Here is a 72,089-nt window from a genome sequence, read left to right as displayed (position 1 = left end):
GAAACTGTGGTGAGCTAATTTGTTGGTTTGTAAATAGGGAATAATTTCAGATACTTTATTATTCTTGATAAGTACACTATTTAATTTTAAATAATGGTTAATGAAATACTTACTCATTAAGCAGGTCAATATCATTTTATTATATTTTCTAAATATACTTTAAAATACCTCAGTCAAGGTTTTTATTTTTAAGCCTACGATAGTGTGAATGTTCTTTTGTTTTTGATACTGTGAATGTTCTATTAAAATAATTAAAAAACGATTCCCTTATATCCAGGTTTTTAAATTGAGCTAGTATTTTGAGATCCATTTGATTGCATTTATAAGGAATTTATTAATAAAAATCTGTGTTCCACAGTTTTGAGATTATTCTCACTTAAAACTGCTTGGCTAAGCAATAGGTCATACTTAATCAGGGCAATTAACTTAATGTTCTTTGGATAATGAACCAAAGCATAAAAAAATTCATTTAGGATATCATGGACTAGATATTTATAGATGAAGAAAAAATTAATAAATATTTAGACTCCTACAAATTAATTTGGCACATCAGAATTTTCCAAACTAGTATGTATGTGTACATTTACACACATGTGTATACATACCTACATGTATATTATTTTGATGTACATATATATCAAAAGATAGTAACTGACAGCTGACAGAAATTCTGGTGCTATGGTATAAAAATAACTGAAAGAAGCTGAAAATTTCAACTAATCATTTTTTAAAAAATTATTTATTTGTGAGAGAGACAGAGACAGAGTGCAAGTGAGGGAGGGACAGAGAGAGGGAGACACAGAACCTGAAGCAAGCTCCAGGCTCCCAGCTGTCAGCACAGAGCCCTATGCAAGGCTGGAACTCATGAACCGTGAGATCGTGACCTGAGCTGAAGTCAGACACTTAACTAACTGAGCCACCCAGGTGCCCCTCAGCCAATCATTTTAATGTTCAATGTAAACAAGTGATGCTTCAATATTTTTCAATATGAACAAAGGTGACATGTATCTAACTATATTGCTATTGTGTTTAGAAACAAACTCATCATCCCCAGTTTTTTTTTTTAGTAAAAAATAATACAAAATGTAATTTTAACTGTCAGCTTCTTCTGTAATAATAGAATCCCAATACTTCTATACTTTAAAATAACAATGGTTGTTTCTCTTGTTCACATTACATGAAAGTTTAGGGTTTGGCTGTAGGGTTGTACTGCATTAGGTTAGGTGTGAGGCTATTTGTCAAGTTTAGATATTCTCCCAAATCCTATGCATTTTGGATCTAAGATGGCCCTCATCTTAGACTTTCACCCCTATTCCTCACCATTTATTTGAATACTTCAATTGTGTCTTTGGGTTTCTTGTAATGCCGTAAAATTAATATCTAGATGGTTTTTAAATGTATTCTTTTAAAATTATTTTATCTAAAATAAATATTACTGAATTTAAAAAAAGAAAAGGAAGTAAAGAAAAGACAAGGAAAGAAAAGGAAAGAAAAGAAAGGAAAAGAAAAGAAAAGAGCGGAAGCTGGAAGGAGCAGCTTCTGAGACAGGTCTTTTTCCTGTCAGTGGGCACAGGAGCAAGAAAGGCCAAACCAAACAATGCAATTGTATTTGGAACTTCTCAGATACGACAAATATTATGTTCCATTTATGTCTCAATGGCCAAAGCCTATTATGTGACAAGTCCCGAATATGTAGGCAGGGAAACTAAACTCAGCATGGCTAAATTGGCAAGAGAATAAATAATTGTGAGTAAATAATATTACTGCAGCAAAATGTTCATGACACATGGAATAAAGATATGAAACTCTTATTAACTGAAACCTTTGTAACAATTGATTAGACTAATGGTACATTGCAACTGAACACCAAAAGGCCCCTGTCCTATTCCTTTCTCATCTATGGTTCTGTATTTCTGTTGTATCAATGTGATTCTGTTGCTCCCCTTCAGAAATCTTACCTACAATAGGAGGTCTAGGTTGAAAAACCAATCAGATTTTATGTTTTTTTTTTAATGTTTTTATAATTGTTTTTTGAGAGAGAGAGTGCAAGTGAGTGAGGGGCAGAGAGAGAGGAAAACAGAGGGTAGAGCACAAAGCAAGGCTCGAGCTCATGAACCATGAGATCATGCTCTGAGCCGAAGTCATGATCAACGATGCTTGATCAACTGTGCCACCCAGGTGCTCCTAGGTTTTATGTTGCTTTAAACTCTGGATTATTTAATGCAGATAAGAATCATGTTTAGATTGAGCCAATATGTAACTTATATTACAGTTTTCAAACTTCTTTCCAAAACACGTGAAAGACATTTCTGGACATTGATCAGTTTAGCTGGACAGTAGGGCTTTTGTCAACCATTCAAAAATTAAGTTGGAAAAATAGGTACAGATTGTGTAGGATTCTCAGTATCAGTTTAACTAACTTATTTGCAAATAGCCAAAAAACAATCCCATTTTATTCTCATCCTAATGGTTTACTAACTTGTAATTCAAGAAGGGACATAAAAGTTGACCTAACCATATCCCTTCTCTGTTAATATCCTATTCAAATACTATTCCTTCCTCAAGGCCCTGTTAAAATGCTATGAAGGTCATGGAAGCTGCCTCTAGGACATAACAATCTCTTCATTACACTAGAGTCCAAGACTTTAAATTTCTTCATCCAAAGACTGTGCTTTGATCAGTAAATGGATGAGAGAAAAAAAGTTTGAGAAACCAAGAGACATTATGAAGTTGTGCATCTGAAGCCACGCTTGACCAACTATTCCCATGCTTTGAGCATAATAAAGACAAAATATTTTCTTCCATTTTAAATTACTCATTGCTTCTGGTGCCAATATTTTAGTGGCCCCACCAAACTATTAGACAAGATCATTGTGAAATTTATTTAGAAATATATATATATTTTAGACATATATCAAACATATATATCATATATTTATACATTTATATCCCAATACATACACACATATGTATGTGCACACAGGCAATATACATTAGTTTCGTTTCAGAAGGTAAAAGGAGTTTCAGAATACTTATAAAAACAGGACGCTGAGTTTGATAAAACTCGGGACTACTGTACTATAAGATTTTATGTAGGGGGATACATTTAGAAATATCCTTTGGCATTAGGATCAAGGGTAGATTACAAGCAAGAAACTGAGACTTGAGGCCACAAAAGTGACAAGGGCCTGAAAGAGGTAACTGTTATCTGTTTTAAAGATTCGGAATCTTGAAAGGTTTTATTTGGACAGTGTGCCACCACTACTTTTAATATCTTGAGAATCAGTATTTAAAAAATGATTTAAAAAATTATTAAAGTTTGTAAGAAAATGTATAAATACAGAAAAATGAAAACAGTTACCCATGATTCTTCACACCAGTGACATTTACTGTAAACATTTTTGTTGAATTTTTTTCTGTAAATTTTCTAAGCATTTACAAATATCTTCAGAAATGATTTTTGAAATAAGACAAATACCTCCAGATGACAAAAAAACTCAACTAAAGCAGAAGTTTGTGATATGAAAAAAAAAGTCTTCCCATCGCTAGTACCAGTTCCTAGATGTAATTACTTATTTTGTCGTCTCCTTGTGGGTAGGATAGTACAGAATACTTGGAATTCCAGCTGACAGGGGATATCTTGATCTGCCTTTCCTGTAATTTGTGTGAGTGTGTGAGTGTGTGTGTGTGTGTGTGTGTGTGTGTGTGGTGTGTAGGTAAAATTGACATACAATAAACTGCATATTTTAAAAATGTACTAAGTTTCTGTATATGCATATACCTGTTAAACTATTACCACAATCATGGTAATGAATAATTTAATCAACTAAGAGGTTTCTTTTTTCACCAAGGTATTCTTTCCTCTTTTCTCCTTCCTATACTCTTCCTCAGGCAACATTAATTGGCTTCTTTTTTTTTTTAGTTTCCCTTTTTTTTAGAACTTTATATAAGTGGAATCACAGAGTATGTATTCTTTTGGTTTGGCTTCTTTGACTCAGGATAATCATTTTGAGATCCAAAATCTTATTTCATATATTAATGGTTCATTTCTTGTTATTGTTGGGTAGTGTTGCATAATATGGATATCCTACAAATTGTTTATCCATTCACCTGATGGACATTCAGTTTGTTTCAAAGTTTTTACTACTACTTATAAAATGGCTATGAATATTTGTGTATAATTCTTTGTATGGATATATGCTTCTTTAATTTCCTTTGTGTAAATACCTAAAAAAGGATTGGTTGGATAATATGATAAATGTATATGCATATAGAGGCACAGAAAATATGTAGAGCACACACCAGATGGTTAGGAGTTATAGTTGGCAAAGGAAGAATGGGAGAAGGAAAGAAGAGGAATTGAACTATATTTGCTCTTTGTTTTTGTCTACATTGCTTGGAGTTTTGAAGATAATATGTTAAAATATTTCTTGTTTAACCCCCCAATATTATAAAATTCTTATAAAAAATAATTTTGCTATGTGTGTCTTACATTCCTAGCTTCTGCCTTCTTTCCCTTATAATGACTCATCTTTTTATATTATAAGATTATTAGATAGGATTTTTATTAAGTTAAGATGTCTTAAGAAGACATTAATAGTGTTATAGAAGAGTAAGCTGTCAGGTTTTGTATATGTGTGTGTGTATGTATATGAAAATAAGTGTGGTAACTGGAATTTAACAATTTTTTTATTTTTTTAAACAAAACAGTGAAATGAGTCTGTGAAGATACAACCTTAAAGTATACACCTGCTGTTTAGATAAATAAGGATAATTCATGTATATTATCTTTAAATTGTGTTCATCTCATTAAATTATGCTGCTTTATGCACTGCCAATAAAATGTCAGGTGTGACTAAAACAAGGTATGACAGATAGAGGAAATGGTCTATTTTCAAACTGCACACCTGTGTTAATTGGAGAAAGAAAGGACTCTTTAATTTTTTAAAGAAAATGTCTGAATACAGATTTGTAACATAGTACGGTTATCAAGTATAAATTCTTAAAAAGTCACAGCTCATTCTGAGTCCCCAAACCCTCTAAAAGTAAACTGCAAGTAAATGTAATAGTAACTTGTGTTTCCAAAGCAATTTCCCAGAGGTGATTGGATATGAGTCTGAGGGTTCAGCTAAATTTTCATAGATCAGGAGAATTAAATGCATAAAGTATAAAAATACCTCACATTACATATAATGAAACAAATATTTGAGATTGCCATCTTTTGAGAGCCTAAAGTAATTCTAAATATTTCTGTATTCCTGAAACATTCCTAGTTTAGGGATTTAGGGATTACCTAAATACTCCAAGTCGCCACTGTGAAAAGGATAAAAGGTAATTTTGAAAGTGGTACCTTTCTGTCTATAATGGTTGACTTTCAAAATGGACCTTTGGTATTATAGGTGCCTGGTGAGATAGTTAAGACACAGTCTTAGAAAAGAGAATCTTATGGTCTTTTCCAGGTAGACAGGAGGCAGTTTGGAGTAGTGCATATTACACATCCAGTCAGTCCTCAATGGGCCTCAACTAAATGAAAGTCGTTGTTTAAATGAACATTGAGTTTTAAAGATTTGAGGTAAGAACTCCAAAAAAATGTCCAGATCAGAGTGGCACAATATTATAATATTATTGATATTACATACTAAACAGGATGTGACAATTGGTAAAGACTAGGAAAGGGAGATCCATGTTGAATCTGAACAGAAAATTCAGTTTTCTCCTCAGATTTTTCAGGAGAAGATGCTCAATCTTTAAATCACAATTTCACAGGATAGTATTATGGGATCTGTCAGGATGCAGCCTTTGTGGGCTATAAAGACTTGTCCTCCTGTCTGGGCCACCCTCCCTGGCAAAACTTTCATCAATATCAAGCCAGCTGAAGTTGGTGTCCTGGTTCACAAAGACTGGTCAAGTTTTCTCAGAACTGGGCTAACACTCAAAGGACAGAAATGGTGGGTGATCTGGAACTCACTGTTGCAAGTCAGAGACTTTACCATGGGTCTTTGTACCAGGAGCACAGGTGGAAACTCTACCTTCTGCATCATTGTCACCATGACTGTCAAGACCAAGTTCTGCCGAAAGGCAAAGAAGGTGACCATGGAGGTATGATCAACAAGAAATGTTATAGAAATAGCCTCCTACCTGTGATCTCCCAGTACTGACCTCGTTTGTCTCTTCCCCCCAACACTCTCCACTGCCATGGGCCCCTCCCCTTTCCCCCATCCTCCACATACAGTATTTTTATTTTATGAGCCATTTTCCACACACCTTATTATTGCCAAAACCACATTGGCCAGTGCCTGGGCCTGGATGGCCAGACACATCCCCCTACCCATACCCTTCCTGTGTGTGGTTGGAAAACTTTTTTGACTTTTCCTTTTTTTTTTCCCTGAATAAATAAAATTCTACTAAAATACATGTATATGCATATATATGTGTGTGTGTGTATCTATGTATATACACACATTTACTAAATTAATAAAATATAAGTATGCATTTATTATTTCCTGGAAAAGTATTTTGCTGTCTTTAAAAAATATTGGTAAAGAAGAGCCAAAGACAGTGTTCCATATTAGGTCTGTGGCATTTGGATCCTAGTGATCAGTAATAATGATTGTGATTCCCATGATATGAAGTATCATTAGCAGAATCAAAGTGGTTTTTTTTTCCCAATAGCACTTATATCTTTGTGGGTTGGCTTCATATTCATATCTCAAAAAACAAACAGAATTGTAATTTTAACTCACTATCATTTTTAAATATAATATTTAAAATAAAACATAGATATGACGCCAAAAAATAGGAAAAGAAAGAGCCTGATAACTTATGTCCTAAACTATCATGTGTGAATTGGATCGGTTATTTACCCTCTGTGGCTAGTTTCCTTATCTGGTTCCCATACTCGAGGGTTGTGAAGATTCAGTAAGTTAATAGGTTCACCACCAAGTCCATAGTAAGAGTAATTAGATATTTGCCATAATGCATATTGTTTTTACCAAAAGTTGAACCATGCCTCACTAGTAAGGAAAAATACCTTCGTTCTGCCTCCACAGCATAGAATCTGCTACACTAGTATGCTGGTCTTCAAATAGGGTACATTGTCCTCTTAAAGATGTATAGAGAATTTTGTGTGACAACTCATCTTGTTTCTTTTTCTTTTTTGAAAAATTTTTTAATTTATTTTGAGAGAGAGAGAGTGGGGAGAGGGACAGAGGGAGGGGGGTAGAGAATTCCAAGCAGGCTCCACACTGTCAGTGCAGAGCCCAACGTGGGATCCATCTCACAAAACCATGAGCTCATGACCTGAGCTGAAATCAAGAGTCAGAATCTTAACTAAGCCACCCAGGTGCCCCGTGACAGCTCATCTTCAAGTAGCTTCATGCATCTCCCTTTTCCTGAGGAAGTAGATATGAAGCAGCAGGGTCAGTTCTTCACTTTGAGTAGTGCTTACAAGCCAAGCTTCCCTGTCCATATCTCTGCCCCAAGCATTCCCACTAGAGTACTATAAGTGATGGCAAAAAACCTGGTGGCAAAAAATCAGTGCTCTAAGGTATATGCATTTTCATGATAACCATGAAATATGGGTTCAAGGATGACACATCAAGCACTGGGAAAAATATTAATCTATAATGACCTTCCAGAGAGAACATCTCCCATCACTGGGGAGTAGGGTTTCCAGATATTAGGACTCTAATTATACTAAAAATGATTACTATTTATCGTAATTTCATAGTTAACCGGGTGTCCTTTTACTTGTTAAGTCTGTAAGCCATACAGAGAGATTGAGATACACAGTATTAAAGGATCATGCAGCCTGAGAGAAGTTAAAATGAATATAAATGTACTTGGTGAAATGGACATTTCAAGAGCTGCAGGGTCCCCAAGGTAAACTGTGTTGGTTTCTTTTGTATTGGCCTTTGTAAGAACCACATAGAGTAAGTTGGAGATAGTCCCAAAGTTGGCAGACTCAATTCTTGGAGGCTGTTACTGGCATCTGAAGCAGAATAGAAGAAAATTCCTCCTTGTGGAATCCCAGATTCACCAAAGTCTGTTTTACAAATACTTCTATCAGAGGTGCAAGTTCTGCCCACTAACACCTTCCTCTTTCCCCGCAGCCCGTCAACACCGCACCTCCTCTTATTTCTTCATGTGCCCTTATTGATAGTGATGTAGAGTGATTAGTTAGGGAAAAAGTCAAATATGAAAATAAATAACATTAAAGCAATGTTTTATGCAAAAATCAGTTCCACATATCATATGACAAAATAAGTGTGTGGCACCCATCCCGATCCTCTTTAAGATTTGGTGAGTTCCTCATTTTCGATGCTTTCAGGTCTTGGCACTGATTCCCTCTCCTTGGAAATTTCTAATCCTTCCTTGACTCCAAGTGGCTCATTGCTACTTGTCATTCTTTTGTCAGCTTGTGTGAAGCTTCTTCTAAGAAATGCTTCTCATTTCTTAGACTCAATCCCCAGATCCAGGCTAGCAGTACTGACTTAGCTTCTGTTCTTCCCGCTTAGTCCTTGTCATGCTATACTGTAATTACCCGTGCACATGCTGTCTCCATTGCCAAATTCCAAGCTCTATTCTATGTGGACAGTGGTCATGTTTGTGGTACAGTGCCCAGTACACAGCAGTTGCTGAAAAAACATTGATTAGTAAATATGTGAATTTATAACAGTCCCCTATGGCTTTGGCTCTTATTTTAAATAAGCAGGTTATTCCTTCTTAGTACAAATATTGCCAAATAATAATTTCTGCTGTGGATGGAAAAGAATTTTTCACATTCCTATTTCATAGGAGAAAATAATTACATCTTTTTTTTTTTTCAGAACAAGAAGGAAGGAATTTTGGGAATGAACTAATCGCTTATTGTCCACTATTGAAAGATTTCTTCAGAGACGTAGTTCTTTCAAGCCAAGAGAAGTTAATTGGAGTTCTATCAACCAAGGCCTGAGCCCTCAAAAAACATTTCAGGAAAACAGTTGGCTCAAGCAAGGAGAGAATATCTTCAGAGGTCAGTGTTATTCACTCTTTAGCTCCTTAAAAAAGAAATTTTTTCAAATTCACAGAATTTCTTTGAAACAGTATTATTTTGGCATCTCTTAGTTCACACAGACTGAAGTGCTGTAACAAATACATTATGAAAGGTGTTGTTATTAATGCAATATATATAAGTTAATTCCTTGTTCTTGTAAGAGTTTAGATTGGGTGCCAACTGAGCGGGGTGGTTCTCCTCCGCATGGTCATTCAGAGATCCAAGCATCTTTCATCTTGAAGCTCCACCATCCCCTAGAGCATGCCACTTTTGTCCAGCTGGATTGGTAATGAAAACTGGCTGGGAGGGGGAAGAAACTGTGGGAGGCACACACCTGATTGCTGCTGATGTTCTACTGGAGAAAAATGTAAGTCACGAGGTTAACTGTAAGAGAAATTAGATAATGCATATGTCTGTTACAGCCCCATAAGTATAGAAGAGGGCGAGGATGACTTTTGGTGGAGAGCCAGTGCTCTCTGCTCCATCATCTTCGGTCTCTGGCAATACCAGAGGAAGTGCTGTGTCTTCAGGGAACTGCTATGAGTTCGCTTGGCCGTTTCCTCACTGGTATTCTCAGACATCACACAAACGTTAGAATCCTCACTGTTTCCTGATTCCTAGTGTGATTCTCGTTCTCAGAATACCGGTACTTTTTCCCTGCCATGGGCTATCTTCTTCTGTTTTCTCTCCCAACAATTTCCATTATGCTTGGCACAGTGATCAAAACATATCTGTTGAAAAAATGAATAATAGAGTGAATATGTTCGGCTGGTTCCAGTTCTGTTATAAACACATATCCTTTCATCAGCCACACATTTGCTTTAGCTAAAAAGTGGCATTCTTCTGAGGAGACTCATCCTTTGAATGTAGTCTCATCATTTTCCATGTTCCACGTTGGACAGTACTGGGTGGCATTCTGCTTATTTATCTGTTATCTCTTTGCCTCAGTGAAAATATGGCAGGAGATTTGTGCTGGCCCCTGCAAGCCTCTTGCCATCTGTGTGTATCACTACGTATCGTCACTGTTGTCTTTGGAATGCCAGCATACCCACATTCATTGAGGAATTTAGAACCTAGTTAGTATTCCTTTTCTAGTGCTCACCCTTGTTTCTTCTCTTTCCATGTTGTGACTGCAAAAGGATGTTATATTTCTTTTTATACATTAAATTATGAGCTCCACAAGCCTAACGGCAAAAAAACCCCCACTTCCCTGCCCTAATGTTCTATCATCTATTTTTGTGAGTTTCCTAGAAGGCTTTCTCACCTCTATCCTAGAAATTAATTGTTCTGGCTTCCCTGCCATCCTGCCAGGATGTTAACTCTGCTACTGTTACCTCTTGAGAGATTGCCACTCCTTTGGGTACAGCTGTCCTCTGTTAGAGATAGCTATTTTTAAATTAAATTAAATTAAATTAAATTAAATTAAATTAAATTAAATTATTTTTTTATTTTAATTCCAGTATAGTTAATATACAGTGTTATATTCATTTCAGGTGTACAATATAGCGATTCAGCAATTCTATATATTACTCAGTGCTCATCAAGGTAAGTGTACTCTTAATCACTCGTTTCACCCATCTCTCCACCCTTCTCTCTGGTAACTATCAGTTTGTTCCCTATAGTTAAGAGTCTGTTTCTTGGTTTGTCTCTCTCTCTCTCTTTTTTTCCCCTGTGCTCGTCTTTTTGTTCGTTTGTTTCTTAAATTCTACATATGAATGAAATCATATAGTACTTGTCTTTCTCTGACCTATTTTCCATAGCATTATACTCTCTAGCTCCATCCATGTGGTGGCAAATGGCAAGATTTCATTCTTTTTTATGACTGAATAATATTCCATTGTGTATACATACCACCTCTTCTTATCCTTTCATCTGTTGAAAGACACTTCCATAATTTGGCTACTGTAAATAATGCTCCTATAAACATAGGGGTCCATATATCCCTTTGAATTAGTGTTTTTGTATTTTTGGGTGAATACCAAAAAAAAAATATTATTACTGGATCATAGGATAGTTCTTTTTTTTTAAACTTTTTGAAGAACCTCCAAACTGTTTTTCATAATGGGTTGAATCAGTTTGCCTTCCCATCAACAGTGCATGAGGGTTCCTTTTTATCAACATCTTCACCAACACTTGTTGATTCTTGTGTTTTTGATTTTTTAACCATTCTGACAGGTATGAGGTGATATCTTATTGTAGTTTTGTTTTGCATTTCCCTAATGATAAGTGATACTGGGCATCTTTTTGTGTGTCTATTGGGTATCTGGATGCTGTTTTGGAAAAATGTTGGCTCACGTCTTCTGCCCATTTTAAAACTGTATTATTTGTTTTTCATATGCATTTCTGATCAGTGCTCACCTGAAGATTGGAGGAGGACCCACTTTAGATCTCTAGAATTCTTTCCTTGCAGCTTTCTCCTCTGTAGTATTCTGCCTTGAAAACATTAGCTGCCTTAATCTCCCCATACTTCCAGCTCAATCTCAACTCCGAGACCACTCACTTCAATCTGGATTCCTCCTCCCTCTGCTGCAGGTTGGAAACTCTCTCTAGGCAGTAAGCTGGAGCAATCATAGGTTCATATCATTTCTCCCCTCTTTCTTAGGAATCTATCTTTTGTTGCCTGATATCCATTGTCTTGAAAATCAATGTTTAATATATTTTGTCTGGTAGGGGCCCCTGTGTGTCTCAGTCGGTTAAGCATCTGACTTCAGCTCAGGTCATGATCTCGCCATTACCAAGTTCAAGCCCTGTGTTGGGCTCTGTGCTGACAGCTCAGAGCCTGGAGCCTGCTTTGGATTCTGTGCCTCTCTCTCTTTCTCTCTGCCTCTCTCCCTCTCACACTCTCTTTTTTTTCTCTCTCTAAAATATATATATATATTGTCTGTCTAAAAAATATATATCAATTGTTAATATATATATCTAAAAATATATATATATTCTCTCTCTAAAATATATATATCAATTGTTTAAGGAGTGTGGATAAATCCAGTCTTTTTTATTCCTTCTTGGTTAAAAGTAGAAATCAAGTCTTCTTTCTTGGAATTTCTAGGAAATTCTTCTTCCTAAAATGATTTATTCAGGTAAATTAAAGTCTACTTATTTATTTCCAAGAAAAACTCAAACCTAGCCATTATGGTGTAGCCTTACTTTTCAAACCCCCAAAATATAATTAAAATTCACCAGGAAATAATGGTAAAAACATTAAAACTTCTAAATTTTTCAGGCTTAGTTTTTAAACAGCTTTTTAAATGTTTATTTATTTTTGAGAGAGAAAGTGTGAGCAGGGAGGGGCAGAGAGAGAGGGAGACACAGAATCCAAAATAGGCTCCAGATTCTGAATTGTCAGCACAGAGCCCAACCCAGGGCTCGAACTCACCAATGGTGAAATTATGAGCTGAGTTGAAGTTGGATGCTTAACCAACTGAGTCACCCAGGTAGGTGCCCCATTCTTAGTTTTAATTAACACTTTTAACAAGGTATCACTAGTCCTGTCTTCACTGACTGCCAAACACTCAATTCAGTTATTTTTCCAAGTCTTTACTCCAGTTTTATTCCTTGTAAAGGTCAGGACTGCAAGCTTTTCTTGGAGTTTCTAGGGTCCCTATTCCTAACCTCAAGTGAGAAAGAACTTAAACAAACAACACTGCCTGCATGAATATGGAATAACACTAAGGCAAAATGTGGTCTAAATCCAGATTAAAACACACATTTTTCTGAAGGAAACATAATCCTGAAGATGAAACTGTTCTCCAAACCACACCTTTCATGGTTATGTGGAGCACTTTGGTTCTCTGAAGCTCATTGATGTCATTTTCCCAGTTTTAAGCAGAAGTCTGTATCAAAGTATAAATTCAAAACTCAACTTCTTAGGGAATAAATACATTTCCAACTTTTAAGTAAGTTTTTCAACATTCCCTAATCCAAAGTTTCATTCAGATCCATACTGTTAGGACCTCATCATCCCACCTTTATCCTAAATTACATAATATCTGCATAGACCACCCACATTTAGTGCTGAGGTACATTTATGGTCTCCAGTCTCAGCTGGTTCTCAGCCTTCCTCAGCCACCTTTCTATTTCACACAAATCATCTCTTTTTTGGATGTAATGCTTAGATGGAATCATCTCTTTTTCTATCTAGGATTAATTATTCCAAACCTTCCCATTCTAAGCTCATTTGCCAATTTCTCTTTTCCTATCCCAACAGATGACCTTGTCTTCTTAAACTGAAACTGAGTTCACCCCACTTCTTGGGACCCTTCCAAAACGAGCTACCATATCACCCTTCTTTCCTTCTTTGTCTTCTGTATAAGAGAAGATGTCTCTTATATCCAAAGTGAATTCCTACATACGACTATAGATCCTGCCCTCTTCCACCTCTGCACAACTTTTCTCTATCAATTATTAAATTAACATCTGATTCACATCTGTTTTCAAGCTGTTACTGGAATGAAATATGAGCTGTTGAGGGGACTGGTTGCCACAAATGTAAGTTGGTACTATTTGTACTATTTTGAATTGTGTCAGAATGATCCAGGGCAGAATAAATTAGCAATACACATTAAATGGGCATTTTTGTTTCTGGCTTTCTGTTTATTTTTCCATGTAAATATACTCTAACTCATTCAGAGGAAAGGTAATTTACAGTGATCTGTGACAGAAATGAGACACATAATAATAGCTGCCATTTGTTGAGTGGTTGCTTGGACCAGATCCTGTTGTAGATGCTTCATACACATTCCCTCTGTTATTCCTCAAATACCCTTTATAAATAACATCCCATCTGTAAATGTGATAAAAATGAGGCTCACAGAAATTAAGCAATTTATCTAGGTTACTGTGGACTTAGTAAAGTCTTAGACAAAGGTATTCAAACAGATAGTATGTTTGGGAAGTGATACCAAAAAAGTGAAGAACAGGTGAAACAGGAAAGAGCAAAAGGCAACACAAAAGATATATTATGAGTTGGCCTCCATTATAGTAGACTGGGGCTACATCTCACCATCTGAGGAGCCTTATGAAATATGTTGTAGAACTGTCCTCCCAGGGATAAAAGACAAAAGCATTTAGTTATCAGTTCTCTTCCTCTTTTGGTCAAAGGTGACCCCACAGGTATCAACTTTCTTGTACCTTGGGACTGCATGAGTAAAAGAAAGCTTAGAAGAGAAGGCAAAAGGCAGGGACTGTCAAGCTGCATCTGCAAGAAGGCATTTGAAGCCTGTATAGACCTGTATTCATAGCTGGGGTGAGAAATGGAGCCAGGGGATTTGAAGCGACACTATGAGAGGTGTAGGATACAAGCCACTCTTATTTCATTCAGATCTGCTATGCCTTCTATTAAGTCCATTGTTATGGAGTCTCTTAAGGTGGTGACCAGAGGCAGTCTCTGCAGGGACTTAATACAAGAAGCTTCTGGAGCTGGTCCCAAGGCTTTAACTGATATTTATCATCATCTCCTTCCTTTGCCTCCCATGCTAAATTTTTCTCACTTTTGGCCAGGGCTGAGCTGCCAAGAACCACCCTGGCATCCAAAGCTTGGCTTGAGTTATCTGGTTCTTATTACTGACAGTTCTGAGCCCTTCTCTTGGCTTTGTTGGGTAGTGATTACAGCAATTGTTTGCTCATTATTATTGCTCTGAATGGACACACAAAGGCATGATCCAGTGAATTCACTGTTCAAAACATACTCTTTTGTTTTGTAGCAACTCAGCTCATCATAGTGATCAGAGCTAATTATCCCTGCAACGGAGTAACTCCTTTCTTTGCCTGCTGACCTGCTGGCAAAAAGAGATTAAGGTTACCAAAAAGGAGTTGTATGTAGTTTCAAGTGGAAATCCTATTGAATATCCTAGTGGAAGTGTTTCCCTCCCTCTGTCTTTAATCGTCCCCCCTCGTCTTCCTCCTTGACTGCCTCCTCACCGCCCCCCCACCCCATTCCCAAATCTGGTACAGCCTAAGGTCGGGGGATTGAGAAACACAAATTCTGCAAATGTATGGTTAGGGATTATGGTGAATGTAGCCAATCCTTCCACCTCTTGATTCTATGAATGTGTTTTTGCATTTGGGAACACTTCATCATATATTAACTGTTGGTTTAGTACATCCAAAGGATGGTGTCCAAACTGACAGGATGCTGTTCTTAATCTACTGCTGTAGCCGAGTCTTTTATGGGCCCTTCCACTGTTCTATATTGCTGCCTGCTTCTGGGTGATGGAGTATAAGGTATGAGAGTAGAGCTCATGATCTCATGTCATCTGTCTCACCTTCTTTGCCCTAAATAGGTACGTAAGTCTGAGGCAATTTTTGTCAGTTTACCTTGTCAATAGATTAAGCACTCCTTGATTAGAGGAGCTGATGGAAGCAATGAGGTCAGGGAAGACAAAGGACATCTGTAACATCTGTACCAATTCTACAAAGGACAAAACACTACCTCCTCTAGGGATGAAGGAGTCTGATATAATCCATGATGGAGTCAACCTTAACATTCCCCTCAGAATGACTATAAACTTCAGACAGGGTTCTTCCTGACTCTAGAACCATGGCCTCCCTTTTTTTAGAGCATTTACTTTAGAAAACATAATAATTGTAATTTCTTTCTGTGCTTCGTTGAGGTGTAATTCTTTTAAAACGTTTCTTGCCAGTTTTATAATCCAGGAATGTCTTCATCAAGGACCTGGGAACCATCCCTTCAATTGTAATCATCAGGAAGATTTCACCCCTATCGCTTGGTGTGTATGGGATGACAGGAGCTTAACTTCAATGAGCACCAATTAGCACACACAGAGGACTAATCACAGAGAAAAACATTTGCAAACTCAGGAATGATTCAGTACCACAACACGGCTCATTGGTCAACTGTCTCCCTAATGTTCTTTAGTATTTTTCCACTAGCTCATCCCAGTGCTTAAAAGCATTCCTGCCCTTTGCTTTACAGGATTTGAGTTCAACTGCTTTCTGGCCTCTCCTATTAAAATAGTCTTGAATAAATTCTTTCTTACTTGTTTAATTTTGTCCAGTGCAATATTTGCTTTGACGTCAGCCTGCTATGAGGTGACTAGCTGGCCTTCTTGAAGATAGATGGTGCCATGCTGAAGGTGATCAATGGTCTCCAATGCTGGCATGCTGGACAGTCAGCAGTGGCAGTAATTATAACAATCTTAGTGGTCTTAATGACAGGGCATACATGCTGATGGCTCCGTGTATAGCCTCCATTCTTATGCATGTGTATATTGCTGGGTGTATGTGTAAACATATATATTTAATTTTTTTCTGAATCATTTGAGAATAAGTTCCATGAATCATGCCCTTTTCCTTCTAGATACTTTAGTTTTATTTCCTAAAAATGTGAATATTCTCTTCCATAACCCGATTACAGTTATCATCTTTTATAAATGTAACATTGATAGAATATTTTTTTGAATCTATCATTCATATTTTAATTTTGTCAATTGACCCAACAATGTTATTTAGAGCACATTTCTCCCAGGATTTGGATTACATCAAATACTGAATTTAGTTGTCATGCCTCTTTAGTTTCCAATCCGGGATATTTTTCTCAGCCTTTCTTTGATTTATGACATTGACATTTTTGAATAATATAGTTCTCCCTACCCCATCTCCCATCTAAAAATAGAATTTTTCACAATCTGAGTTTGACTGATGTTTCCTCATAAATAGACTCAGGTTATACAGCGCTCTGTCAAAATATTACAAAAGTGAGGGTGTATCTTTCTCAGAACATCGCACGTGAAGGCACACTGTGTTTATCTGCTCCTCACTTGTGATGTTTATTCTGATCATTTGGTCAAGGTGTGATTTCTCAAATGGTAGGTTTTTTTCCTTTACAATTCATAAGTGATCTATAGGGAGACATTTTAAGATTATGCAAATATCTTGCCTTCCCCTCACTGAGGGCACTTGGGTTAGATCCTCCCTCCCCCAACTTTCTCTGAGGTTTTGTTATTCATTTGAAATACAGTTGGGGTCATTCATTTCAGTTTTAGTTTTGCTCTAGGTTTATTTGCTTTCAGTTTTAGTCCCTCTTACCCATTCATTTCCCATCCTTGCTGATTTGATTTTTTTAAACTTACAGATACTAACATATTTCTAAAAGTTAAGACTGTGTAAAAAAATACTTACAAACAAGTTTTATTCCCAACTGAAACCCTGTGCTCCCTTCCAATTCACACCTTTCCAGTAACCAATGTTACAGTTTTCTGATTTATCTTTCCGGTATTTCTTTTTGTAAAGATAGGAAGATTTATGTTATATTTATATTTTATTTTCTTACGCAAATGGTAGCATATGCTGTTTTGTACTTGGCTTTTTAAAAAATATTTTTTTAATGCTTATATATGTTTTGAGAGACAGAGATAGAGTGTGAATGGGGGAGGGGAAGAGAGAGACGGAGACGCAGAGTCTGAAGCAGGCTCCAGGCTCTGACCTATCAGCAGGAGCCCACATCGGGGCTTGAACTCATGAACAGTGAGATCATGATTTTAGCTGAAGTTGGACGCTTAAGCCACTCAAGTGCCCCTTGGCATTTCTTAACAATGTCTTCTAGGAATCACTCCACATACTATGTTACTTTTTGTTGATGTGCTAATTGAAATTTAATGCCAATCAAATTTTTAAAAATATTGTTGTGGAACAGTAAGAAATAACTTGTAGTGCAATTGAAGCAGAAGCATCATTTAATTAATTAATTGAATCAACAGTGCTTGAGACAGACTCTCAGAAGTCTAGTCTGATAGACAGTGGAACAGTATTAAATCCCTTTCTTTGGACCATCTCCTGTTGGGAGTTGGAAGATTTTTAAAGTGAAAAAATACCCAGTTCATTGTTTGTCAGCTGATTTTTCAATTATTCAATTTCAACATGTCATATGTATATTGGTAAGTTTTCATTAAATTATTATAGAATTCATGCTTTCTGGGTTCATCTTTGTTTTTCACTTAAATGCACTGGGTTAAAAGATTCTGCTTTTGTTGTTTCAAATTGCTTAACTGTGGCTCGGTGAGTCATTACAAATACATGGTATTTCACCTGTGAAGAATGAGTATGTTTTTGCTCTCATGAAACATGTTGCTCAGGTTTGGAAAGTTTTTTTTTTATTATTAAAAGGTAATAAAAAACGCTCCTTTACAGATAATCTGTTTTACTTGTTTTATTAGGATTCAGTGCAGATGAATAATTTAGACATGTTATCTTTGAGTTCTTGAAATGAGATCGCATAATTACCTAAATTATCTTCCTCAAGCCCAAAGAATATAATGCTATATAGGTTTAATATGAATGTTGTGATTAAAAACTTGAATGCTAATTTAGTACAATACCAAAATGCATCTTAAACTATTACTTCTCAGGGCCACCACTGAGATTGTGTGTATTGCTAACACTTTCTAATTTGTAGGCTATGTGTTGCAGATTCTTTAAAAAAATTTTTTTTAATGTTCATTTATTTTTGAGAGAAATAGAGACAGAGCATGAGCAAGGGAGGGGCAGAGAGAGAGGGAGACACAGAATCCGAAGCAGGCAGGGCTTGAACCCATGAACCATGAGATCGTGACTTGAGTAGAAGTTGGATGCTAAACCAACTGAGCCACCCAGGTGTCCCAACAGATTTTGAGGTTTTCTAGCATGTAATGGTAAAAAGGCACTGGACCAGAGCCTTAATAGTTTAAATCATAGTCCTGGTTTTGAAGGATTTGACTATCTGATCTTGTCAGAAGATCTTTTGAACGTTATCTAGTCTAGTTCTCTGATTTGTGGATTTTACCAAGACAGTTTAAAAACTTTGGATACTGACTTGGGGTTGGCAATTTTCATTTTTTCCAAAAAGGGACATTAAATTTCATTACTATGAACTGTAACTAATGTTCCATAAAATAAACAGCATTTTTTTTTGAGAGAGAAGGTGCAAGTGAGGGAGGGACAGAGAGAGAGATGGGGAGAAAGAGAGAAGCTCCTCTTCCATACCACATCCATGCCAATCTATGCAACCTGAAGCAGGGCGGATGCTCACCTGATGTGGGATTTGAACTCATGAACCATAAGATCATGACCTAAGCTGAAGTCAGATGCTTAATGACTGAGCCACCCAGGTGCTCCCAAATAAAGAGCATTTTAACACACACACACACACACACACACACACACACACACACTCATACACACACACACACTCAAAACAATAAATCCACTGGTACAGAATTAACCATGATACTTTAGACTGGATAAATATAGCTCTATGGGGGAAAAACACCCTAGAGAGTGCAGTGGAAGACAAGACATTTCCTTTTCTTCTTTTTTTTTTTCCTTTTCCTTCTCATCCTTGAGAGAAAAGAAGGGGATTTTTTTTTGAAATGTTCATTTATTTTTGAGAGAGAGAGAGAAAGCGCATGCGTGAGTGAGAGGGGAGGGGCAGAGAGAGAGGGAGACCCAGAATATGAAGCAGGCTTCAGGTTCTGAACTGTCAGCACAGAGCCCGACATGGGGCTTGAACCCATGAGCCGTGACCTGAACTGAACTGAACTGAAGTCGGACGCTTAACCGACTGAGCTACTCACGTGCCCCAGATTTTTTTTTTTTTTTTTTTAAGACAGAGACTTTATGAACATAATAGCACATTGATTTAATCTAGGAGGGGCGATCAATATTAGCAGGAAAAAGATTTGTTTGTCTTGTAGATACCTTAATTCAAAAGTCTTAACTTTGCTCCAGAGACATACGCTAGGTACCTAACATAAAGTCTTTCTCAAGAATCTGGAAAACTGGAAGAACAGAAGAGAAGGAAAGATCAAGGAGATTATTAAGGGCAGGATGGTGAATGAAGGGAGAAGGAAACAAAGGGAAGTATACAGAGGGAGAGAGAATTTGTGGACACTGAGGCAGGCACTGGATTGACTGAATATTAACTTGGGGGAGTAAGTAGAGAAATCATTTGGACTATGTGTATGACATTTATTTCATAGAAAATATACTTCTGGCAGTGAATTGTTCATGACCCATTTCTATGGTGTTATAGATTGAGTCACATTACTTGTTTTTAACACTTTTCTCTTAGTTGTTGAAAACTTTGTCAAGGACCAGCATTTGAGATCCATTGATTCAAAACATTTTTAATTTCCCAGAAACTCAGAGTTTCAGGCTTCCACGTTCTTTTTCCTCTGCTTCAGATGTCCATTGTTCCTTCTCCACTGAGATAATTTCTTTCCTTTTTAATTTTTTTTAATATTTATTTATTTTTGAGAGAGAGAGACAGAGACAGAGACAGAGTGTGAGCGGTGGAGGGGCAGAGAAAGACAGAGACACAGAATAATCCGAAGCAAGCTCGAGGTTGTCAGCACAGAGCCTGACATGGGGCTCCAACTCACGAACCGCGAGGTCATGATCTGAGCCAAAGTCAGATGGACTGAGCCACCCAGGTGCCCCAAAATAATTTCTTTTTTAAAGAAATGTTTATTTACTTTTAGAGAGAGAGAGAAGAGAGCGTAAGAGGGGGAGGATCCAGAGAGAGAGAGAAAGAGAATCCTATGCAGGCTCTGCACTGTCTGTGTGGGACTGGATCTCACAAACCATGAGATCATGACTGGAGCTGAAATCAAGAGTCTAATACTTAACCGACTGAGCCACACAGTAGCTCCTCCATCTAGATAATTCTACTAATTTTTCATGATTCATTGCAAATAGTAACTCCTCCAAAAAGCTTTCCTACCTTCTTTTTTTATTTTCAGAGAGAAAGAGAGAGAGACAGAGAGAGCAGGGCTGGAGGAGGGACAGAGAGAGGGAGAGAGAGAATCCCAGGTTGGCTCCATATTGTCAGCACAGAGCCCAAGGCGGGGAACCGGGAGATCATGACCTGAGCTGAAACTGAGTCACATGTTTAACCGACTGAGCCACCCAGGCACTCCCCCTACCTTCTCTTTTCTAAACTTATGCCCTTCCTCTGTGTCTTACAGTACCCTTGTTATTTTCCACTTTTTAAAATTACATTGAGTCATACTTGTCTTATTTTAATCATCCTCTACTTATCTATAAAGTTTCTGACAGTAAGAACTGTATCTTAACTTTTTTTTCACCTCACTTCATGTTGAATGAATAAATGCTATTTCACATTCATGAGTATTTATGCCTGCTACTTCCCTTGCATAGAATTCCTTTTCTTCTTGTCTTCTTGGGAAATTTCTTCTTATTTCTTTTAACATTCTTCAGGTTAAGTTGCTCTTCCAAATCTTTCTTGACCTTTTCTCTTGTTGCTGCAGATTTAATCATATGATTCTGTGTCTTAATTTTGTACTTTTCACTAAAGAGTAATTTGCAAAATGATAAAATTATGTATCTTTACAAATATAAAATGAAATATATGTGATGTATTTTATTTCGCTCATCAATTAATGAGTGAACTAGTAAGATGTTCTAACTACTTCTAATGAGAATTGGATTTATGGAGATTTATATGTTTAGTTGACAAATCCATTTGAATTGCTCCCAACAGGAGCCGTCTACGTGACTGTGGACAAGGAACACCTACCTGCATCACCATTACTTTTCTGCAGGCTAACTTCCATCTCGACAGAGCTGTAGAATACTCTAGTGAAAAATAGAGACTCTTACAGAATCAGATAACCCCCAAAATTCTACCAAAAGGACACTCAACCATCCTTTTGCCCGTATGGAAGTCATTCACATTTTTTCCAACAGTTATAACAACCTATTACTAAATTTTCACTTTTTTGAAATTATTTTCATATTGCACCCTCCCCCCCCCCATCTCCTCACCATAAGCCTTAGGAAAGGGACTTGACCCTAAACTCTTCTCTGGGCTGAGTAATTCCTCTCTCATTTCCCTCTTCTGTTTGCTGAAACCAGCCACAACAAGAAAGGTCAGTTAATTAGTAACTTAAAAGTAAAAATTCGAGTAACTTTTAAAATTTAAGTGTGAGAAAGCATTGGAGAATTGGGAAGATTAGTAGATAATTCTTGCATTTCATCTTTCCAGCATCTTTACTTAATCTCCTGGTGTCTTCTGCCAGTTTAAACTCATTTCCCTTAGACTGAGAGAAAATGGAAGATTCTACAAGGAGGCGGGAGCATGAAGAAAGATAATAGAGGTGACCGTGACGAAAGTAACAGTAATCAGAACAGTAACTATCACTTTTAGAGAAGCCACCACTGAACAGTAACTATCACTTTTAGAGAAGCCACCACTGACCAGGCCCTTTACGGTGTAGTTTTGTTTCACTTTTATTTGAGATTGCACCATTACTGGCCTCATACTGAAGAGAGGTTAAATAACATGTGGAAGACCGCACAGGGGTTAATGTCAGACAAGGGTTTAAATCCAGCATTCTGATCCAGCAACCTGAAATCCAGGTTCTGAACTCTTAACCATTAAACACTCCACCTGGGAGCAGCCTGAGCCCGGGAAAGTTCGCAGCAGGGTAGGCTGTGACATGTTGATATATGAGGCTGAGCTCACCAGGGTGTTCTTAGCAGAGGCTAGGTCTGTGAACTCTTTGAACAGTCAAGTCAGTAAAACTAAGCAAATAAGCCCCCAAATACTTACAAGGTAGATGTTGCCTTGTGAACTGTCCTCATGTTTGGTGAGCTCTTCATTATCTGTGGATGTAGAAAGGGCTGGGCAACAACACTCCTAATTAAGCATACCAGATTCCTTAGGGGCACCTGGGTGGCTCAGGTGGTTAAGCATCGGACCCTTGGTTTTGGCTCAGGTCATGATCTCACCGTTCACGAGATGGAGCCCCACGTTGGCCTCTGCGCTGATAACACAGATTGGGATTCTCTGATTGGGATTCTCTCTCTCCTTCTCTCTCTCTCTGCCACTCCCCCACTCACACTCACACTCTCTCTAAAAATAAATAAACATTAAAAAAAGGTTGCTAAAGGAAACAACCAACAAAACTAAAAGGCAACCAACGGAATGGGAAAAGATATTTGCAAATGACATATCGGACAAAGGGCTAGTATCCAAAATCTATAAAGAGCTCATCAAACTCCACACCCGAAAAACAAATAACCCAGTGAAGAAATGGGCAGAAAACATGAATAGACACTTCTCTAAAGAAGACATCCGGATGGCCAACAGGCACATGAAAAGATGTTCAACGTCGCTCCTCATCAGGGAAATACAAATCAAAACCACACTCAGATATCACCTCACGCCAGTCAGAGGGGCCAAAATGAACAAATCAGGAGACTATAGATGCTGGAGAGGATGTGGAGAAACAGGAACCCTCTTGCACTGTTGGTGGGAATGCAAACTGGTGCAGCCGCTCTGGAAAACAGTGTGGAGGTTCCTCAAAAAATTAAAAATAGATCTACCCTATGACCCAGCAATAGCACTGCTAGGAATTTACCCAAGGGATACAGGAGTGCTGATGCATAGGGGCACTTGTACCCCAATGTTTATAGCAGCACTCTCAACAATAGCCAAATTATGGAAAGAGCCTAAATGTCCATCAACTGATGAATGGATAAAGAAATTGTGGTTTATATACACGATGGAATACTACGTGGCAATGAGAAAGAATGAAATATGGCCTTTTGTAGCAACGTGGATGGAACTGGAGAGTGTGATGCTAAGTGAAATAAGCCATACAGAGAAAGACAGATACCATATGGTTTCACTCTTATGTGGATCCTGAGAAACGTAACAGAAACCCATGGGGGAGGGGAAGGAAAAAAAAAAAAAGAGGTTAGAGTGGGAGAGAGCCAAAGCATAAGAGACTGTTAAAAACTGAGAACAAACTGAGGGTTGATGGGGGGTGGGAGGGAGGGCAGGGTGGGTGATGGGTATTGAGGAGGGCACCTTTTGGGATGAGCACTGGGTGTTGTATGGAAACCAATTTGACAGTAAATTTCATATATTAAAAAATTAAAATAAATAAAAAAAAATAAATAAAAATAAAAAAAGATTGCTAGATACTTTACACACTCTAAGGTTTGCTTTTAAATACACTCTTGAAATTATTTGACTATATCTGTGTCAGGTATTTTAGAAATCCTCTTTAAGATAATAATGTTATATACTGCTTACTTGGTTCTGAGTACCATCCACGTATTTATATATTAACTCGTTTAATCCTTAAGATGGCCCGTTGGAGTTGGTACTATACCATTTTACAGCTGAGCAAATGGAGGCGCAGTGTTGGAGTTGGGATTTAAAAACATGCCGGCTGGCTCCAACAGCACAGGGTCATTGCTGCAGAGCTGTCTTGTGCTGAGAATCACACTCAGTAATGTCCATTTCCAGATGAGGAGAACACCCTGTTTCCTCCAGGAGATTATACTTCCTTCTTGCAACTCATTCTCAGCCTGGAGTAGATTGTCTGTGGCATATGTAGGCTTTGTTCTTTCGACACTCTCCCTGGATAAATAAAAGAATGGGATTTTAGAAGACTTCCTTTTACAGAATAAATAAGGGTTGAGACGTCAAGGAAATGACAGTGAACAGAAGACCAATTATAAATAGTAAGATCAGTTTACCCTCTTTAGTAAGTGCCAATCTAATTAACTAGAAGCAAATATATAAAAGTGTTGCTAATAGGATGGCAAACTGCAGAAACGAATGTGGGTGACTTTATTTTATTTTTAAAATTTTTAAATGTGATTCTAAAAATCACATTTTTAAAAAATGTTTATTTTGAGAGAGAGACAGAGCATGAGTGCACATGTGTGGGAGTGAGTGCTGGAGGGGCAGACAGAGAGGGAGAGAGAGAATCCCAAGCCAACTCCACGCTGTCAGCACAGGGTCCCACAAGGGGCTTGATCTCACAATGGTAATATCATGACCTGAGCCGAAATCAAGAGTCTGACGCTTAACCACTGGACCGGTCAGGTGCCCCCAAATCACAGCAACTCTTGAAATGGGACAGGGGAAGTAATTCAGCAAAGGTACAATAAGCTGTGAACTATAGTAATGTAGAGCCTACCTATCTGTTACCAATCATGTGACAGGACACAGTAAAGACACAGTGACAAGGACATAAAACATTTATATTTAGAAATTTTTTCATATCATAAAATTTACTTTAGGGGCGCCTGGGTGGCTCAGTTGGTTAAGTGTCAGGCTTCAGTTCAGGTCATGATCTCATGGTTTGTGAGATCGAGTCCCATGTGAGGCTGTGCTGACAGCTCAGAGCCTGGAGCCTGTTCCAGATTCTGTCTCTCCCTCTCTCTCTGCCCCTCCGCTGCTCTCTCTCTCTTTCTCAAAAATAAATGAACATTTAAAAAAAATTTAAAAAATGTATTTGAACTTTTTCTACCAAATAATTAAGAAAATCATCTTCTTTTATTTGGTAAATAGGTTGATATAGTCCATCACAAAATAGAAATGAATTCTGTAAGCTGAATTTTTGGTTTCTATATTTTTGGTGGATTTGGGATAAAGTATACATTCAATGTCCAACTTGGTCCAAGAGTTGACTTTTCAGCTCAGTAGTTGGCATGCAAAATAGCTGGGGTTATAGTATAACCAAGCCGATTTCTTTAGTAATATTAGAGACTCATAAGAACTTTTAATACCTTGAGAACATAGCATCTATCATAGGATCTTTTCATCTAGCATCTATTTTCAAGATTCTACTTGTATTTCCTGTTTTTGGATTAAGTTTTCTTTGAAGCACAATTATATTTTTATTTTTGGTTGCTACTGGGTACGTCTAAAATGATGGCAAATCTTTCCAATGGAATATAAGCATATGCGCAATTGTATTCTGAAAGGATATTTTCTTTTTTTTTTTTTTTTTTTTTTTTTTTAAATTTTTTTTTCCAACGTTTTTTATTTATTTTTGGGACAGAGAGAGACAGAGCATGAACGGGGGAGGGGCAGAGAGAGAGAGGGAGACACAGAATCGGAAACAGGCTCCAGGCTCCGAGCCATCAGCCCAGCGCCTGACGCGGGGCTCAGAGCCTGAGGCGGGGCTCGAACTCACGGACCGTGAGATCGTGACCTGGCTGAAGTCGGACGCTTAACCGACTGCGCCACCCAGGCGCCCCTGAAAGGATATTTTCTAAATAAAAGAATTTATTACCTGCTTATTGCTTATTTTAGGCTTTGTACATGGTCCTGGGCTAAAGCTATTACTTTTGTTGTTTTTGCAGTATATTGACTTTGATGTTCCAAAGAGTAGAGGTAAAGTTTTGGAGGAAATCATGTAGTATAATTCTATATTGTTAGAACACATTACAGTATTTAAATTATTACAGGTCATGGAAAAAGATTTTATTTTCTCAATTTGCTTTATAAAATCTACATAATCTTAAAAAACAAACATGATATAAATGGAAAACAAACCAAAATTTTCATAAATATAGATTATAGACCAAAATTTATAGATCCAATAAAGGAGGAGAATGCCACAATTTTAGGGCCAAAAGCAATTTTACAGAAAATTGAGTTTAACCTCTTTAAATTCCAAGGAGTAAATGAGAAAATGTTGGCTCATCAAGATTAAATGATTGATGAAAAATGATGCTGCCAGTTGGGCAATATGATACACTCAGATGAGGAATTCAAAGATTAACTAAAATGTTATAGAAACATAATTGCAGGGGCTCTTGGGTAGCTCAGTCACTTACGTGACCAACTTTGGCTCAGGTCATGATCTCATGGTTTGTAAGTTTGAGCCCCACGTCAGGCTCTGTGCTGACAGCTCAGAGCCTGGAGCCTGCTTCGGATTCTGTGTCTCCCTCTCTCTCTACGCCTCCCCTGCTCACACTCTGCCTCTGTCTCTCTCTCAAAAAAACAAAAACAAAACAAAAAAACATTAAAAAATGTAAAAAAAGAAAAGTAATTTCATGGGAAAATAATTTTATCAAAATACCAATATAAAGAAAATCCCAGCCCTGTTATGAAAATGAATGATTCTTAAAATGTGGCTGAATTGCTATATGATGTTACTACAAATTATCCACGACTTTAGACCTTGTCCTTTACTTCTCAATTAGTTTTGCTACTTTGATTCATTCAACATGCTAGTGTAGCCACATTTTAGTCATTCAGTCAAACCAGGTGTTCTTTACATGACCAGTTATTTAACCAAATCAATACTTATTTTGGAAATCGGTGCCGAATCGACAGGTTCCCTGGGCAGGTTTAATATATTTTTTTAAAAAGACACTATGAGATAAGTAATTTATTTATGTAGATTAAAAAACAAAAGATATATCAGCTTTTTATAACACTATAAACTACTGGCAGTTCGTATCTGTCATATTCCTCAGAACAGTTTGTACAACAATAAGTCCCAGGGAAAAAGGCAGCAGAAGGAATACAGTCAATGGTACTGTAATAATCTTGTATGCTGACAGATGGTAGCTACACTGTGGTGAGCACAGCATAATGCATACACTTGTCCAATCACTATGTTGTACACCCGAAACTAATGTAACTGTGTGTCAACTGCACTTTTAAAAAACTCACCAGTTTGTACAAATTCACAAAAAAATCCCGAAAATTCAGTGAAACACTTGGCTACATTTTGAATTGAATTGAAATTTGGGGCTACTGTAGATATTGCCTAAACCAGAGAACTGTTTAATCTGTTCTTTCTTATCCTTAATCTGTTCTTTTTCTGAGCTGTTTAATCTGTTTAGCCTGAGCTTTTATTTTGGAAAAACTGATACACTTTAAATTTGGACACATTGCATTATTTCTTACAGTTAAAACAAAAACTGGACAATGAAATATTCCCCTTCTTTAGCAATTCAATTATCAGAAAATGTTAATCAGTAGCAATAAAAAACATTAATGTAATTAAAAAAAACAAAAACCACCAGTTAGAATGAGGCAGGCTGGCCAGGTCTGAGGAACCAGAGGGGGCTCCGCAGGATCAGCCAAGAGGGTCCTCAGCTTCTCAAAGGGTGGAAATGAAACACAAGTCGAAAGGGAGCAAGAGCAGAGTATATTGAAGACAGAAAGAGAGCAGACACAGACAAGAACGTCTAGGAGGCTCAGAAAGGAAAAGGAACATGAGTCTCATCTTTACTTGGGGGTCTGGAGTTTTTATTGAGGTCAATGGTCCGGCGTATGTGACCTCTCAGGCATCCAGGAACTTGTCCGACAAGGACGAGTGCTCAAGTGTCCTCTATAAGTCACTAATGCCCTGGAGCCAGGGGTCTTGACATCACGGTGATTGGAGTCAGTGGTCTTGGAAAACGTTCATGACAACCTACCTGGTCACTCCTTAGATGTTATCTGTTGTGCTGGAAGACTCCAAAGAAATCTTCAATCCCTTGACCTTTACAAGGGGGATGTATATTAAGGCATGTGTAAGGGAGGGTGTGCAGGTTCTAGCAAGAGCGGAAGCAAAAGTAGTAAAGAAAAAAAAATTCATGGAGTCCCTTCAGTTTTTCTGTCTTAAAAACAATAAGAAATACAGTGCTCATAAAATGAATTACATACAATGCATGATATATTTAACATTTTCTATTTTAATGTTTTGGCTAGCTTCCTACAAATGCAGCAAGTTAGAGTACAATTTAAGATTTGGCCAATTTGGCCAAAATGAACAAATCAGGAGACTATAGATGCTGGAGAGGATGTGGAGAAACAGGAACCCTCTTGCACTGTTGGTGGGAATGTAAACTGGTGCAGCTGCTCTGGAAAAGTGTGGAGGTTCCTCAAAAAATAAAAAATAGACCTACCCTATGACCCAGCAGTAGCACTGCTAGGAATTTACCCAAGGGATACAGGAGTACTGATGCATAGGGGCACTTGTACCCCAATGTTTATAGCAGCACTCTCAACAATAGCCAAATTGTGGAAAAAGCCTAAATGTCCATCAACTGATGAATGGATAAAGAAATTGTGGTTTATATACACAATGGAGTACTACATGGCAATGAGAAAGAATGAAATATTTTGTAGCAACGTGGATGGAACTGGAGAGTGTGATGCTAAGTGAAATAAGCCATACAGAAAAGACAGATACCATATGGTTTCACTCTTATGTGGATCCTGAGAAACTTAACAGAAACCCATGGAGGAGGGGAAGGAAAAAAAAAAGAGAGGTTAGAGTGGGAGAGAGCCAAAGCATAAGAGACTGTTAAAAACTGAGAACAAACTGAGGGTTGATGGGGGGTGGGGGGAGGGGAGGGTGGGTGATGGGTATTGAGGAAGGCACCTGTTGGGATGAGCACTGGGTGTTGTATGCAAACCAATTTGGCAATAAATTTCATATATTTGAAAAAAAAAGATTTGGCCAATTTGGTACATCTCAATCAATCTATAAGGCCCTAGAAATGTAAGTTCTTACAATTTTCAGGGTAATTGCTCCTACCCTATTCACATAAGCCCTTCCCTCAATGGGTTCCAGCAGAAAATCTTTGCATTACTAACACCGATGCTGTGGTTGAATGTTTTGAGATTCTCATGTTGCCCTTCCTGTCCTCATATTTCAGCAGCATTCAAAACACAGCAGCTGGCCCATCAGGAGGTTTATTTTTTTCCCCATAGCCATTGGCCACTGTGATTCTCTTTGTGTTCTTAATGGCTATAGATAGCTGCTAGGCCAGCATCTGCTTGAGACACAACTACAGTGAGAAATTCACAATCACAACTGCAAGCCTCTGGGTCTTTGTAATTTACACAGAGTTGGGGCTTAGATTGTTATGTACATCTGAAAAAATGAGTATCTGTTCACCAGGGAAACTAGGAGAGAAAGCAGGGAAAGAATATGGAAAATAAATGAGAGCTTAACAGTCTGTTCATTTCACGTTACTGGACAGAGAATCTTTTTGAAACAGCATGAAAATGACATGAATATGGTTGTTTTTAGAGTTTTCAAGTTCAGGTAAATTCTCTAGAGAACATATTTAGCTGAAAGCTCTCATTACTGATAGGTCTCTGTGAATAGCAGACCCCCATATCGATTAAAAAAACAATCACCTTTCCATAGTTGTATAAATTTACTTTCATGTATAAATCTGCATATGAATCTGAATATGGTTTTATACATTCTTGCATTATATGGAACAAGTGATATAAAAATTTGCCCTATCCTTTTTTCTGTGAGTTAATGGATATTTTATATTGTATTTGTACTGCATTAATGGATGTTACAGTAATTTATATGAATAAACTATTTACATCTTTCCACAGATTTCTAAAACATAGCAGCTTTATTGTTAGTTTGAAGAAATATAAATAATAAGGGTGGCCATAAAATTTTAGCTGTTTGAAGCATTTGATTTTAATTTCTGTGGGCTTGAATATCTGTTTCCTGTTGTGAACTAAGTTACATAGCCTGTGTTTGTACTGATCATCATTTACTTAAGAATGAAAAATAAAGGCCTGTAGGAAAGCTTAAGCACTATTTATTCCTATTTGATTTGGGCAACTTCGTGTGTGATATTTTAGATAATTAAGGCCAGTTTTACAGAAGCTTTTTGGGGAAAAATGCAAAAAATTAAATTTTTATTTGTTTAATAATATCTGTAATTCAAATTATTTATATGTAGCAAATTGTAGCTTTAAAAGATATACGATATCCGAACAAGGCTCAGAAGACAAATTTAATAACACTTGGCTGATTAGTAAAATCTTTTTCTATGACTGCACATATTTGTGTATTGCTCTATATCTACTTGCACATTTAGACAAGTGTATCCATGATGTAACATGGGAATCATACTTCTGAATTTTCTAGATATGAAGGTATAACCCAAACATCTAGATACTCAATGGACATCCTCCAAGATAGTAAATATTAAGACTATGTATTAGAAAGTAGTAGGAACAGAAACAACAGGTGTTGGTGAGGATGTGGAGAAAGGTGAACCCTCCTGCACTGTTGGTGGGAATGCTAACTGCTGCAGCCACTCTGGAAAACAGTATGGAGGCTCCTCAAAAAGTTAAAAAAAGAGGGGCGCCTGGGTGGCTCAGTCGGTTGAGCAGCCGACTTCAGCTCAGGTCATGATCTTGCGGTCCGTGAGTTCGAGCCCCGCGTCGGGCTCTGTGCTGACAGCTTGGAGCCTGTTTTGGATTTTGTGTCTCCCTCTCTCTGACCCTCCCCTGTTCATGCTCTGCCTCTCCCTGTCTCAAAAATAAATAAAACATTAAAAAAAATTTTTTTTAAAGTTAAAAAAAGAATTACCCTACAATGCAGCAATTGCACTACTGGGTATTTACCCAAAGAATATAAAAATACTAATTCAAAGAGACACATGCACCCCACTGTTTATAGCAGCATTATCAACAATAGGCAAATTATGGAAAGAGCCCAAATGTCCATCAACTGACATATATATATATATATAGAGAGAGAGAGAGAGAGAGAGTGTGTGTGTGTGTGTATAAAATGGTATATAGAATATATAATGGAATATTACTCAGCCATAAAAAATGAAATCTTGCCATTTGCAATGATGTGCATAGAGCTAGAGTGTATTATGCTAAGAGAAATAAGTCAGACAGAGAAAGACAAGTACCATGTGATTTCACGCATACATAGATTTTAAGAAACAAAACAAAAGTTCATAGGGAAAAAAAGAGACAAAGACAAACCAAGAAACAGACTCTTAACCAAAAAGAACAAACTTGATAGTTACCAGGGGGGAGGTTAAATAGGTGATGGGGATTAAGGACGGCACTTGCTGTGATGAACACTGGGTGTTGTATGGAAGTGTTGAATCACTATATTGTACACATGAAACTATGCTAACAAACTGGAATTTAAATAAAAACTTTTAAAAATATGAAAAAAAAGAAAGTAGTAGAACAATTTTATAAAGTAATCTTGGAGTGGAAAACAAATCACAAAAATGGAGAAAGACACAAAACCCATACATTAGAAAAAGATCGATAAATGTCTTCACAAAATTTTAAAAAGTTACAAAGCAAAATAAAAATAAAAGCTAAAGACGAATGAGAAAGGTTCATTTTTCTTTAGTGTATAAGAAGCTCTTATCTTTAACTAAAAAAGGCAGGAGATTTTCATAGTCTTTTCACAGAAAAAGAAGCTAAGTAAGGCTCACTCATAATTAAACCTACACAAACTAAAGTAACAAAACCCATTTATCATGTCCTTTGGAAAAAAATGAGCTTGATAAAACCCAAATTTGACCACAGTATAAGGGAATAGATGAGACAAGTATGTCTGCTAACTATATATTTCTGTTAATTTTTTGAAGGGTAATTTCCCAATTTCTGCAGTAGAAAAGGCACATAGTTCTGAACCAGCAGCTACACTGTTAGGAATTTATCCCTATTAATATATTTGCAACCATATGTCGTCAAAACACACTCATGCACAACACACACATAATATCAAAATATTGGAACCTACCTGGTTATCAATGCTGATGACATGAATATTAGTGATCTATATGAATGGAGTTTCATGGCTTCTGTACACAAGGATGAAAGAAATCCGTACATGCTGATTTATTTTGGAGAGGAGAAAGAACAAGTTTCAGGATACAGTACATGACACAATGTATATATTATTCTCCCATTTGTGTAAACAAAATAATAACCAAGATTTCCTGAGTGCATGCTATATGCCAAGGTTTACACTAATTGCTTTACAAGTTTCAACATCAAAACAACCCTTATCTCCCCATACAGAGGATTAGAAAGTATAATTTTCCTGAACTTATGCAAGTGGCCAAAGCCAATCACTTGAATTAAGTTCCAGTCTCAGTATGTAATTGTTAAGGTTGTTGGGGTCAACTGTTTAGGAATGTTCCTGAAATTTAATAAAATGCAGTTACAGAAAGAACATGGGTACAACCTCCACAGAGAATTTCGTATAAAAATGAGAGTTCATTCTACATTTTCTACCACATCTTATTTGCATATCTATGGTAGTTTCTTTTCTTTTTTTAAATCACACACATTTGTACCTCTTTTCTTTAAAAACATAACAGTCCATTCTTTGAACTTACCTGTTTAAAATTAGTTTAAGTTCTTCTAACTGTCATATAGAGCAAGGTGCTTGGGGGCAGGGGAGACTGGGCTGTCACTCACAAGGCAAAACAGTGGTCTCTTGCTGAGCTACGTGGGTTTCTTACCTTTGACACCAGATGTCTTGTTTTTCTCATCTTGAAATGATGCATTTGATGTAGGGCATCAAGTAAGGCTCAAGGGCTTTTCACCAAAGTGCTTCATCAGCTCAGCAGCACTTACTAACACTTCTTAAACCCAAAAGGGCAATTGTTTCTTGCCTTTTCTTTCTTCTTTTTCCCTTATGCATAATTCATGCAAAATTAGTTGTCTATGTTTATCACGCTACTCTATGATCTAACTGAAGATTAGAAACGAGAAAATAAAACTCTTTCAGTCATAGATTCAGAAATAATCTTTTGCTTTTAAACATAATCAACTTATTTTGCTCCCTGAATTGAAAGCCTCATAATTTTGAAAATCTGAAATACCTTTGTTAAGAGAGCAGTCCAATAATGGTGAATAAAAATGGAATATAAAGGTGTAGCCTTACAAATGAATTTGCAACTAGGAGTAGAGAATAATGTATTTTTATGACACTCCTAAATTAAACTTTTACAAAACTGAAAAAAATGAATCCTGTAAATGGATGACCTAGACAAGTTAGGGAATGGGCTGAGCTGTGAGAACAAAGACACCGTAAGGTGGAGGAGCTCCAACTGGACAGTGCTATAGCCCTTTTTGAGTTTGTGGTCCAGGGTGGGTAGGTGGCCTCAGGCTGATGGGCTAGTCTTCCATCACAAAAATTCAGTCCTCAAAACCATTGCAGCTCTTTCTAGTTGGAAAAAAAAAAAAGAAAGGAAGTGGAGGGGAAACAATCTTTCTCTAAAGGCAATTAACATTTCTCTTCCTTGCAGAGTCCATTGGTAAGAACTTAGAACCATGGCCAGTCATACCTCTGAGGGAGACTGGAAAATGTGGTTTTCATCTGGGTAGTTATGTGCCTAACTGAAATGTTTTATCACACACAGAAAAGAGGAGGACAGATAGGCGTGGGGAGCAATGGTCTGCCACACGTGCCTTTAATTATTTTATAAATTTAAAATTCTTTCTATAATTGCATATAAATTCTAAAGAGGTGGAGATCAATAAAGCATAACTTGAAACTGCTACACTATGAAGTAAGATGCATTTTAGCTCTAAGCATTTAATTTAAATGTACTTTTACTTAGGGTGTTGAGTAATTAAAATTAAAATGTCAGGAGTCAATAGTTTAATCCAAGTCACTTAGAGGAGGGCCTGTAAGACAAGCTACATTACCTCCTTCACTGTAAAAATTCCACAACTGAAAATTCATTCCATGTTTTTAAACTTTAAAAATTCTGTTACCTCACTCAACCAGGGAAATACAAATCAAAACCACAACGAGATACCACCTCTCACCTGTCAGAATGGCTAACATTAACAACTCAGGCAACAACAGATGTTGGCGAGGATGAGGAGAAAGGGGAACATTTTTGCACTGCTGGTGGGAATGCAAACTGGTGCAGCCCCTCTGGAAACCAGTATGGAGGTTCCTCAAAAAGTTGAATATAGAACTACCCTATGACCCAGCAATTGCACTACTAGGTATTTACCCAAAGGATTCAAAAATGCTAATTCAAGGGGGCACATGCACCCCACTGTTTATGGCAGCACTATCAACCATAGCCAAAATATGGAAAGAGCCCAAATGTCCATCGATGGATGAATGGATAAAGAAGATGTGGTATATATGTACAATGGAATATTACTTGGCAATCAAAAAGAATCATATCTTGCCACTTGCAACAATGTGGGTGTAACTAGAGTGTATTATGCTAAGTGAAATAAGTCACAGAAAGACAAATATGATTTCACTCATCTGTGGAATTTAAGAAACAGAACAGATGAACATAGGGGAAGGGAAGAAGCAAAAATAAGATAAAAACAGAGAGGGAGACAAACCAGGAGACTCTTGAAATACAGAGAACAGGGTTGTTGATGGGTGTTGGATGAGGGGATGGGCTAAATGTGTGATGGGCATTAAGGAAGGCACTTGTTGAGATGAGCACTGGATGTTGTATGTAAATGACGAATCACTAAACTCTATTCCTGAAATCATTATTACACTATGTGTTAACTAACTTGAATTTAAATTTAAAAAAAATTAATAAAAATTCTGTTACCTTCTGAGCAAGATTTTTCATTTAGTCATTCAAGAATTTCTAGATAGATTTAATTTTTCCAATACTTTTGAAAATGTTTCTATTTCATTGTTAACTTGTCTATATCCTTGGAGTTAGATCTGCTGCGCACTGTTGGTCATTGAGAGGATGTGACCACCAGTTGCTTCACCAGCTGACCTGGGCAGTGGGAGGTTCCTCACCTTCTCCTGTCCTTGTGATAAGTGCTCTGCTTTCTCCCTTGCAATGGAAGCTGCCTCAAGGACAGAGTCTGGAGATAGTGATGTGTTGTTCAGACTATCTGGATGATGTGCGTGGCTGAACCCAGTAAAGGTCTCTACATAAACTTTTAAGATTCTGGCAGGCAGGTGCAGAGATTTACTGGTCTTGCAGCTGCCCAAGACAAGCCTCGTATGCAAGTACGCTTGCTTTATTTCCAATCTGGAGCAGTCTACCTCTTTCTTTGGTCTCCTTACCTTCCCTACAGGGGCCGGTTTGAGAACCAACACAGACCTCTAAAACTTTTGTTCAAGCCATTAATTCGGCTTGAATTATCGAGGTTGAATTTTGTTAAGCAATTCGGCTATCATCCATCTAAACAGGTGCCATGATTAGTATAACGTATTGTCAAGTTACTGTGCCAGAAGGATCAGTAGAGATAGATGAAACTGGACATTTTACAAGTTATTATTTTTTTAAATGTTTCTTTATTTTTGAGAGGAGAGACAGAGCGTGAGCAGGGGAGGGGTAGAGAGAGAGCAACATACAGAATCCAAAGCAGGCGCCAGGCTCCGAGCTGTCAGCACAGGGCCTGATGTGGGGTTCGAACCCACAAACTGTGAGATCATGAGCTGAGCTGAAGTCGGCTGCTTAACCAACTGAACCACCCAGGCTTCCAAAACTGGACATTTTAAAGAAAAATGGCGGGTTATATACATTTCAGAGTGGACTCAGTTATATTTTTTCTATGTGTGCTGCCATGTACTCTGTTACTTGGAAGGCTAAAAGGTTCTTGGGATTTGGTTTATTAGGACAGATATAGACACAGTGGGCCAGACTGACAATTCACAGTCCTTTTACTGTGATGCAAAGAACTAGATTAATCAAGAAAGTTTAAGAAGGTTGTGAGCATTCTTGAAAACATGTTCACTTAATTCTTTTTATGTGGAAAAATAATATTTTTCATTCTTTGTTGCTGTCGATGTTATGGCTGTGTACCTTTCATTTTTCTGATTTTTAAAAATAACAGCAGAATTGTGAATTTCTCATTAACTTGACTTCAGGTTAAATACATTTCATGTAGATTATGCTTGCCATTAGGGCTAAGAACCCAACTACACTTGGAATAGAACCATATTTGACTTACATTGCAAAATTTTTCGATTAGAATTCTTCTGATAATACTTCACACATTCCATAGCCATCTATATGCTAATATTTCCAACAAATTATTAGATGCTATTTCTACATAACCTTTTTCTCAACAAATGACCTGTCATGTTCATAATGGCCTCAATTTTGGGTGGCAGTTTTAATTTTATCTAGCAAAAAATTGAAGGCCCATAAAGAAACTAATTACATAGTTTCACAGTTAATAATATGGTTTCTAGTTTTAAGACTTGTAATGTGAAAATTTATCTGGTTAAATTTTCTAAGATCCAAGGCCTTTCTTTCTTTCTTTTTTTTTTTTTTTTTAGCATGTATAAACCTTTTAGAAGCAACATAGAAGTTTTCATACCATGGACTTTAGAAACATTGAATCTTGATTTTCCATTACTGTTATTGATTTTTCTTTTTCTTTTTTTTTGGTAAGTGTAAACTTTACTTCTGATATACACACATGATCTTATTAATGTTCTCTCTTTGAAGAATTAGTGGCTTTCCAAAATGGAATCAGGAGAAAGGCAGCTGAAAAATTCATGTGAGTTGTTTACCAATAACATTACCTATCTGAAACCTTGAGATTTTAAACAATGTGATTCTTAAGTTATACTGTTTTTCTGACTGCTGACCACTGATAGGCAGACAGTGCAATGGAAATCGATGATGTGGAGAGTTATTTCATCTGAAGCTAGGGTGATCTTAACAAAGATCCGATTGAAAATAAATACATTGATACAAAACTGATATTTAATGTAACTAAGAAATGCATATTTAAAAACCGGTATTAAAATGTAGAAGGACTTTTAGAAATTTTCATCTGATACTATCATTTCATCTGATACTTGAAGAAAGGATTTGAAATGGGAGAAGCAAAGCAATAGAGGAAAAAAAGACAAAAGGAGAGGGTCTTGGAAAGCAAGAGATTGAGATAGTAGAAATTAGAAAGAGATTGAGATATTAGAAAAACACAATAGGGAAACAGGGAAAAATCTATGAGGAAAAAATGTGGAGAAAAAGGAAGAAAAATAGGGAGTTTGAAACAAAGTTGAGGTTTACTAAATTCTTTAGGTTAGATATTCTGGCAAACGTTTTCTTTAACCTGCAAAGATCTGAGTATTCCTACATTTATTTCTTATCATGTAAGAACTCCGTCATTCAGGTGTCCATCTGCAAATGCTGGATTTCTGTACTGACACCAGAAAGGCTCTAAGCACATCTTGTCAATTTGTTATTTTGCTTTCCAAACCTAATCTGAAAATATGCTTTCCTCCATTCTATTCCCTTAATTGTTTTCTCTCATAATTGGTTTGGTGAATGAATGACTTAAATGTATTCATTGTGTAATGGCATTGCACTACTTTACATAATTTATATGATTACCCATTACATTATTTAATTATTTTTCTCATTTTATTTCATAAGGCTTTTGGGGCACAGCTTAGTTGAAAGACCTATTCAAAAAAGCTCACACATATTGTTCTTTAATGTCAAATTACTGTTTCCATTAAGCTTAATGGTCCTTCAGAGAAATTGACTTTTGAATATACAAAACTATTTTATCATTTTGATTGAAATAGTTTTAATTTGGACACTTTGCTGTCTGCAATGCATTGAATGCTTGCATGATTGGGCTTAAGTGCATACGCGTGCTCCGTGGATCTATCATAGAGCAAATTGTGTGTTTTATCATCCACTCTCATTACTACTGGTTGACTTTTGCATTTCAGATTCCAACAAGGATAGTGTTGCTAAATGACTCTAGCATATTGATTCAGAAGTCAACTTCTAGTCCTTGAAAATTTCAGAAACAAGCCCTATTCCTTTTCAACCTTAAGGAACTTAGAGACTGAAATCTCACATGACTTAAACTGTCATAATATTGTAAATGTAGTAAATAATAACACATTTAATGGTACTAAATTAAACAATGCAGCAGTGATGAAACCAACCAAAATTTTAGTTCTGGATTATGTAGAAGACATGGAAGATACTTTCTTTCCTGTCTCTGATTGACTAATTTGTTCAGAAGACAGAAAGATAGGAAGAAAGGCACTTTGCAAACTTGACTTTTGAAAAGGCAGTTTCTTTGAGAATTTTTGTTTCTCTAATAAAAATCAAATTACCCATGTAAATGACTATTCCATGACCGGTTTAAAGTGTTTGGCACAAGTGTCCATCTCTTCTCCTTCTAAAGAGTCCATTAAAATGGTAACAAAATAATAGAGAAGGGAGAACCACTATTCTTGGATTTGTTGACACAAATTCAAAAGTCTCTCAGTGAACAAAAATCATTGACCTTAAAGAGTTTCTGTTCTGATAAAGAGTGATAGACAATAAGCATAATGAATTAGTAAACCAAATCTTGAGTTAAAAGGTTAACTGTTACGGGAAAATGGAGCAGGTAAGAGAGATGGGGCCCTTGGAGTGGTCAAGTCTCAATGAGAACCTGACATTTGAGAAAAGACTGGAAGAAGGACAGAGAATGAACACGCAGGTATCTGAAGGCAGAGTATCCCAGGCAGAAGGAAAGTCAGTGCCAAGGTCCTGAGGAAGAAATTTGCCGTGTGTATTTGAGGGACTAGAAGGAGGCCAGTGTGGCGTGAACAAGAGTCATAGGAGATAAGGTCAGGGAGATAATGGCTTTGGTTTTTGCTTTGAGTAAGGAATAACACGTAACTTACGTTTTAAAAATACCTCTTTGGAAGTTTTTTGAGAATAGACTGAAAGGGGGCAAGGCTGATGAAGAGCAATTAGATGTTATGGCAATAATCCAGGTGAGACGTGGTGGTAATATGGACCAAGATCATTGGTTAGAGTTTGGGTAAAGCAAATGAAGTATGGAATTTGGAAGGTAGAGCTAGAGGATTTCCTGATGGAACAGATGAGAAGAGTAAGAGAAAGAGAGGAATCAAGGATTAATCCAAGAGTTTTGGCCTGAAGAACTGGAGGGATGGAATTGCTAATCCTGAGATGGGGGAGGGCTGTGGGAGGCATAAGTCTAGGGGAAGATCATGGGTTCAGCTTTGTATCCATTAAATTACAAAGTTGTATTATTCATCTAATTGAGATGTTGAGGAGGAAGTTGAAAGAGGAGGAGATTCAGAGGAGAGGTTGATTTTTGAGGTATAATTGGAAGTCCTACACACACAGATATTTAAAGCAAAGTGAACAAATGAGATTACCAAGTGGCTGAATATAAACAGAGAAGACACACGGTTCAAGCACTCCAATGCTAAGCTACGAGAGACTTTTGGATGACTAACAACCCAGGGAGGTTGTCATCCATCAATGACGTAGAGTTTAGGAAGATACAGAATGGAGCATGAGTGAAGGGAGTTGTGACTGACTTTGCAGCAGAGAAATCTTTCCCATTTAGACTTTGCATGATGGTAGAAGGTAAGCATGAGAAGGCCAGGTTACTCCCTTTTAGGATTGCAGTTGAAATTTGTAAGCTTGCATTTTAAAATGAGTTAATGTTTGTAAAGCATTTAGAAACAGTGACTGATATAGCATGTTATACTAGTGTTTGTTAAATAGATACATTCACTAAATAGTCATCAGTCTCCCTAACTCTTGAATCCTCTTGCCTACATCTCCATAAAAAATGGCTTGGAGTCAGACTTTTATCCTCAGATAGAAATACCCAAGAAATGTCCTTTAACTATTTTTAATATGGAGGAAATCTTAATTTATTAGTAACAGGTATTCTGCAGTTAAGACCTTTTTTTTTCTTTTTTTTTTCTTCAGTAGGTTTCCCACCCAGTGCAAGCCCAATGCAGGGCTTGAACTCATGACCCTGAGATCAAGACCCGCTGAGATCAACAATCGGAAGACCAGCTGACTGAGCCACCTGGGTGCCCCAAGAGACTTTTTTTTAAAAGTAATCTCTATATTCAATGTGGGGCTTGAACTCACAATCCAGAGATCAAGAGTCACATTCTATACTGACTGAGTCAGCCAGGTGCCCCAGTTAAGAAACTTTTTAAGCAAATGCTTTGATAAGCCACTTTCAGAGGGAGTGAAAGCTTGAAGAGGCCTCCTTGAAAGAAAAATGGTCTCTGTCCATTGTCTTGGTGACTAGTAAAGTATTATTTTGTAGAATGCGGTAAGCAAGCTGAGGGGGAAGATGTGCTGTTCCACACAATTTTTGATGTTTCTTGGGAGTTAGATGTAGGTGGGAGGAAGAGAAGAGATTAAGTTGCTTAGTTGGGAGAGAATAAAAATTAGAAATATTTAATGGGGAATTTTATTACATTTTTGCTATGCAATATGTGACAATAATGTTTTTCCCCAGTCTCTCTGCAAAATAGTAAAATTGCTATCTTTTGAATGTGTTGTTGAATTGGATATTTCAATAAATATGACAATATATCTCTTGTTCCACAGAGAATTTGAAGTGACATCAGAGATACGAGATGTTAGAACTTGAATATTTTTCCTACTTTCTGTGGCCACATAGATTTTCCTGTTTCTGAACACTTGTATTTCTTGATAGATATTTTAACATTATCCTCTATATTTTCTGCAGAAACCAGTACGAAAGTGTTGGCAAGTGTAACTTGAAAATATATGGGTCAAACACAATTAAATAGCTTCTTTTCCTGTAAGAATTCTCCAGGTTTTTACTATATTGTTTGGCGACATGAATCTTCAAGCAAGGGAATATAACATGCACTTTTTAAAATTAAAAAATATGTGTATCTCATAGGATTCATGGCACACACCTGAAGAAGTCATTCAATTGTAACTTGTTTTCTTTCTTTGTTTTTAATTTTTTTTAATGTTTATTTATTTTTGACAGAGAGAGAGAGACACACACATACACAGCATGAGTAGGGGAGGGGCAGAGAGAGAGGGAGACACAGAATCTGAAACAGGTTCCAGGCTCTGAGCTGTCAGCACAGAGCCCGACTTGGGGCTCGAACTCACAGACCACGAGATCATGACCTGAGCCGAAGTCGGACGCTCAACCGACTGAGCCACCCAGGTGCCCCTGTAACTTGTTTTCTAAATGATTTTTTAAAGTTTATTTATTTTGAGAGAGGGAGGGCTGTGGGAGGGGCAGAGAGGGAGAGAGAATCCCAAGCAGGCTCCTCACCATCAGAGGAAAGCCCAATGCCGGGCTTGAACTCATGAAAGAGATCACGTCCTGAGCCAAAACCAAGAGTCAGGCACTTAACCAACTGAGTCACCCAGGTGCCCAGTAACTTTTTTTTAAAACTAGGCTTCACGCCCAGTGTAGAGCCCAGTGCAGGACCCAGAGCAGGGCTTGAACTCACAAACCTGAGATGAGATCAAGTCCGTTCCCCAATCGACTGAGCCACCAAAGCATTATTTTTAATCAATTCTTATGTATTGGTTTTACTTTTTTATTCAGCCAGAAACTGGGTCCAAAAACAGATTTGTGAATTGAATGGCAAGATTCACAGCTGGGTGACCTTGAATTCTGGAAAACCTCAGTACAGGGTTGGAAGTGAGACAAGTAGGTACAACCTTTGCTGTCTTTTGGCGCCATCTGGTGGCAGTTATGTGACCTAGCTGAAGTGTCAGTGGAAAGGATTGAGTCTCGTATTGATTGGGACTTCCAGTGCAGTGGTGTTAATTCCAGAAATCTTCAGGTTCCTTGGTGCAGGAAAAGACTGGGAAAGACAAACTCCCTTCTACCTCTCTACATCCCTTCTCATATCCTGAGATAGGTCACCTTTCATTTCCCTGGGTTTATTTTATTCCCTTCTGCCCAAAGAAGATTGGAACTTAGTTTGATCCCATTTGAGAATGGAGGTTAGGTGAAAGATGGGGTCCAATCACAACTGAGACATTTCTTAGTTCAAGTTATCATGGTGTTTTGCTCTGTAAGTTCTTGGAACTTAGAAAATACATGTTACACACTCTGTTCACTCTTCAAGGAGGATTTGTTTTGTAATAGTATAAAATGAACAAAACTTACTTTCTACTTTTATGCATTAACAGTATGGTGGGGATGACTGCAAACATAATTCTAATAGAGTTGAAAAAATGTTGTACCATTATAAATAATACTTGGGCTGGTTACATAATTTGTGGGGCACAGTGTAAAATGACAATGCAAGACCCTTTGTTAAAAACCTGTTAAGAATTCAAAGACAGGGGTGCCTACGTGGCTCAGTGGGTTAAGCATCTGACTCTTGATTTTGGCTGAGGTCATAATCTCATGGTTTGTGGGGCTGAGCTGCATGTTGGGATCTGTGCTGACAGTGTGGAGCCTGCTTGGGATTCTCTCTTTCCCACTCTCTCTGTCCCTCCCCTCACCCTCACCCTCACTCTCTCTTTCTCAAAATTAATAAATAAACTTAAAACAAAATTTAAAGACAGCAATGGCAGAGCATTAAGACAAGTGCAAGGCCCGATTAAGTTCAGGGCCCTGTTCATTGACATAGGTTGTGCCTGGGGTTGTCCTGGGGGCCAGGACTGGATATTCTTACTGCGTTCACAGTGTATTATGCATGCTTTACATACCTTAATTTACTTAATTCCCTTGATTTCCCAGTACCTTGATTCAATCCAGTGAGTACTTCCTAGGAACCTTTATATCAACCTCTCTCCCCAGGATTCCAAGTGGTTTCTTATTCCTAGCCTCTAGAAATCTACATTTGGTCAGGGGAGAGGGAAAGAAGCTGACACTAGTTCCAGGAGAAAGATGTGTGTGAAATTGCTGGGATAGTACCTGCTAAAGGAATAGGGGAATGCTTATGATGACTTACCAATTTGAAGGCTTCTGCTGAGTGGCTTAGATGGCACATCATCAGCCTCCTCATTTGTTAGTCTTCCTCTGATGACGGAAGAGCAGAGACCTAAAAAAAAAGATTACATGCTGAGTTGGTGACAGATCTATGATGTCACCCTCCATGTCTCATTGCCCACTTTTATGTTCTTTTCAGTACACCAAGAACCTTCTTTCTCCCTAAATCGATCTTTTCATGAATGTCATGCCTTAATTAGTATCTACCAAAGAGGACTCATTTTATTTGACAAAATTGACAATATTTTCAAAGTCCTTTATACTGGTTTAGTTATTACTCCATAGTGGGAATTCTAGAAATTTGTGGGTTGAGTTAGTGCAAGTGGAAAAGATAGTTCTGTAATGTCTTGCTTAGAATGCCATCTAGGAAATATTACAAGTTGGTTCAGTTTTGTGCCCCTTCCTGGTGAATGTGAACCTAGCATTTGGATTTGGAGAGTATACATGACATCTAGATACTCACAACATATTTGTTTGAAATGGAGATTATACCTAAAAGCAATTAGGAATTTATTCACATTCTACTCCCAAGATAGTGTTAATTCACTGCACTGTTTGCTTTGGCCAGAGAGCTGGTCTAACCTAATTTTAAGTTGTGACTATAAAGTAGAAGTGATTTCTCAAGAAGAAAGTTTGTGTTATGACTTACAGTAAACCTTCCTAATCCACAGAAAGAACAGGGATCTACCAGTGTGGGTATGCCCTTCTTGTATAATCCTCAATATAAGGTTTTCCTTTCATTCCTTTCATTTTATTGCTGTTGATGAACGCAAATCTAAATCATCACCCAAATACTGCTCGTATATTTTGTGTTTATTTTAATTTTGAGAAAATTTTGGAAATACAGGAAAGAAAAACATAACATCTATTTTTATGGTTTTTAATGGGGTAATGTGTTATTGCTTTTAATGATTTGTGGGAGGGACTATAAGTAGTTTGTTTTTGAAAGAACATTCTTCTTGATTCTCCTTGATGATAGGAATTAACGAATACTTTCATTAATTGTATTTACAAGCCAGAGAGTGCATAATGAAGTTAAAAGTATATATCATCAAAACAGTCTAATTTCCTTGGGGAAGGGTATATTTATCAGATTAGAGTTTCTTATTAGGCATTCAGTTCTTGATTCTATGAGGCTGTTTCCTCCAAAGAAAAATTGAAAGCATTCATTTAAAACTCACATGATCATATTTCTAAGGGAGAATCCCTAAAAACACTAGAAATAAAAGTCACCATTTCTCAGAGATTTCGATTCTGTCCTTGTCAGCATTCTACACAAAAGCCAATGAGCACCATAGTTACACCTTTGATGAAAAAACAAAAAAGAATAAAAACTCTTTGAAATTTTGCCATCGTGTTGAGTACCCTTTGAAAGGGTAGTTCATATTTATTATGTGATAAAGAAATAAAAAAGAGAGACATTTTGCTAAGGCGATTGGTTTTTGAAAACATTGGCTGAAACACCAGATAAATTTAGAGCACTCTGTTACTGTAGAGACACTAAGAAGATAGGCTGTAAAAAAATTGGAAACTAAATATCACACCTCTAACATTTAAAGTAGACACTAGCTGTCTCCTGGAGACCTTAATGATTATATTTCTTTTATATGCTGAAAGAAACACTGTCACCTTTCTGTAATGAACTCATTAGTACCTGGAGGCTTTTTAATCTTGAAGTTTATAGTCATGCATCAGTGCTGAAATTGTAGATGTCACATGTTTTATGATTGAGGAGAACTCTGGACACATATGATTGGATGTCACTAACGTTCCACTGGGCTACCTTGCTAGTGAGTTTTCATTGTAATTTAAACTCCCTTATTGACAGAACACAGTGGACTAAAAACCAAGTTCTAAATGACAAACAATAAAAATCTGAGGAAAAATACAACAAACGTAATTAAACCATTTAAATTATTGGCTTCTAGTTAACCACTTAAGAGCCCAAAGAAGGTAAATTGTAATTTAGGTCGAACCCATAAACGTTCATTGCTTCTATTATTTGGGAAACTTTGCTTTGCACAGATTTAATGTTCATGAATGTTTTATTTTTGTAAGCAAACACTTTGATATTATATTGCAATATAGTTCATCAAGCAGTATAATGAAAATGGCATTTACTTAGGAAGGGGAAAGATTTTTCTTTTCAACTAAAGTCTTCAGTTCCAGCTTGTTCAAGAGTTTGGAGTAGAAAAATATTCGCTTGTTATATTCAGCTAAACATTAAACAAACAAACAAACAAAAAACAACTCTGGCAATTAAAAAACAACTGGCAGAATTTACTGATTCAGTGGAATGACAATTGTTTGAAATGCTTATTTCTAGTTTTTTCTGGCTGCTGGGTTGGGAGAGAGAGAAGAGGAAGTATAAAGCTGCTTAGCATGATTTCAAACAACTAAATGCTAGAAAGTCACTTACATTTTCTCTAAAATTTCTGAAGGCTACTTAGGAGGGCTCAAGTTAGGCCTTTTCTTTTTCTTTTTTTTCTCTTAATTCTGAGCATTAGGGGTCTTCCAACCCTATACCGTGGAAATTTATTGAATGTGATATATCACCTTCAGGAAACATATATTTCTACGGTAGTTTGTTTTTTTGCTAGTAGCTTATCATTAAAGCATAATATTTCTTTAAATAAAAAATTATAGATGAATAGGTGCAAATATCATTAAGGACAAGTCTCATATTTTATGGAATCCTATTTTATGGAGCCTAAGAAACATCACAGGCAACTTGAGTTTAATGAATTTCCAAATTTTTGCTTATTTTTACCTTAAAATGATCGAAAAACAATGCCCCTTCTCACACATTTTCAAGTTGACATTTTTTAACATAATTTAAAATGGATGCAAGGGTGTAGTTTATGGTATTTTGTAAATATTGGCTTTTAAAAATAAAACTGCCACATATAATATATTGAGTATAAAATCCATAGAGACTTTATAGTTACCATTATTAATTTGAAAATACATGAACAAACTCTTACTTAACAGCCATAAATTTTCTAATTTCTCTTTCTTTTTGGGCTTGTGTGCCCAATCCACTTTATCCATAAAATTTTAAATAAATGTAGTATATCTTTAATGCACAGTGTTCCTTTTTAGATCATTCTATCAACTTTTGCAACAAAAATATGAGGTAAACTAAAATTTAAAACTAAATTTTCCTGAGGTGCCTGGGTGGCTCAGTTGGTTGAGCGTCTGACTGCGGCTCAGGTCATGATCTCGTGGCTTGTGGGTTCAAGCCCCGCATTGGGCTCTGTGCTGACAGCTCGGAGCCTGGAGCCTGCTTTGGATTCTGTCTCCTTCTCTCTCTGCGCTCCCCCACTTGTGCTCTGTCTCTCTCTGTCTCTCAAAAAAAAATAAATGTAAAAAAAAAAATTAAAACTAAATTTTCCATGGTCAATGATTCTAGGTGTTAAAAATTTTCTCCTGAATTATCTTAACATTCATTAGGAGACAGTTGACAAAATAACATAAAGTTCAAAATTTGATAAGTAAATGGTATCTCATAATGATATGGTTGCAATTAAAAACTAATTTCTATATCTGTGGATAATAAATATTACTTTTTGTTAGAATAATGTTCAGCTTTAATTCTACTACTGTTTTTCATTATGACAGATGTAAGTATGGAACAAACTTGTTTATATAAAGAATGGATGTAAATGAGAAATGCCATTCAATTCTTTGTGCCCTTCTGAGATACATGCATAATATTATATTATGATGTATTATTAAAAATCATGTTTAAATTTCAATCAGCAGATAGTTCCATCAGGTTCTTCAATTTTGTTGACCACCAAGGATTGGATATCATCTGACTGGCATAGAGATTTGTTACCCAGTGATTAGAGTTCAATTACACAAGAATATTTTATTACTTTTCTTATTTTCATTGTTCTGGAAGTTTTAACATCTTCAGCTTCAGCCCATGAAATATACTATAATAAGATAGAGGATGGGTAAGATATAACTTTCCTTAGGTAAAGGGAGGGAATGGCTATTAGAAACAGCTGCAACCTGTGTGAATCCCACCAGAATACTGCTGATAGGATAGGGACACCTGGGTGGCTCAGTTAAGCACCCGACTCTTGGTTTCAACTCAGGTCAGGATCTCAATGTTCTTAGTTCAAGCCCCATGTCAGGCTCTGTGCTGACATTGCAGAGCTTGCTTGGGATTCTCTCTCTCTCTCTCTCCCTCTCTCTGTCCTTCCCTGGCTCATGTGCTCTGTCTCTCTCAACATAAATAAATAAACTTAAAAAAATGTTGCTGAGGGGCACCTGGGTGGCTCAGTTGGTTAAGTATCTGACTTCGGCTCAGGTCATGATCTCATGGTCCTTGAGCCCAAGCCCCATGTCAGGCTCTGTGCTGACAGCTCAGAGCCTGGAGCCTGCTTCTGATTCTGTGTCTCCCTCTCTCTCTGTCCCTCCCCCACTCAAGCTCTGTCTCTGTCTCTCAAAAAATGAATAAACATTAAAAAAAATTAAAAAAAAATGTTGCCGATGGGATGAAAAAAAAATTTGTAATGAAAACCCTTAAGTAAAACAACAACAACAATAACAACCACAAACCAAACTCTTAAGTAGATCTGTCTTAATAAAGAACATCTATGGAACAATTTTTGAAGATGTTACCTTTTCGAAATCATTGTGAACCACACAAGTTGCATGTTTTATAGGCTTAGAAACTGAGGAACAGAGGTAAAAAAGGTAGTGGCAGAATTAGTAGCGGAAATATGTCTGCACGTGAGCTGGTCTATACTCAAAGTTCTCAACTTTTTTGTGTGTGGTTAGATTTATGGTGGATATAGTCACTACTTTGTGGCATAAATTAATTTGACTTGCCTAGTAATGACTAATGTTAGACAATTAAGTGCAATTCTACTTCCTTTTTCCCTAATCAATAAAGCATACTCAAACAGAAGTGAGTGAGATGCATGCTTAATCTGCTCTATATAATTAATTAAATCATAGTTTTTCTCTGTGTTTATATGATCTGTCTTGGGGTTCACTGATCACTTCCTCCTTGTCTATCATTTCCTCTTCAATCCCAAGAATTCTTTTTACAGATTTTGTAGTTTTCACAATTTGGTCCATTTTAAAGATTCCATCTTTCTGATGAAATTCTCATCTTTTTTCCATTTCATCCTTCATTTTTTCTACTTTAAAAATATTTTTTGCAATAGATATTTTCTGGGAATTCTAACATCTAGATCATACACGGATCTATTCCTATTGACTATCTTTTTTCTTTATTGTAGGTCTTATTTCCTAATTTCTTACTATTTGCTGGACATTGCATATAAAAGAACTACAGAGATTGAAGTAGATATTATTTTCCTCAAAGACAGCCCTTTCTTTCTTTTGTCAGGAAGTTAGGGGAAAGGGCTCATCACTTGGATGTCGAGCTGGATTAGGACTGGGTAGCAACTTTAGTTAGTTTTAGTCACTGTTTGGTTTCAAATGTCTTGAGAGAAAATCTTTTCCTGGACTTCACTCTAATTACAAGTCTTTCTTTTTCATCAAGATTTTATTATCGAAGTGTGATATCTATCTGTCTTTTCAGCCCAGCTCCTAGCCATGTAGCCATGAAACCAGCCACAGTCCCAAGGGGAATCGCAGAAGATGGACAGAACTCACTCTGTAGTGTGGCTCTTTTCCAGATTAAGATCCATTATGCTGAACTATGTGGTCATTAAAAGCTATTCCAATTTTTCCTTACCCCAGTAGGGTCCTTCACATTGTGTAATGCCTCTGCCAGCCCATGCTCAGATTCAGGAAAATACTCCAAAATAAGAAAACCAGTCATTCTAGCCTAACAATGCATTATTTGTCACTGGAATTTATTTTCTCTAAACTTCTTTGCAAGTCTTTAAGTAAATATAAAATATGATTTCATAGTTATCTATTTCCTCCCCTGGTTTTACAATGGCAGTAAACTACATCCTATCCAGAAGTGCAAATCACTATTTTTTATAATTTTTAAAAATATTTATTTATTTTTGGGGGAGAGAGAGAGAGAGAGAGAGAGATAGAGTGTGAGTGGGGGAGGGGCAGAGACAGAGGGAGATACAGAATCCGAAGCAGGCTCCAGTCTCTGAGCTGTCAGGACAGAGCCTGATGCTAGGCCCAGCCCATGAACCATGAGATCATGACCTGAATCTAAGTTGGACGCCTAACTGACTGAGCCACCCAGGAGCCCCTGGAAATCACTATTTTTAAAGGACAAAAATTTGTTCTTGACAAGTTTGACAAATTTTGGTTCTCTGTTATTAAAAACAAGTAATTTGTGACAGATGTCAGAATTAATTGTGACTTGAGAGATTTGAAAATTTTTATGCAGTTTTTATTACTTGTTTTTCTATTTGTGTTTAAATTTTTTTGAACTGTTCTTATTAAAATATATGGTTGAATTAAAAAATCTAGCTTCTCTGGAGAGATTGGAAACTCTTGTAGCACTGGTTTGGCTTTTCTTTTTTTTTTTTTTTAATTTTTTTTTTTAACGTTTATTTATTTTTGAGACAAGGAGAGACAGAGCATGAACGGGGGAGGGTCAGAGAGAGGGAGACACAGAATCTGAAACAGGCTCCAGGCTCTGAACCATCAGCCCAGAGCCCGACGCGGGGCTCGAACTCACAGACTGCGAGATCATGACCTGAGCTGAAGTCCGACGCTTAACCGACTGAGCCACCCAGGCGCCCCTGGTTTGGCTTTTCTAAGTGTCAATCATTATCTAGAGCTGGGCAGTCTCTTCTTTTTTACAAGAGTCATGTGCTCTCTACTTCCCTATTGTCCTCACTTTATTCCATCCTGGCCCCTATAAATATCTGCCTTAGTGACAAACATGCAAATGTAATGGGTGGAGTTAGACCCTTATGGTGGACTGTGGCATAGAGTTGTGCCCCCTTCAAGATCTCCCTTGAAATTTCCCAAGAGAACCTGCTGTAGAGAACATAGTTGCCTGCCAGTCTCCATTTACTGTACTTTCAGATTCACTGTGGCACTCATGTGTTAGACCCTGTTTTTTCTGGGCTGCTTCCAGCCAGTGACAGAACACAGACCACACAAATACCAGAGGTACACCATTTCTACTCAGTGTGGGACTCTTCTAACAAGCAACGTTGGCTTAGAGACTCCATCTGTCTGACTGAGACAGTTTCTGGGCAGCAGTACTCATGGACCGGCAAGAAGGCTATCAAGGAGGACCCCATTCTGAGTGGAGTGTGTGGCATGGAGTCTCTGGAACATTGTGGCAGCCCAACTGCTAAAGATTTAACCAGTCAGGAGCTGGGATAATATCTCAGTGGACAGGAATGTCTTGCTGCTGTGATCATGTCAGTAATTAAATGATAAAGGTTGAGGGTGGAGTTGGACAATGATTATAAAACAGTAGAATTGGCCGGTTTTTATCAAGCTGTATTGTAGCCCTGCAGAGGGATATTGAGAAACTGAGTGTGGTTAACACACTCCTATAGGCTAAGTGTGAGAGCCAGGGGACAGATGTGGTGAATTACAATAGGTCCTTATTTAGCTTCAGAGGAAGAATGAACATAATGAGGCATAGATGGGCTTGATGTTTAGTGTCACAGAGCTTCAAAGATATTTAGAAGCGTAGCGAGGACAGATCTTTTATGTTGAAGTCAGGTCCTTGGTAAGGAAAACCTGGGGCCCTGGAATATAGTCTAAGAAAATCTGGGTAGATGCCCCTGAGGAATCTGGTTTTGCAGACCCTTCCAAACTCTCAGAGTTTAGAGAAGTACTCCATGCCTCCCTACCCAGAGTGAGCATTTCTACCTCTACTGCAGAGGCCTCTCCCCCACAAAGCAACAGGTGTTCTACTCAGGCTGCCTCAACTCCTCTCCTGGTTGCCAAGTTGGCAGGTAGTTTTAAATCACCAAATAAACCTGCTGGATCATGTTGGGCCTCATAATGGAAGAAAGAGATTATATTCTGAGCAAGCTGTGTTAGCTAGTATGTACCAGCACGAGCCAGGGAATGACACCATTACTGGAATTTTAGGGTGATCAAGGGAGCCAGAACTTTGGCTAGGTAAGGAAGAATTTGTTAATTTGGGGACACTTTCTCAGGACACTGGGTTTAACACTCTGGCAAGAACTCCAGGGGATAAGGAAGATTTGCTGGGATGAGAGCCAAGGGAGCTCTTAGAAGCCTTGAGAAAAGGATTATGGTCCATTCTGAGCAGAGCAGAAATGCCTTAGTTGCCTTTTGAGATAGTAAGGAAAGAATAAATGGGCCAAGGAAAGTCTATGTTTAGGGGTTGATATATTACATGAGGCTAGAAGACCTGCTAGATGTTTTTCTCTGCTGTGAGTTGTTAAAAAAAACCATATCTAACCAAAGGGATTAGAAACTGTAAAGTATCCATTGCCATCTGCTGGGATAAATGACAATGAGATGCTTCTTTTTCCTCCACCTTTAGGTAGGTCACATGAAGCTTACCACCCAAAGCATAAGAAATACAGAAGAATAAGAATTTTATGATTATGCATCTTTTTCTTCCTCATAATTTTCTATTTTTATTGATGTTTCTACTTAATGTGGAACATTCTCTATGTGGACAGAACTTAGAACAATTTTGGGATTTACTCAGATGAAGGAATACATGAGGGGTTGAATTTTGAATGAGTCACCGCAAAGGCAAAAGGGATAAGAGAATATATGGTGCAGTTGAAGAAAAGGAAATAATTCAGTTAACCAAAAAGAAGGAGTGAGGAAGGATGATAGATTACATCAAACAGGAAATGTAAGCAGATGCCATATCCTGAAGATGGTAGGGATCAATTTGTATTTTAGGCATATATTTCTGGAAGCTAGAAGCTAGACACAGAGAGAGCTAGGAAGGACATTACATTTTCCCAGGTAGTAAATGATGAAAAAGTAAGCTTGATTCCACAAGTTTGGATGGATAATTTGATGGTTAATTTTATGTGTCCACTTGACTTGGCCATGGGGTATTCAAATATTTGATTTAACCTTTTGTCTGGCTGTGTCTGTGAGGGTGTTCCTGGATGAGATTAACATTCGGTAGACTAAGTGAAGAAGATTGCCCTCCCCAACATGGATGAGCCTTGTCCAATCTCTTGAAGGTCCGAATAGAATAAAAGGCTTAGTAAGAAAGAATCCCCTCTATCTGCCTGATTGTTTTCAAGCTGGGACATTAGTGTTTTCCTGCCTTTGGACTCAGAGTGGGAATGGAACGTACAGCATGTTTCTCAGGACTTTGGACTTTGAAACTATACCATTGACTCTCCTGGGTCTGGACTTTTCAGCCTCCATAATCACATGGATCTGATAATCTCTCTTTCCCTCTCAGTTTATCTATATCTATATCTATATCTATATCTATATCTATATCTATATCTATATCTATCTATATCTATATCTATATCTATATTTATATCTATATCATCTATATTTATATCATCTATATCTATATCTATATCTATATCTATCTATATCATCTATCTATCTATATTCCTTTGGTTCTGTTTCTCTAGAAAATCCTGGTGAATACAGATTTTGGTACTGAGAAATGGGGTGCTGTGTAACAAGTATCTAAAAATATGGAAGTGGCTTTGTAACTGGGTAATGAGTAGAGGCTGGAAGTGTTTTGAAGTGCATGATAAAAAAGATTACCATAAAGGGACTGTTAAAGGTGATTCTGGTAATGACTTAGAAAGAAGAAAGCTGTAGAGAAAGCTTCCATCTTCATGGAGAATACACAAAATAAACATGAACAGAATGTCGGTAGAAATATGCATAGTAAAGGCCATTCTGGTGAGGTTTCAGATGGAAATGAAGAACATGTTATTGGACAATGGAAAAAAGGTGATCCTTGTTGTATAACATCAAAAAACCTTGCTGAACTGTGTTCTAGTGTTTTGCAAAGGTAGAATTTGCAAGTGATGAAACTGGATATTTAGCTGAGGAGATTTATAATTCAAAACGTGGCTTGGTTCCTTTTGACTGTTTATAGAAAAATGTGAGAAGAGAAAAATGAAAGGAAGAAGGAATTGTTAAGCAAAAAAGGAGCCAGAATCTAAAGATTTGGAAAATTTTCAGCCCATCTATAGTGCAAAAATGAGAAGGCTTGTTCTGAAAAGAACCATAAGAGTATGGCTGAAGAATCATTTGCTAAGGAGATTATCAGTGTGAACCACAGAGTTTTTAAGTGCATGCTGGAAAAAGCCAAGATTGCCATATAGGGACTGTTAAAGGTGATTCTGAGCAGCTACCTGAGCAGAAACATTGCAAGTTTGAACTGAAGGGAACAGAAGCAGGATGAAATGAAGGAAGGCTGTAAGACTTTTAAGGTCCTATGAGACAGGACCACAGAGCTATTTGGCAGCAAGCATGAGCTGTTCTTCAAGACAAGAAAAGAATGACCTTGAAAGTGATTCAAAGATCACCAGGGCTGCCTTCCCAGTTCCAAAGTGGGGTGGGGAGGGACATTACCTCAGTTTCAACAGAACAGACAGCAGCTGCCTGGAGACCCACTCCCGGTAGAACTTCAGAGGCAGGACAGCATCCCCACAATGTCTTGAAGACAGAGTATCAACTCAAAGAGAGTTATTCTTGAGCCTTCAGATCTACTGGTGTTTACCTTACTAGGTTTTGGACTTGCTTGGGACCTGTCACCCCTTTTCCCTTTTGATTTCTCCCTTTTGAAACAAGAATGTCTATCTGATGGCTGGTCTGCCATTGTATTTTGGAAGCACATAACCTGTCTGGTTTTACAGATTTATAACTGGAGAAAAATATGCTTCAGGATAAATCACATCTCAAGTCTTACTCATATTTCATTGAGATAATATGTAAATGCAAGTATAGATTGTAGAGTTGATGTTGGAGTAAATGAAAACTTTTGGGATAGTTGGGATAGAATGAATGCATTTTGATCCAAGAAAGACATGAGCTTTGGGGGGCCATGGGTGGAATATTTGGATTGAATATTTGTGTCCTCTCCAAATACATATGTTGAAGCCCTAACCTTCAGTGTGATGGTATTTGAACGTGGTGCTTTTGGGAAGTAATTAGGTTTAAAGGTCATAAGATAGTGGATTAATGTCCTTATAAGAAAAGGAAGAGACCAGAAATGTCTCTGCCATGTGAGGACACAAAAAAGGTAGCTAACTGCAAGCCGGGAAGATGGCCCTCCCATATAACCAAGCTGACTGACACTTTGATCTTAAAGACTTTTCAGCTTCCAGAACTCTGAGAAATAAATAAATACCTATTTTCTAAGCCACCCAGCTCATGGTATGTTTTTAATAGCAGCCTGAGAAGACTAAATCAGATAATGAGAGGGAAGATGCAATGATTACCTTGAGGTTTCTAAAAAAAATAAGGATGATGATGTCATCTCCTAGTAGAGGGATTTTCAGAATAAAGAAGGATGTGAAAAGAAAAAGAAAAGAGGTTTTAAGAGGAATCGTGATTATTCATTTGGAACATATTGGAGTGCAGGTGTTTGTGGAGTCGAAGTCTTTAAGTGAAGATGTTTGGCATATAGTTGGGTATATGGGTCTGGAACAGGGGAAAGCTATTCGAAACTGACATATAAATTTAAGAAATTTATGTTATAATGGGAACATCATAAATAGTATGAGAAAATAACTTCATGAGAGGAGCAAATTTCAAAATGGAAAAGATGCATATACAGTGCCTCTAAAATAATTTAGGTTTATCATTGAAATAGTGGACTGAAAGAGACCATTACACTTTGTTTAGTCTATCATCATCTTGTCTCCAGGGAACAAGACTCATTCTGGTCAGACAGAGCATCCTAGTCACTTATAACACATTGGAGAGAACCTAGGAAACAATGAGGTTAATGGTTCCCCCACCACTTTCTCTTTATTCCAAATTTGAACTGGTTTAGGACTCCCAAAGGTAAGAGTGCTTACTATGCAAAAATTGCAGAAGGAATGTTTCCTATTTTTTCTTTTGCCATCTCAATATTCAGCAAAATTTTCTTATATAGGCAAAATACATAATCTGCTAAATTGAGCTTTTTCTCATTCTTGACTTCAGTATATCATCTCATTGTGTAGTATTTCTCTTTCTTTATAGCTGTAGAGAGTAACTATCCTAGGTAATGTTAGTGAGAATAGAGTCCACTAAATTCCACTGTGGCTGACAGAGAAAAGTATAAATGCTTTCAGAAAAAGTGTCTAGTAATTATAAAAATGCCTCATGTCATATCATATGGTCATTGACTAACCATAAAGAAGGACTCACTTTATCATTTCAGCATTCCAGTTTGGACTAATTTAGGTTATACCTATTACTTAATCAAACATTTCTTTCTTACATAAGACTTTGAAATATTGAATTTAGGTCTGGGAAAGAAGTAATTTATAGACTATGTAGCTCTATTCTTCTAGATGAGGAAACAGGTGCCAAAAAGTATAATTGATTGGTTCAAAGCCATTTTAGTTATTTATAAAGTGTTCACTCTGCCAACCCAACACTCTTTCCATTGTATCTGCATCCTTTATAGCATCTTGTGTTCTTTCAACATATAACTTTCAGAAGTCTGCCAAAGTTGGGGTGCCTGGGTGGCTCAGTTGGTTAAGCGTCCGACTTCAGCTCAGGTCATGATCTCACAGTTTGTGAGTTCGGGCCCCTCATCGGGCTCTGTGCTGACAGCTCGGAGCCTGAAGCCTGCTTCGGATTCTGTGTCTCCCTCTCTCTGTTCCTCCCCCATCCGCACTCTGTCTCTCTCTCTCTCTTTCAAAAATAAATAAAGATTTAAAAAAATCATAAAAAAGAGAGGTCTGCCAAAGTAAATGAACACAATCCTGTTGGGGTCAACCTCTATAGGAAGCAGCAGGCTATGGTGATACACACAGGCCTATGTCAGTTTCTATTTCCCCAAAAGCAGAGCTGGAGACAAGGGCTTGGGTGCAGATAGCTTATTGGGGAGATTATCTAAGGAAACAGGAATGAGAGTTGGGGGAAAATGAAGACAGAAGGAAAAGGAGTATTATGGTATATTTCCAAGGCCACTGCTCTGAGAAATGAGTAACATATTCCAATAAATATTCTGAGAAACATACAAGAGCATTCCTAGAATTAACCATACAGAAAAATGAGAGGTATTTACTGTCCAGCTCATATCCATTGTTTGACAGTTGCTGCCTACAGCATTAACTAACCCATGTTTCTGGGATGAAATTTTGCAGAGCAACGAGATGTCAAATAAAACATACTTAAGTTCAAATCCTGGTTTCTTCATTTTCACATCGTGTTTGTAATTATTATGTAGCATTTAGGAGATGTATACTCATTTCCCTCGACTATTATTTCAATGTTATCTCATTGGACTGTTGTGAAAAGCATTTGTTGTAATGTGGCTGTACAGGGGTGCCTGGGTGGCTCTGCTCTTTAAGCATCAGACTCCTGATCTCGGCTCAGGTTATGATCTTGTGACTCGTGAGATTGAGTCCAGCAATGGGCTCTGCGCTACGTCACAGAGCCTGGTTGAGATTCTTCCTCTCCCTATCTCTCTGCCCCTCCCTTGATCATTCTTTCACTCTCTCTCTCTCTCTCAAAAGCAACCAACTAACCAACAAACAAACAAACACCCAAGGGTGCCTGGGTGCCTCAGTTGGTTAAGCGTCTGACTCTTGATTTCAGCTCAGGCCATCATCTCACAGTTCTAGGGATCAAGCCCCACATTGGGCTCTATGCTGACAGCACAGAGACTGCTTGGGATTCTCTCTCTCCCTCTCTCTCAGCTCCTCCCTGGCATGTACTTGTGTGCGCTCTCTCTCTCTCTCTCAAAATAAATAAACATTAAAAAAACCCTATGTGACTGTACATATTTTTCTTTGCATAGTAGAATTTAGCAAATGACAAATTTATATGGGATATTTTTCAAGCACTTAAAAATTCATTGGCAGAGACAGCATAACCTAATCATAACACTGTCATGTGGCTAGACTGCAAGAAGTCAAGTGTATGTCATAGTGCAATTCCTGAGTACATCAAGGAGAAGAAAAGCATAAGTAGCACCAAAATTATTTTTCAGGATTTGGCATATGTATAACTGTGTTAAGAAAGTGGGAAAGAAGCCAGTTTTAATAGAATGACAGTGACTCATATTTCATGAATATTAAGAATTACAGGATGTAGATGATGGGAAATTGAGAGGACTGGCAATTACCATGAGACAGAAAGGCTGCTTTTGAAATTTATTCTTGTTATATGAGTGCCTGTGCCCTGAAAAAATTACATATATCTGTATAATCCCCAAGGACTCTTCATGATGTATTCCTAGCTCATATATGCATGAGATCAGAGAACTCCAGTTGTTAGCAAGAGAGGAAAGCCATAAGTATAATGGATTAAATGATTAAAATAGCAATGGATTTGCACTTATGTCTGCATGGAAAAATTGTTAAAGATTAGATACACCCTAGGTAGATTCCAGAGTTGTTGCTAAATTGTTCTAAATTTCTTGATGATATAATGATGACAATGTTCATTTCTTTAAATATATCCCTGAGTGTGCTATGCTATTTGGAAATATATTTTAAGTTGGAGATTTAATCTGGCTTTGAAAATGTGGCATTCTCATATTCTGCACTGGAATACATGTTTGAAAAATTCCCTTTTCAGTTTTGAACACTTTGTGAGTAACAAAAATGTATTGACAATTCCTCCATGAAAGATAATCACAAAATTCATAACTCACAGTAAGGAAGATGAACATTGTGAGGCTTTTTTTTTCTCACCCAGCTACTATGGGATGGTGCCATCTTAGCAATTATGTACTAAACTCATACTTTTTAGTTGTAAGATACACTTATCCATTTTATTTTATTTAAAAAATTTTTTAATGTTTATTTATTTTTGACACACAGAGAGAGACAGAGCATGAGCAGGGGCGAGGACAGAGAGAGAGGGAGACACAGAATCAGAAGCAGGCTCCAGGCTCCCCGCTGTCAGCACAGAGCCCCACGCGGGGCTAGAACTCACAGACCGCGAGATCATGACCTGAGCTGAAGTTGGATGCTCAACCGACTGAGCCACCCAGGTGCCCCACACTTACCCATTTTATTTATTTAAAAAAAAAAAAATTTTTTTTAATGTTTGTTTAGGTTTGAGAGACAGAGAAACAGAACCTGAGTGGGGGAGGAGCAGAGAGAGAGGGAGACACAGAATCCGAAGCAGGCTCCAGACTCTGAGCTGTCAGCACAGAGCCCGACGCGGGGCTCGAACCCACGAACAGTGAGATCATGACCTGAGCCAAAGTCGGATGCTCAACCAACTGAGCCACCCAGGCGCCCCCACACTTACCCATCTTAAAATACAGTTCAATCTGGAGGCAAAACACCAGTCCAGATAATTCCTAAAAGTCTCAATTCCTTCTATATTTCAGAATATTAAGTGGAAAAAGATGGAGAAAGTATGATGATTATTTACAAGCTATTTATAAGATAAGGGCAATAAAGGGCCAGTCACATGTAATATCAATGGCTTAGGCTTCACCAGTCTGTGCCTACAAAATACAGTGAAATTGTTTATATCCAAATTAGAACTCCATGAACCTTCATTTCTGGATTGCTAAATGTAAATAGCTCTCAATGTATTTCCTATTATTTTCAGAAATAATAAAATGAGACTCCCAATAGTCTCATAATCCAGCCAGTTTAGCTACAAATACTGAGGGTATTACTTCCTTCATCTTCTTTTGGTTCCCATCTGTTTATATCAACTGCCTATGAAGCCACTTAGTCACTGCCTGTATTGGGACATCTAGTGTCAATGTTAAGCAACCTGACACTGAGTGCTGTCTCCCAAGCCTTCAATCTTCTTTTCTTTTTTTAAAATTTTTTTAATGTTGATTTATTTTTGAGAGAGAGAGAGAGACAGAGTGCAAGTGGGGGAGCGGCAGAGAGAGAGGAAGAAAGAATCCAAAGCAGGCTCCAGGCTCTGAGCTGTCAGCATAGAGCCTGACGCAGAGGTCAAACTCACAAACGGTGAGATCATGACCTGAGCCGAAGTCAGGCGCTTAACTGACCAAGCACCTAGGCGCCTCCAAGGCTTCCAATCTTGAAGGTTCCAGATAATGGCTGGTTTCTATGAAGAATTAGGGTGAATAGGAAGAATAGACTCCTCTATAGTTACTTACCACACTTTGTTTCCTCAACCCTAAAATACTATGTTTTTTCTCACAATCTTAGATGTGTATTTATTTATTTTAAGAGGAAGAGAGAGTGTGTGCATGCATGTGGGTGGGGGGAGGGGCAGAGAGAGAGGGAGAGAGGATCCTAAGCAGGCTCTGTGCTGTCAGTGGCAGAACCCGATGCAGAGCTTAATTTCACAAACCATGAGATCATGACCTGAGCTGAAATCAAGAGTCAGATGCTTAACCAACTGAGCCACCCAGGCCCCATGTTTCCATAATCTTACCAATTATACCAAACAGTCTGTCAGCTTCTTGTCCTGTGTCATTTAATGTCAAGAGTTTACCTGGTCCAGGAGCTTGCAGGAGAATAGGCTCTGTTCCTCTCCTTTAAGGAAAAAGTAAGGTTGAAGAATATTGGGTGAAAGGTGAGGCATGTTTCTTCTGATAACGTTTGTGCCTCAATTAAGCCAACAAAAGCTGCCTTATTGCACCCCCATTCTTATTTAACCCATAAAAATAAACAATCACACACTGTATTTTATTAATAAGGAAACAGATTGAGCAAAGGTACCTAACATGATTGAGATCATACAACTAAACCAGAACTGAAATCCAAGTAAGTCTAAGACCACGGAAACCAGGGCAAATATTATGTGACTGAGTCATAAGAATGAAAACTTCGAGACATTAATGTTTGCTGTTTTTCCTTGCCATTATGCCATTATGAAATGCAAGTTAAAAAAGAATTCTGACAAATTTAGAATTGTAATATTTAAAAAAATTTGGAAAGGTATTATAGATTCTGCTAATTAAATTTCAATATAATATTGTCCATTTAGATAATGTTGATCATTATATGCAAAGATGACATGAGCAAGACTAATATATTTTTCCAATTATTTTTCATTGTGGTAAAATATACTAACATAAATTTACCACCTTAATCATTTTAAGGGTACAGTTTGGTGGCATTAAATGCATTCATAATATGCTACAGTCACTATCATCCATCTCCAAAACTCTTTCATTTTGTAAAATTGAAATTCTTTATCAGTTAGAAAATAACTCCCCATCCCCCCTTCCATTTAGCTGCTGGCAACTACCATTACACTCTCGGTCTCTCTAACTTTGACTAATCCCAGTATCTCATATATGTGGAATCATACAGTATTTGTTTATTTTTTTTGCAGCTGGCTTATTTCACTTGCCATAATGTCCTCAAGGTTCAACTATGTTGTAGCATATGTCAGAATTTCCTTTCTTTTTAAGGGTGAATAATCCACTGTATGTGTATATAACAATCTGCTTATACTTTATCTGTTGATATACTCGTGGGTTTCTTCCAGATTTTAGTTTTTGTCAATGTCTTAGTCTGTTTCGTCTTTTATAACAAAAATACCATACACAGGGTGGCTTATAAACATCAGAAACTTATTTATTACAGTTCTGGAGTAATGAAAGCCCAAGATTAACAGGCTGGCAGATTCAGTGATGAATGGCTTTTTGGTTCACACATAGCCATCTTCTAGCTGTGTCCTCCTGTGGTAGACAAGGCAAGAGAGCTATCTGGGGTCTTTTTTTATAAGGACATTATTAATCCCATTCACAAGCATTCCACCTTGATGTTCTATCACCTCCCAAAGGTGGTATTTCCTAATACCGTCGTATTGGAGATTAGGATTTCAATATGTGAATTTTGCAGGGGAACAAACATTCCATCCATAACAGTGAATAATGCTGCTATGAACATGGGTACATAAGAAAAGCCCTGCTTTCGGGGCGCCTGGGTGGCGCAGTCGGTTAAGCGTCCGACTTCGGCCAGGTCACGATCTCACGGTCCGTGAGTTCGAGCCCCGCGTCAGGCTCTGGGCTGATGGCTCAGAGCCTGGAGCCTGTTTCCGATTCTGTGTCTCCCTCTCTCTCTGTCCCTCCCCCGTTCATGCTCTGTCTCTCTCTGTCCCAAAAATAAATAAATGTTGAAAAAAAAAAAAAAGAAAGGCCCTGCTTTCAATTCTTTTAGGTATATACCCAGAAAGGGAATTTCTGGATCATATGGAAATTACGTTTTTATTTTTTTGAAGAACCACTGTACAGACTTCCATAGCAGCTGTATCATTTTATGTTCCACCAACAGTGAACATTTTCTCCATATCCTTACCAATACTTGTTTTCTTTCTTTCTTTCTTTCTTTCTTTCTTTCTTTCTTTCTTTCTTTCTTTTTCTTTCTTTCCTTCTTTCTTGATAGTAGCCATCCTAATGGGTGTGAGGTACTATCTCACTGTAGTTTTAATTTGCATCTTCTTAATGATTAGTGATGTTGAGCATCTTTTCATGTACTTAGGGGTCATTTGTACATATTCTTTAGAGAAATGTTTATTCAAGTCCTTTGACCATTTTTAATTGAATTGTTTGTTTTCTAATTGTTGAATTTTAGGAATTCTCAATATAATTTGGATATTAATGCCTTATTGTATAGATGATTTGAAGATATTTTCTCTTATTCTGTAGGTCTTTGATGCACAAAATTTAAAAATTTTCATGAAGAGGGGGCGGCTGGGTGGCTCCCTCAGTTAAGCATCTGACTTTTGATTTTGGCTCAGGTCGTGATCTCATGGTTCATGAGTTCAAGCGATGCACTGGGCTCACATGCAGAGCCTGCTTGGGATTCTTTCTCCCTCTCTTCCTCTTTGTCCCTGAACCGCCCCCCAACAAAGTAAATAAAAATTAATAAGCTTTAAAAAAATGTCATGAAGTCTCTTTCTGCAGCGATTGAGATGATCACGTGATCTTTTCCCTCTTCATTCTGTCAATGTGGTTTATTTCTATTGATTTTTTTTTTTTTTTTTTTTTTTGTATATTGAAACATTCTTGCATTCCAGGAATAAATACTACTTGGTCATGATATATATTCCTTTAATATACTGGCAAATTTGGTTTGCTTGTATTTTGTTAAGGGTTTTTAAACTCAATATTCATAAGGAATATTGGTTTGTAGTTTTCTTTTCTTTTAGTGCCATTGTCTGCCTTTGGTATCAAGGTAATGCTGCCCCCAAAGAATGAGTTAGGAAGCATTTCCTCATTTTTAATTTCTTGGAATAATTTGAGAAGAATTATTGTTAGTACTTTAAATGCTTGGTAAAATTCACTAGTGAAGCAATCAGTTCCAGGGCTTTTCTTTCTTGGGAGACTTTTGATTATTGATTCAATCTCTTTTCTAGTTATACATCTATTTAGGTTTTCTATTTCTTCATGATTTGGTTTTGGTAGGTTTTGTGTGTTTAGGAACATGTTTACTGATTCTAAGTTATCCAATTTGTTGGTGTAAAATTATTGGTAGTACTCTCTTATAATTCATTTTATTTCTGTAAAATCGGTAGTAATGCCCCCACATTCAGATTTTAGTAATTGAGTCTTCTTTTTTTCTTAGTCCATCTTGCTAAAGGTTTGTGAATTTGTTGATCTTTTCAATGAACAAATTTTGGTTTAATGATTTTTCTTTATTATTTTTCTATTCTCGAGTTCATTTATTTCCTCTCTAATCTTTATTATTTCTTTCTGTTATCTTTGAATTGAGTTTGTCCCTCTTTCTCTAGTTCCTTAAATGCAGGTTAGGTTGTTGATTTTAGATCTTCCTTGTTTTTTAGTATAAGCATTTATAATATAAACTTCCTTCTTAGCATTTCTTTAGCTATGTCCCTTAATTTTTAGTATACTGTGTTTTTGTCTTCATTCATCTCTAAGCATTTTCTAATTTCTCTTGTGTTTTATTTTTTGATCTGTTGATTATTTAAGAATGTATTGTTTTTTTCCCCCACAAATTTGTGAAATTTCTAGCTTTCCTTTTGTTATTGATTTCCAACTTTATGCACATCATCCCACTGTGGTCAGAAAAGTTATTTTGTATGATATCTATCTTTTAAAATCTATTCAGGCTTAATTTGTGGCCTAACATATGATGTGTCTTAGAAAATGTCCCACGTGTACTTGAGAAGAATGTGTATTTTGCTGTTGTTGGGTAGAGTGTTCTGTATGTGTCTGTTACATCTGATTGGTTTATTGTATTGTTTGATTGTTTGACTATTCTATTTCCTTACTTACCTTCTGTCTGATTGTTCTATTCATTATTGAGAGTGGAGTATTGACGTCTCCAACTATTACCGTAGAACTCTTTCTCACTTCAATTCTTTCTCATTCAAGTCTGTCAGTTTGCTCCATATTTTGATGATCTGTTATTAGGTGCATAAATATTTATAATTGTTATATTCTTGCTTCATCAAAACTTTTATTAATATATAATATCCTTCTTTGTATTCTGTAACTTTTTTGACTTAAAATCTATTTCATCTGATAATAGGATAGCTTCTCCTGACCTCTTGGTTATTATTTGCATGGAATATCACTTTCCATCTTTTCACTTTCAACTTATTTGTATCTTTGGATCTAAGTGAGTCTCTACAGATGTGTATTGTTGGATTGTACTTCTGTTTTTTAATTTTTAAGTGTTTATTTGTTTTTGAGAGAGAGAGACAGAGTATGAATGAGGGAGGTGCAGAAAGAGAGGGAGACACAGAATCCAAAGCAGATTCCAGGCTCTGAGCTGTCATCACAGAGTCCAATGTGGGGCTCGAACTCATGAAACACGAGATCATGACCTGAGCTGAAGTTGGATGCTAACCTGACTGAGCCATGCAGGCACCCCAATCTCTATATTTTGATTAGGAAATTTAATTCATTTACATTTAAACTAATTACTGATAGCAAGATATATATTTTCAATTTTTTTCCAGTAGAGTTGATATATTTGCTTTCAGTCATTTATATACTTTTATTTAATTCAGTTTTAAAATCCAAAACCTTTCAAGACAATGGAAATTATTACTGAAGATTAGTATTGCATTTCTGCATTTCCTGGATATTATAAAGAGTGATGTTAACTGTTCTGCACTGAAATTTAAAAAATTACTTTGAGATGGAAAATGATGTAATGAAAAGCACATATAAATACAGTGTGGGTGATTTAACAGAAATTTGGCAGAGAATAGATGAATCACAATTTTCACTTTTATTTCTAGAAATTCATCAGTGTAGGTTTATAATCTAGAAATATGGCACAAAATGAAAGAAAGGGTTTATCAGTTCATGTTTTGTGAACCAATCAGTTGCAATACTAGAAGATGTTTGTTAACAAGGTATCAGAGTTAAAATTGGGATTTTTTCCTCTTTTTCCAGAGAGAATTTAGCCAACTGAGAGAACACTAACAAATGGTCAGCAGTTTAGGTTGTGCAACTAAACTCAATCGAGGCATGAGAGCCCGAGTTATTTTATTTACTTGAATTTTCTGAGAATTATCACATTTTTAATCATATATGTATGATGTTATTTTCACAAATATTAAATACACCCTCCCTTTATCAAATTTTATAGTGATTCAATCTCAAGGGGCTCAAGAAAATGTTAATGTGATATCCAATGAGGAAAAACAGCAGATAGATCTGTGATACAGCCCCATAATGTTGGATGCCTTATGCTATATGTTTCGTCTAATGGACCTTTCTAAGCCAAATTTAAGTGTACTAGCTTCATTCTAAATGCAGTATCAAAGTTTTCTGGTTTGAATTGTTTCTGACAAGCTAATTTATGAAATCTTCTAAAGTGGAATTTAAAGTAAAAGTGTGAGTTATATAATGTATAAATAAGCAAAGTGAAAGCAGTATAATAAAGAAAGCAGTCCCCTTTGATTTAATCTACATGATGGCAATTTTATAAGGCAGGCATGTTGAATTTTCTAACAGGAATGAAAATGTATGAACAATACTTCCTTCAAGTAGTGAGTTCTTGGTTCCCTTAGGTGATTCATTTCTATTCAGTAAAATAGATGTCTTCAGGTTCTGAGTAATCAGTTTATCTCTAGAGAGAACACAAAGCACACTGGGGCATTATTTTTCAGTAGTATAGAGTTATCATTAATAATCCAAAGAATAATGGACATTTTATTCAAAGGATTTCTGGGAACTTCTATCATTCAATATGATAGCTTTCCTCAAGGCATTCCCTGATCAAAATCACTTACTTTTATTAGAGAGTTAAGATAAAATTTATAATTCAAATAACATGCAAACAGAATGCTGTCTCATTTCAGGTTTATCTTAAGCGATACTGAAAAAAATCTCACTATAAGGCAGAGTTTTTACTTGAATTGCTGAAGTACTGGTGTATAAATCCTTAAACTTATCTTTCCTTAAAATACTTGAAACATTGATTAGTTAAAAGAATAACATTTAAAAATGCCATTACTCTTTGAAAAGGCAAAAATACCAATGTATTCATAATATTTTAAATGGTTTTGTATTTCATATAGCAAATTGATGAAACAAGCAAAGATCCAAAAATAAATCAACACTTCAGAGCAGTTTTAAAATTTGCACAATGTATTTGAAAATTAATGGACGTGAGCACTAAAACTATTGCCCTAAAAGACTCTGGACACCTTTTAAAGGACAGGAAATAGCAGGTTATGGCCACTCCTCTTTCTCCTCCTCTTATTGCTTCTCCCTTGCCTCTTCCCCTCCTTCCGCTTCTTTTCCTTTTTCCTTTTCTTGTTTTTTTAAAGGGTTCCTTTAAAATTGCTTTTCAAAGTTTTTAATTAAATACATTCTTGTCACTCCTAAATGTTAAAAAAAAATAAGTGTATTATTTAACTGTATTTCACCATTAGAAGATATAGACGGCCAGGGTGAGATAATAGAAAAAAAATATATCAGCTCCGGATTCCTGGCATGGGTCTGGCTTGTACATTCATAAGTGATAGGAACACTTGGAGCATCTACTTTCTAACCATGGGACTCTGGGTGGGCTCCTGAGTAGCTCCTGAATAAGGACTGGTTACCAGAAAGACCAACCCATAGTTAGAAGCTTGGAATTTTTAGACCATCTGTCATCCTCCAGACAGGGGAGAGGGGCTAGAAATGGAGTTAGTAATTAATCATGCCATTGTGAAGAAACCTCATAAAATCCCAATAACACAGGGTTTGGAGACATCAACACATCAACACTGGGAGGGTTGACTTACCCCAGCTCCACAGGGACAGAAGTTCTCAGACCTCACCCTATGTATCTCTGCTTCTGGCTATTCATCTATCTTATTATCTCATCTCATCTTATCTTATCTTATTTTATCTTATCTTATCTTAACCTGGACTTGTGACTGGCATCTGGAGTGTGTGTGTGTGTGTGTGTGTGTGTGTGTGTGTGTGTTTGGGAGTAGAGGACAATCTTGTGGGACTGAGCCTTTACCTGCAGGATCTAACACTACCTCCAGGTAAATAGTGTCATAGTTGAGTTAAATTGTAAGACATGAGCTGGTGTTGCAGAGAATTGCTTGTTTGGTGGGGGGGGACCTCCACATATTTGGTGACCAGAGGGTTAGAAGCGAAGTGTTTGTGTGAATAGTAAAGGAGACCCACAGTGAGAAAGAACTGGGTTTTTCCCTACATAGGAAGGAAAATTTGGGTTTTTAATTTACAGTTTTAAAGGAATTAGGATATAATAAGATACAATTCACACCATAATCACACTATACGGGAGTTAATTTATGTTTTGTTTTCTGAAGGGATTTAGTACTAAACAGTCCTTTAGGGTCATTATAATAAATATAGATTGCATTTTATACTTTAGAAAAAAGTCTCACTCTCTGAATCTAGTGGTTTAGATTCTAGATATGTGTAATTTTAATATGTAAATACATCTTTCTGTGACTTTTGAAGATATTCCTTTAATATGTGGATGCCTTTCTTTCCCCCTCCTCTTTATCACAGGTTTAGTCTTGGGTTGTAAAGCTGTCCTGTGTTTTACTGAGCTATAAAAATCCTTGCACACTGATCATAGAACCACAAAACCATCAGTGGATTTATCAGATTGACTAATCTATAACCTTATAGTTTATTGGGCAATAAAGCAGCATCAGGGTACGTTGTACTTGCACTGGAAGACTTTGGGCTGGTCATATTAGAGGTCTAGAATAGTGTTTTCTGTTTAAGGATTCCTTCTGACTATTAGCTAGGAATTGAATGAAATATATCTAACTCAACATTGATGGACACCCCTCTTGTCTATGCATACACCTCAGAGTATTCAAAATGGCAGGCCCTGGGGATATAATCTGATACAGGTTGCAATTTAGTTGTGTCTCTTCTGTTTGAAAGAAACAGACAGTCTTTCAGGACAATATGGTAGACCAGTTTCATCCATTTTTGAAAAAAGGGACAGTTTATAGACTTTTAGGTTATTTAGAAAGTCTCTGTTAAATGCTAACAGTATATTTTTAGTGAAGTGAATTCTAATGGAGTCACAGTACCAGCACAGCTCCTGAACTGCATCAACTTAATGTGGAGAACACAGCTGCCAGAAAAATCATGCTCACCCTGATTACCCATGCTAAATGAAACAGAAGGTGCTTATTAGATAAATGCTGTTTTGATTAAATTTCTATTTTCTCACTGAAAGCATTTATAAAGCCTGTTTCTTTGAGGTGTTTTAATTTTTGTTCTTGGTTTGGGATGGGAATTTTTAAGCACTAACACTTGCAGACACTAAAAAAGTTCATCTGAAATATCCAACAGGAAAACTTAAAATTGTGGCACATTGAGTTTTAAACTTTATGGAAAATTTTTTTAAATCACAATTTGCATATAATAGCTCATTTGCTTTCAGGAAAAATAATATATGCTGTCTCTGGTGATTGTGGCAATGCAGATGAAATGGAACTATGTGTAAATCTAAAATTAGAAAACCTGCAATTTTTTATCTCTTATATATTGGTTAAAATAAATTTCCAGAAGCAGAACTTAAGGTTCTTATATTACACCCATAGAAAATTCTTCTATACTTTTTCTTTGAAGCATCAGATTAGAAAAGCATGACGGGGAAATGTTAATATTTTCTTCTATAACTGACACTGAATAGAGATTTTTGGCCCAATTCTTTTAGAAACTCTGGTAATCAATATGAAAACACTTTGGAAATGACTTAGACATACCTGAGAATAGAAAGTGTGTTTTTCTGTGAAATAATAATAATTAATAATATAATAATAAATAATAATTAAATGAACTGTTATGTTTTCACTATCATCTTAGAAAATGCATTATTAGCCTTGAAGTATCACTGATGTCTCCAAAGTACCTCTCCCTGATCTCTCCACCCTTTCTTACTCAGAGAATACACTATCCTGAGTACAGTGCCATTTCTTGCCTCTATCTATCTATCTATCATCTATGCATCTATCATTATCCATCCATCCATCCATCTAGATATCTACTTCTTTTGCCAAGGCAGCAAAGATATTACTGAAATATTTTAACAAAAATTTTAAGATTTTGCCACTTATATTAAAGTTCTTAAACTTTCTTGATTTTTGTGTGGGATATGAATGGGGGGATTCAGTTGTATTTTTCTCTGATTCAAAGAACCAACTTATTGAATACAACCCTTTTTTTACTTGATCTGTAATGCTGCTATGACCATATAGCAAATTCCCCTTTATGTATGAATCTGTTTTAGTGTTCGCTATTCTATTACATTAATCTGTTTGTTTCCTAGGCCAATACCACACCGTTTTAGTTACAATAGTTTATAATTCATTTTTCATATGCCAAATCCTTTTACTTTATTATTCTCTTTCAGAAATATCTTGCCTCTTCCATAAAAATATTTAAAATCAGCTTCTCAAGTTCCATGGAATGCTATGTTGGGATTTTTAATTGAAATTGCACTTATTCTGTTTTTCAAGTGATATTATCTTCTGTTTCATGAATCTCTATGCTTTTTCATGTGTTTCAATTTTTTTTCTTTGGTGTCTTTCAGAAGTCTTAAGTTTTTGTATGAAGAATTTTGTTTTTTTTTGTTATCGTTAAATTGCTATGTAGCTTATATATTTTTTGTTTCTAATCTTTCAACATTTTGTTATTGGAGTATAAAAATATAAGTGATCTTTCTATTTGATTTTATATCCACAAAATTTGTTAACCTCTCACCAGTTCTTATAATTTCTAGATTATTTTGTAGATGTAAACAATAGTGACAATTTGGGTTTTCCCTTTCTAATCCTTATACTTTTTCTTTTTTCCTCTTTTATCGTGCTGGCTGGGAACTCCAGTGTAATGTTGAATAAAAGTGCTCGTAGAAGGCAAATATGTTTTGTTTCTTTTTAAAAATTTTTACTACTTTTGTATGCTATTTTCTGCATTTTTTGGCAGGTGACTCATCAAGTTAAGAAATAGGTTTCCTATTTTTAGTTTGCTTAGAGTTTTTTTTTTATTTTTATTTTTTTTAACATCTATTTGTTTTTGAGAGACAGAGAGAGTGAGCGGGGGGAGGGGAAGAGAGAGAAAGAGACACAGAATCAGAAGCAGGCTCCAGGCTCTGAGCTGTCAGCACAGAGCCTGACGCAGGGTTTGAACTCAAGAACTGTGAGGTCATACCTGAGCCGAACTCAGATGCTTAACCAACTGGGCCACCCAGGCGCCCCTAGAGTTTTTTAAAATTCAGAAATAGATGTTAAATTTTATCAAAAAACTATCTATTGAGATACAGTAATAAATTTTCTAATTTGGAGTCATTGTGCATTACTCGGGTAAACTTGGCGTATATTATGCTTTTTATACGCTGTTAACTTTAGTTTGCTAATAGTTTTGTGAGTGGATTTTATATCTAAGTTTATGATTGCAATTGGCCTGTAATTCTATCCTTGTCACATACTGGAATCAAAGTCACATTACTACTACTGCTGGTGGTGTTTCTGTTATTGCAACTAGACCTCTGTTTGCCAGGGGCACTTCACATGTGATGACTCATTGAGTCCTCACAACAACTATATGAGATAAACACTGCCAGGGTCTCCATTTCACTTGTGGGGGAAGCAGGGCCTGGAGAGACCAGTAAGTGACAAAGCTAGGATTCAAAGTCAGTCATTTTTGTTCCATAGTAGTGCACTTAGCCATGATGGTGTATTAATTTCACGAAATGATTTGGCCATTGTGCAGAAAAAAATTAAGATAGCATGCCTGAGACTGCTGTCCTTGGAAAGGCCTGCATGCAAGGTTGGCTATTGGTTGGCATCTGGGAACTTGAATGGTGAACTACTATCTACACTGATATAAAACTGTCCCTAAATGATAAGAGCTGCACACTGTACCTGATGTGGCTTATTCTGAGCACCTGCTTTCCTTTTGGGAGCCTGGAATTTTGGCATGTTCCAGGCAGATAGTGCCTGTATTTCAAGCCTCCAATAAAATTTGGACAGTCTCTAGTGAGCTTCCCTGGTGGAAAAATTCATGTGTTTTGTCACAACTTTCAGTTGCTGAAAGAATTAAGCATGCCTGTGTGATTCCATGGGAAACAATTCTTGGAAGCTTGTACCCAGTTTTCCCTAGGTGATACCCTGTGCACCTTTTCCTTTTGATGATTTTGATTAGTATCCATTCCCTATAATAAATCATAACAGCCATAAATATAATTCTATCCTGAGTCTTGTGAGTCCTCTTGGTGAATAAATAGGCCCTGGGCATAATCATGGGGACCCCTGGCACAGGTAATGTCCTCTCTTTTTTTTTTTTTATTATATGAAAGAGTTGATGTAAGACTAGAATGACCTATTAGTGAATGATTTATAAAACTTGTCTATAAAACAATTTGGTACAACATACAGAGTTATGTATTATGTATTTCATTTTGCAGATAAAAAAACTGAGGCTCAGGAAGTGAAGTAACTAACCCAAAGTCATATTATTAGTGATAATCAGATGTAAGATTTGAGTTCTGTTCTATTTGATTCCAAAACCCATAATCTTCACCAATTTAAATGTTCATTTCCACTATGAGTTTATTCTAATTTTGATCGCTCCCACAATCTTAAAAACATAACTTGAAATTTAAATTTAGGGTGAGCTGTTTCTCAACAGTTAGCAAGAAGTAATTAAACTTTAATATCCCTGAATTTTGCAGCCAAGGAAAAATTTAATGCTTATATACAGAACGTGTCATAGTATGCTTATGCTACCAATGAGGACCTCTGTTTTCTAAAGTAGCCCCCCCAATTAAGAAGTTAATCTTCCAATCATATGGGGTTAAAATACGTGATTTGGAACACAGAGGAGTACTTCTCTCTCAACTGTCCAGGACACAAAAATATTTCACAAAATTAATTCTAAGTTGCCGGCTCAGAAGGGCTGTGCAAACAGAGTAAGGCAATTCCTCAGGTAATAAGTCTAATTATTCAACATCTCCACAGTCCATTTAAGCTAATATTTGTGGAGTACATACCATGAGCCAACCTGTGCTATGTACAAAGAGAGGGGTACAAAGATGAATTACAATCTGTGTACTTTAGGATATTATAGCTTAGAGGAGAAGACACAGATGTAAACATGTTAAATGAAATATGGAAAATTTATTGATAGAAATATGCATAGCGATCTTTAGCAGCAGAAAGAGGTGGAAAAAAAGTTTCCAGAGAAGATAAACTTGAAGGGTAAGTAGGTAAAAAAGTACGGAGAAGCCTATTCCAGGCATAAGAAAACTTATGGCAAAGGCTCATGATGTGATGTAATTAGAGCATAAACAGAAA

Source organism: Panthera leo, chromosome B2 (genome assembly GCF_018350215.1).
Source record: "Panthera leo isolate Ple1 chromosome B2, P.leo_Ple1_pat1.1, whole genome shotgun sequence".
In the NCBI taxonomy this organism is placed as follows: domain Eukaryota; kingdom Metazoa; phylum Chordata; class Mammalia; order Carnivora; family Felidae; genus Panthera; species Panthera leo.
The sequence above is the reverse complement of the archived record's forward strand: the minus strand, read 5'-3'. Positions refer to the sequence as shown.